The 50,787-nt window shown below is 39.3% G+C and overlaps 1 protein-coding gene and 1 pseudogene across 2 annotated transcripts; one reads left to right on the plus strand and one right to left on the minus strand.

Annotated features, from left to right (window-relative positions):
* The first annotated feature begins 3,162 nt into the window (after positions 1-3,162).
* Positions 3,163-11,048, plus strand: LOC309826144 (mitochondrial calcium uniporter regulator 1-like; annotated as a pseudogene). The gene is made up of 2 exons: positions 3,163-3,688; positions 10,929-11,048. The product of its transcript is annotated as a mitochondrial calcium uniporter regulator 1-like (transcript).
* LPXN (leupaxin) lies at positions 10,485-50,174 on the minus strand. The gene is made up of 9 exons (XM_082659493.1): positions 49,853-50,174; positions 44,797-44,954; positions 39,292-39,338; positions 31,152-31,251; positions 27,453-27,620; positions 26,355-26,528; positions 26,158-26,239; positions 12,011-12,159; positions 10,485-11,686 (listed from the first exon to the last, which is right to left on the minus strand). Exons 1-9 carry the CDS (start codon positions 49,863-49,865, stop codon positions 11,417-11,419), a joined length of 1,161 nt encoding a protein of 386 aa, XP_082515619.1. The 5' UTR covers positions 49,866-50,174; the 3' UTR covers positions 10,485-11,416.
* Positions 50,175-50,787: the final 613 nt, after the last annotated feature.

Genomic DNA, 50,787 nt, shown 5'->3' on the forward strand with positions numbered 1-50,787 from the left:
CAGTGGCGGGCTGCACAGGCTCCCCGGAAGGGGGGTGTGGATAGTAACCTGTGCTCGCACACAGGCTTCTTGGTGGCGGCAGCAGCAGCCTTAGTGTCTCACGCCCGTCTCTGGGGTCCGTGCTGATAGCCGCGGCTCGCGCCCGTCTCTGGAGCTCCTTAAAGCAGCGCTCTTAATCCCCTCTCCTCGCGCACCAGGAAACAAAGAGGGAAGAAAAAGTCTCTTGCCTCTTCGGCAGGTCCAGACTTTTTCCTGGACTCCCCCACCGGCTAGCCGTGGCGCACTAACGCTCTGCAGGCTGTGTTCACGCCGCCCACCCCAGTCTCCCTGCGCTCCCACCGAAGCCCGAGCCTCAGCTCCCAGCCCCGCCCGCCCCGGCGGGGAGCAGACAAGCCTCTCGGGCTGGTGAGTGCCGGTCGGTCCTGATCCTCTGTGCGGAAATCTCCCCGCTTTGCCCCCTGCACCCCTGTGGCTGCGCTCTCCTCCGTGGCTCCGAAGCTTCCCCCCTCCACCACCCGCAGTCTCCGCCCGCGAAGGGGCTTACTAGTGTGTGGACACTTTTCCTCCTTCACAGCTCCCTCCCGCTGGTGCAGGTCCCGTCCCTATCCTTTTGTCTCTGTTTATTCTTTTTTCTTTTGCCCTACCCAGGTACGTGGGGGGTTTCTTGCCTTTTGGGAGGTCTGAGGTTTTCTGCCAGCGTTCAGTAGGTGTTCTGTAGGAGTTGTTCCACGTGTAGATATATTTCTGGTGTATCTGTGGGGAGGAAGGTGATCTCCGCGTCTTACTCTTCCGCCATCTTCCCGGAAGCCCCTGAAGCAATATTCTTAAAGGCCACTCCAGACCCTGCTTCACAGACATGCATCTAGTGTAGTCACATGGGGACCCATGCTCAGAAGGGCCCCATCCTTGGGGTTTAATGCTCTGCAGTTGTCATCTTCAAATTATTAATAATTTTATCTTCAAATATGTATTTTGTAGATAAAATCTGGTGGGACAATGGAGCGTGCGTGAGAAGCTTGGAACCTCACCTCATGCGTGGTCACACCTCCCTCTGCCTTGCATTCTCCCTTCAACCCACCAAGTTCACAACTTCGATGACTTGCATGTTGCCTACAGATTAATGTGCAGCCTCTCCAGCCTGACATTCAAAGCAAACTAGCCCCAACCAACCTTTGCAGTTTTATTTCTCTTCCTTTTTTTAGTTTAATTTTTATTTTATATTGGAGTAGAGCTGATTTACAATATTGTGTTAGTTTCCAGTGTACAGCAGTGATTCAGTTATACATATACATATATTCATTTTTTTCAGGTTCTTTTCCCGTATAGGTTATTACAGAATATTGAGGAGAGTACCCTGTGCTATACAGTAGGTCCTTGTTGATTATCTGTTTTATATAGAGTAGTGTGATTATGTTCATTCTCTTTATTACTACCAAGTATCCTACTTTATCCACGCACACCCAGAAAGGCACACCTTAGATCCTCAATAAAGGAGCTCTTTTCTCCACCTACCATATCAGGCATATTTTCCCCTTTGCCTTACTTCATGCTTCTCCGCCCTGCCCCACAGCCCTGCCCCAGGTTGGAATGCCCCAGTTTTCTTTTCCTGCTTCCACGTGAAGATTCAAATTAGAGCCTTCTCTACCATGAAGTTTTTCTGAGGTTCTGAGAAACATGTGTGCCTCCTTCTCTTTATATCACTTTTCCAAATTTCCTCCTTTTGTTTCCTTTCCCAGAACCAAATACTTCCACGTTTCCCACCTGTAGGTCCTTCGTCTTTCACTGCCCTGACCTCTGCTCCCAAGGAAGAAACCCTCCCGTATGGACAAGCTCATATTAGGGCTGAATGTGTGACTCTGCCTAGACTGTAAGCTCCTTGAAGACAGAGACTAAGTCTTACTATCTTAGGTTTTCCCCTGGAACCTAGAACAGTCCTGTAAACAGTAACTGCCTACCAAATTATGCAAATCCTACCTGATTTTCTATTTAAGAAATTGGACTAGGAACAGGGATGTCATTTGAGGAGCTCACTTAGGGCAAATTTATTTGTCTTTAACTCACCAAACTAACATTCCGATCACCAGACGTGGTAATGTTAAAAAGCACTGTATGCTTCTCATTAATAAAAATGGAAAATTATCTATTTGTAGATTTGCAAACCCTGAGGGCTTCTTTGTTAGTGAAAAATAAACAGTTTAAACTGGTGCTTTGAAATATATCTCCCCCTTGCCTTTAAAGAGGAAACCAACAGCCATCGGCTGTATCACAGCACATTTGCATATGTAAACTCCGAGAAGAGGGACCATCCTTATTCCTGAGGATAACACCTCATCTCAGCCTCCATCTCATCTGTCCCCTGTTGTATCTAGTTTGATTACCTTATTCATCTTAAGCCTCCAATATCGCCATCTCTGTGACCTTCGTCCTCTCAGCACACAAACATCCAAAAAATACTTCTCAACTCTGATCATCCTTAGAGCTACCCTTCTAACGCAGCTTTAGTTTCCACAATATATCTCAAAAGAGATGTTCATGTCCACTGAGTGAATGAACAAAGAGATGATAAAAAGTCAAATGATATTGCACAAGGTAACAGAACTAGTAAGCAGTAGAGCTGGACAGAAGCCTACACCTGAAGTCAAGACCCACATCATAAAGCTGTCCCCAGGGCTTCCCTGGTGGTGCAGTGGTTGAGAGTCCGCCTGCCGATGCAGGGGACACGGGTTCGTGCCCCGGTCCGGTAAGATCTCACATGCCACGGAGCAACGAAGCCGTGTGCCATACCTACTGAGCCTGTGCTCTAGAGCCCACGAGCCACAACTACTAGAGCCCGCGAGCCACAACTACTGAAGCCCGCACCCTCTAGGGCCCACATGCCACAACTACTGAGCCCATGAGCTGCAACTGCTGAAGCCCACGTGCCTAGAGCCTGTGCTCTGCGACAGTAGAAGCCACCTCAATGAGAAGCCCACGCACCCCAGCGAGGAGTGGCCCCTGCTTGCCGCAACTATAAAGAAAAGCCCATGCACAGCAACAAAGACCTAATACAGCCAAAAAATAAAATAAACAAATAAATAAATAAAATAAAAAATTGTAAAATAAAAGCTGTCACCATATTTTAACTAAAGTTCAAATACATCAGTCCCAAATGAGCCATAAACCCATGCCTTAGTGTGTTTACTTGAAGGAAATGGGTTTACTACTCGACAAGCAGAAATCGTTGCATCTGCATTGGTCAAGATCATGGAGGCCAACATGGATCTCATCTACAAAGATATGTCACCAAGATGTAGCAGGACATCATTCTTCAGCAGATAATGTCTCAGGTTGCTAATGTGAAAAAGGATATGATTATTATGAAGAGGAGCAAATTTCCATCCTTCAAAGCAGAAAACGAGAAAATGAAACTTGAACTATATCAATTAAAACAAGTTATGGATGAAGTAATAAAAATCAGAAGAGATACAAAATTAGATTTCAGTGTAGAAAAGAGCAGAATCAAAGAACTGTATTCATTGAACAAAAGAAAGCTGCTGGTAATGAGAACAGAAATAGTGATATTACATCTCAGCAAGATCAGACCCCCACTTAGATAGACACTGAGGTTGCTGGCCTCAAAACCATGCTAAAGTTGTACAAGCTTGATAATATTAAACAGTGAGCAGGATCTATATTTATGTGGCTAATGGTAAGTCTGGGACTTTATGACCTGTGTTTATAATAAAGCGCCTATTTAAAAAAAAAAAGATCAAGAAAAAAAAAGGATCAACATTTGCCTGTTGATGAGTTTGGAATTAGATAACAGAGTGAAGCCACCAAGCTTATGACCAGAAAGCATGTGGAATTATATCTCTGCCACTGTATCCTTTTAAGTAATATTATGAACTGAATTGTGTCCCACCAAAGTCCATGTGTTGCTTTGCTGTTTGTCTGAAACTAATGCGACATTGTAAGTCAACTATACTTCAATTGAAAGAAAAAATAATCTATGTGTTGAAACCCTAATTCCCAATGTGTCTGTGTTTGGAGATAGGGCCTTCAAAGCGGTAATTTAGATTAAATGAGGCCATAAGGGTGGGACCCTAATCCAAAAGGGCTGTTGTTCTTATAAGAAGAGGCGGAGACACCAGGGAGACACATGCACAGAGGAAAGGACACGTGAGGACAACTGAGAGAAGGTGGCCATCAGCGAGACAAGGAACGAGAACTTAGGAGACGCCAAACCTGTCGACACCTGGATCTTGGACTTCCAGCCTCTAGAACTATAAGAAAATAAATTTCTGCTGTTTCAGTCATCCAGTCTGTGGTGTTTTGGTATAGCACCTCTGGCAAAACTAATACAAGTAATAATGATGCCTGAGAATTTCCCTTGAATTATGGTTAAGCCATTGACAGGCAGTGAACATCATGGCCTTGGAAGGTTCCTGAACTCTTTTCCCTTGGTTCTTTCTGCTTCCTTAACCTGGGTTCGCTGTTTTCTATCTAGGGGAAGCAGCTAACTGGATGGATTTCCTGTGCCATGGAAATCATTCTGTCTTGAGCATTACTTTGTCAATATGTTGCTGCAAAGGAAGATTATTAGCTCACACTGAAGCTCTTCTCCTAATCTCCCAGCATTTTCAATTCCATCAGCTTTCATCCTTATCCCTAAAAAAGATTTCTAAAATCATCCAAAAACAACTAAAAGCCTGCCATGGTTTCACAGTCTCCATGGAAATTCTGCAGAGGGAAGCTATACTGACTTCCTTGCATATCTCTTGGACTATTTTGTTAATGCCTTTTATGTATGGTTCTTGGAGGTTTACAAAGCTCTTTCGCACTTATTATCTTGGTTAATCCTCACAGCAAACCCACGTGGGAGGTATTATTACCCACACTGAGCATATTATGAAACTGAAGTTCGGAGAAGATAAATAGCTTAACTAATGTTTACATAATTTGTAAGTGGTACAATTGGCCTGTGAACTTGGGTCTGTCTGATACCAAGGCTACAGTTCTTGCCACTATACCCCTAAACAACATAGGTTGCACCACTGGATCACCCTTCCTGCCCTGGTGCCCTCACTCATCCCTTGAAAATTCACCTCATGGGACATATTTCTGAGATGTATTTTACACTGTTGAAGTAAAGCCTAAGAGAAAGTGTCCCAGGCAAGGGATACTAAACAGACATTGGCCTGGTTCTAGTGCTATCACTAAAATTGAGTGATCTTGGCTGATTCATGTAATTGATCATTTTTCCATAGGTAAAACGGAAATAATAATCCCATTGCCCACTCTCTTCCTCCCTAAGTCCCCTCCACCATTACTACACTAGCTGTAAGCTAGTGTAATGCATTAAGCTTTCTAGAACTGGGAACATTTTCAAATTCTGCAAACAAATGGCTTACGACCCATTCCAAATGTGATCATCAGTGACTCGAAGACCTTTCCAGTGAATTTTTTCTTACATGCTTACCTCCTTATAACTTTCCCCAACAGATGCTCTAAGTTTCCATATCTGGTGGTACTCATGGCCAGGGGCACGCTGATGCTTCCTACTGCAAGCACCTGTGACTCAGACTAAAGGCTTTCTTTGGTCAGAAGCATGTCCAGCTTGCATAGAGGGAGGCAGAGGTGGGGTGGGGGGGACTAGCTGGCATCCCATGTGGTCTACAATTAACCTCAGAGGTCACGATGAGTGTTGAGCTCCAACTTCCCCAGCAGCAACCTGTTCATTAACGAACGCTGAATTGGTCCTTTGCTGTCTCATGCCCTCGCCCCCCGCCACCTGTACATCCAGCAACACCCTCCTAAATAGACTATTGCACACGAATTCTAGTCTCAGGGTCCACTTCTAGGAAAACCCAAACTAAAAGACACTCCAGGATGAAAGGTAGTGTCCCCAGGCAATTTGCATAAGGGAATTAACTGAGTGACAGGATCCCCATTACAACCACTGTTCCCCACAGAGTGTGTTGTACATCACCCTTCTTGTTTCCCCATGTTTCCTTCTTTACTGGAAGCTCTGGAAATTTCACCTTGTCCAACTCACAAGTTCTCTTGTGTATGCCATAACTTTCTCCCCTCCTTCTTTCCCTCTCTTTCAAAATGTTCAGATTATTTTAGGAAAACGTCTCTCTCTCTAAGCTCCCCCACCTTATTTTTGAGCCTCCGATATTTTCTAACTCATATCTGAAAATGCAAGGGCACCAGACAGGGAAAGTCACATTTTCTCAGTGTCATTGGACATAATGAAAACCATCACCCTCAACCTCCAGAGCACTAAAAAGCATCCCTACAATCTCCTCTCAGCATCTCTATAAATGTCTTCTTTGTCTTCCTCAAGCTCTTATAAACCCAATTTTCTTCAAGTACCAACTTTCGGGTAAAGGTAAATATAATTCTCTTATAATTTTCCAATGTTTTTCCTTTTTTGTTTGCAAGTAAGGCATCAAGTTCTTTAAACTATTTTTCACTACAAATACACAGCATTACGGTAACATTAAAGATCTGCTCATTTTCTATGCAGGGGCACTAGACAAAGGAGCACATATAACACGACTTTCAATACATTTCTGCATCTCAGAGGATGGCAGCACCCTTCCCTCTTTTCTGCCCCCTTAGTGATATTGATACACATTACTCAACTTTACTAACAAATTGGACAGGAACAAGAAGTTTGTTTTCTAAATATATGAGCTATGCACAGGATGCCTCAGACTTAAAATACAGCATTTCACTGTGCTCTAATGTAAAAAGTACTGGGCAGTGAGCAGATAGTTTTTTGGTCTATTTGTTTTTCATGGTGACATGCAGTGTACATTCTGTACCACTATAGAGTTTACTCGTTCATTTATTCACAATACTTTAAGTTTACAAAAGGAAGAATATGTCTGTTCTGCTTACTCAATTAATTGGTGACACAATTCCAACTCAAATAGGCTGAAGCAAAAAAAGAAAAGTTACAGCTTCCCAGTCTGACGCTAAGATGCTGATATGCTAAGACTGAGTGGCTCAAAAAAAAAGAAGACATTGCCTCTCCATTATTTCTCTCTACTTTCTTCCATGTAGGCTCTGTTCTCAGGCTCCCCAAGTGATGCTAAAGATACTACTTCTCAGCAACAAAGGGCTTTTAATATCCTCCGAGCCAGAATCCTAAACAAAACAGGGGCCTCTTTCCCAATAAGTCCAGGGAAGGTCCTGGGGAGCAATCTGATTGGCTTTGCTAGGGTCACATATCTACCCCTGATCCAATCACCTTGATCCAGAAGAACAAAGAACGTTTACTGGTCAGGCCTGAGACTTGGAGCTGAGCGTAAAGTCAGCCCCACCTAAGCACCTGGACTGAAACATGGGAGCCGTGCAGTTCCTTGTGGAGAAACTAGACTGAACAAAAATGGTGCTGAGAAATGTACTTCCATTCTGTTTCATATCCCAAGTTAGCCCCGTCATATAATGCAACATAGCATATCAAAGTCCAAGGGCAATAAAATCCAAAATCAAATTGTCTCACCAACTCTGAGTTAAAGTTTACAGGAAGTAAAGTCCTGTCTGATTTCTTGATTTGGTCATTCTCAGCTATAGGAGTTGTATCATTTACACCCGTGACCTGAGATATCTCTCACTGGAATTGGGATAGTTTTCCCAGGCAGAAATGTTATTCCTAGAATGCAGTATTTGTTGAGATTTGGTGATACCTAAAATAGGGAGGCAAGATGGATTGCTCTCACCAGGATGCCAGCATGTCTATGCAAGTATCAGAATCCATGGCCTGTCAACCTAAATACAGTCACGAGATGTCTTTTCACAGGAAGTTGATTTAAACACTATGCATTTACCGTAACTGGGGAGGAGGAAACTCCTACGTTAACAGTATTTTACCGAATAGATTGAGACATTGCTGCCTCTGGGCAAAATTATACATTTGTAACCAGCACAACACAAGCACCAGCACTGATCTGAGAATTCCTTCTTCCTCCTCCAGGGGATCCCAGTAGGTTTCCATTTCCCCTTTGACCTCTGGGTTGCACTTACATGCTGCCCTGATGGAGAGTTTTATCTAATAACACAACCTCCACAATATTTTGAGGGTAAGTAGTCACCTTTTTAGTTTCATATTTTAGTGGCTGCCACGTCTGCCCTTATTAAGGACCTGCTCACACCTGAGACACTTGCCCCTAGAGAGAGTTGTCACTCCTTCTCACCTTTATTTCAGCTAGAAGATCTCCCTTCTCAGAGTCTCACACTGAAGCTGCTTTTTGATGTTTCTTAATGCCGTGCCCCGCCCCACCCCCAGGGCCTAGGGAAGGTCAGTATCTCTGCCATATGTTGCTTTTAACATTCTGTTCCTGGCTCTCCTCTGCTTTAACATCCTGTAAAGTTCTCAGGCATGTTCCCTCAGGGCACTGGAAAGATCTAGTTTACCTTCCATATTATCTTGAAACTCAGAAGCTCTTTAATATTTTTGTTTTTGAACATAGAGTCATATAAATTCAAGATTGCCCTCTTTTTACCAGTACCCAGATTTTTCAATATTCACATCTCCTCCACAGAGCCCCTGTGTTTTTAGAAACTTAGTCCTGCCCCTAACTCTGGAAATGATCTAGTCTGGTTTAAGGCAAGCTGCGTAGTACAATTCCCCAGCAAAAATCACTGGTGGGTACGTGACCTAAGCTAGTACAGTTAGGATGATCTCAGGACTTTTGCTTGCAAAGATAGAGAAAAGTACTCTCTCTCCCTCTGCTGGTCACAAACAGGGAGCCTGTAGCCAGCAGCCATCATACAAGATTACGTGCTAGAACTCGTATAGAAAAAGGATGGCCATCTTTACCGAAGTACCACCTTGGAGGACTCTGTACTTATTCCAAAGAATCATTGGCCAAACTGAGGATTTCCTCCTTGAGAACAGAGTCCCCAATCTATGGCACATTATTTTATAAAAATATATAGCCTCACAGGTGGGAAAAACCTGTCTTTTGAGGGTAGGTTTTACATTTTTCTTTAAATTAATTTTTATTGGAGTATGGTTGCTTTACAATGTTGTGTTAGCCTCCACTGCACAACAAAATAAATCAGCCACACACATACAGGTATCCCCTCCCTTTTGGACTTCCCTCCCATTTAGGTTACCACAGTGCATTAGGTAGAGTTCCCTGTGTTTATATTTTAAAAGCTATAACTTACTGAGAAACAAGAGTCAACAGGTATATATCAGTGTGATAATAGTATTTTTTTAAACAGGCGAACTTTAAAATTTTGAGTGGTTTCCTTGTTGCTAAAACCCTGGTTCTGAAGGCAGCATCTCCTTTTGAACAAATCTATAACCACTTACTTTCATCATGAAAAGAAAAAGTTTTCACTTCTTAATTTCACCTTAGTAAACTCTGGTTTTTCTTCGAAACTTTTAAATACATAGATTCTACTGAAATCTCAAAACAGCTAATCCTTAAAAAAAAAAAGTCAGCCCCTGAATGTTCTTTCTTAAGGGTTAAAACCCAAGTTTCCTTTGTCAAATTCCCAAAGCAACCATATTAACATCTGCAAATGACATCACAGAGTCACATGCAGTAAAGAGGATGTTTAGAGATCGAACATATACTTTGCTTAGTCTGGTTCTCAGCCAGCCCAACAGGACAAAAACCCAGCTGCTGGCTCACACTACCTAGGTGACCTCCCACGTAGTTTGGATGCCTTTGGAGTTCCTAACTGTTACTACTTCCTTTTAATTTTCAAAAGCCCCTTATCATCCGTTCCAATAAAGGAGACCAAAATGATACAGCTTAGCAAGAATCATTTAATCCATTTCAGTTCTCCAAGAAATTCTGGGCCCACATTAATAATCTAAAGACACCAACTTCAGCCCTATTTTTAAAAATACCTCCAGTGAAGGAGTTTTCCTCAGTAATTAAAAAAAATTTTTTAAATATATTTATTTTTGGCTGCGTTGTTGTCTTCGTTGCTGCGCGGGCTTTCTCTAGTTGCTGCTAGTGGTGGCAACTCTTTGTTGTGGCGCACAGGCTTCTCATTGCGGTGGCTTCTCTTGTTGCAGAGCAAGGCTCTAGGCGCTTCAGTAGTTGTGGCTCATGGGCTCGGTAGTTGTGGATTGCGGGCTCTAGAGAGCAGGCTCAGTAGCTGTGGCACACAGGCTTAGTTGCTCTGCAGCATGTGGGATCTTCCTGGACCAGGGCTCGAACCCGTGTCCCCTGCATCGGCAGGCGGACTCTCAACCACTGCGCCACCAGGGAAGCCCGGTACAATTTTACTTATAATATTTTTCAGAGGAAAAAATAATTAAGTGGAGATTTTTTTTAGGTGGGCCTGGGATTTCCTAATTCTAACTGGAAAATGGTGAAATGAGGTTTTATAGCATCTTTCTTCAGAGATGCTCTAAGAACAGCCATCTTGTTTGTCTTTATGAGACAAATATGAATTAAGGAAGATGCATGTTTCATTTTTTCAAACAGCTTTATTGAGATATAATTGATATACAAGAAAATTGGACAAATAGATACAAATTTATGAGTTTGGAGATATGCATACATATGCAAATATGAATTTGGAATTGCCTAGTGGAAATCACTTTTTCCATAGGTAAACAAAGTGATGAAAAACTTTTAAGAAGCTTTGCCATCTTTTAATCAATCACCAAAGTGCAAAAAATAAAATAAAGTGAATGTTATGAGCCCAAATTAAGAGAAAAGTTAGTGACTAGGAGTCCCCCCTTTTAATTTCTTTTGATTTAAACGAAGTGTCCATTGTATGGAAGTAAACAAGAGGTATGATACAAATTTAATTGCACATTGTGCCTAGTATATAACATGGGAAGCAGAAAGTTTATTTACCAAAGTAATATGACATTGAGTCATTAAAACCACAAGCTACTTTATTTATCAATGATGTCAGTATTCAAATTTGTCCAGTTAAAAATCTACTTTCTCTTGAAAAAGAAATACACTGAAAGGAAATGCAAGGAGCTTAAGAGTGATATCATGATTCCCAACAGCAAGAATAAAGTCTGCAGCAGTGACTGTGAGAAAGTGAGTCACAGGGAAATGCGGGCAGCTTAAAAGACCCAGTTACGAGGGCCAGAAAAGAGAATATCTGAGTAGAGTCATCACAGGGGTGAAAATGGAGAAATGTGAGTAAACCAGTGTGGAATGAATGTGTGCCTGTGGAAAATACATCTGCAGAGGCACTAGACAGCAGGTCCCAGATCTAAATTCAAGTACCTGATAAAAAAAAAAAGTAAGGCTTTAAATCAAAACTTAATACCACAAGCCTAGTCATGTAACATCTAGACGTTCCCTTATTTGTTCATCATCTTTGCTTTCTCTGTAAGCCTATTGAGCAGAAGGTCAGTAAGTACAAATGTACTCTTTCCTCTCTTGGTTTAAATTTTATAGCAAATCAGAAGAGGGTGTAGGTATAGCTGAGATTACAGTGGGAAGAGCTTATTGAAGCAGGGTTGACAGTAGGTCTTGTCATTCTGCTCTCTGAAGATCCCCTTCGACAGCTGCGTCAGGCAGAAAGCACATACAAAGTGCTCGGGATGGAACTTGTAGCCCATGGCGCTGATGCAGCGACCAGTGATGGGCTGCCCACACCCGTGGCAAAGGGTTCCTCGGCGGTGATGGTAGTGGAGTTCACAGAAGGGACGTCCATCCAGTTCAAAGAAGGAGCCAGTAGAAAAACTGCTAAAGCAGTCCTGGGTGGGGTGGTGGAGAGAAGAAAAAGAAAAGCGAGGCAGATGTCAAGCAGTAAAAGCATCAGCAAAACTTCAGCCTTGAAATCCCTGCCAGTTTCCTGCCAGTGCAGGACTTCACTCGGGTTCTTGACAAATAGAGGCTAGAATATTGCCCATCGGCAAGACAGACAAGCAAATGCCCACAATGGAGGCTGTGTTTTGTGTTCCTTTTAAGAAGGCCCCTGTCAAGTTCTCATCCCGAGCTGTGAACCCTCTTACCAGCTGCCTCTCAGAAAGGAGAACCCTGACTTTCCCTAAATCCAAGAGGTAAGTGAGTATACAGACCCCACAGACAAAGCACTCTGGGTGCCAGACAGTGTCCATGGCTGAAAGGTAGTTTTCCAGCACTGGGCGGTTGCAGCCACCACACTTGGGTGAGAACATGGCTAAGAAATCCTTCCTGCAATACGGCTTCTTGTCCTTCTCATGAAAGCCTGGAGAGAGAAAAATCAAGGGTTCACTACTGCACTGTGGGAGCTTAAACCAAGTTAGAGACTGAGAAGAGGCCAATAATTTAAACTCTCCCAAACTCAGGGTCTTCATATTCAAAATGGTGCTAATAGATACCTACCCAAAAGGGCTCTTAGAAGAAATATATGAGATAATGCAGGTAAAGCGTTTCCGTATTGTGCCTGGTTCATACTAAGCATTTAATAAGCATTAAGGTCTATTCCTCCTCAGTGCCTTTGTACTGAGTATTCCCTCAGCCTGTACAGTTCTGCTCCAGGCCTTGATATGGCTAGCTTCGCCTTGTGTTTCAGAAATTAGCTCAAATATCATCTTATCAGAGAGGCATCTCTTTAGCCTGTATCTACACTTCATCTTTTTTATTGTCTTTATAACATTTTCCATTATATGAAATTTTGTGGTCTGTCGTACATCAATGGAACATTTGCTCTGAAAGAAACTAGATATTGTTGCTCTGGTCACGTTATATCCCTAGTGCCTAATATTTAAAAAATAAAGTACTATTAAGTAATAATTTCCAAATCGATGCAAGATCTAAATATAATAATGAAAACCCTACAAATACTTGAATTAAATATGGATAGGTTCCTCTTTAATTGAGGAATGAGAAAATTGTAATAAAAACGGCTCACATTTCAAAAGCAAGTTAGAGACTAATAAATTTAGCTACATTAAAAATACATATGAATGACTTATGCATGACGAAAAGATATCATAAGCAAAGACAAAGACAAAGGACAAACTGAGGAAAATATCTGATAATTATATCTCAGAAAAATATAGCTAATACAAGAGTTCCTAACTGGATTCATGATTTAAAGTATTTTTTTATAAAATTTTAAAAAAATATAAAATAAAATAGAAAAATCAATCCCTAAAAATTAAATCAAGTTTAAGCAAATTTAACTTAACTGTATATCAAATTGATGATATGACTAAAGAAAGGCAATGATTCATTCATGTGGCTTTAAAACACAGTATTTTGACTGTATAGTCACACTGGATCTATCCTAAAGACAAAAAGAGCTACAAAGAAATTTTAAGCTTTTTTCAATAATCTTGTTTTTGCAACATTTATATTGATTTCTTTAAAATAATATGGGTAGATTTATAAGAAAGCAAATAATCAGTTATAGTAATTTGGTAATACCCTTGCTAGGCAAGGTTTTCAGTGTGAAAAAAAGATACAAGCATAATATAAAACAATTTCAGTAAAGGAAAAAACCTGTAATCTTATATTAGAAATATCAGTATAGAGATAGTCTCATCCACCAGAGGGCAGACAGCAGAAGCAAGAAGAACTACAATCCTAGAGCCTGTGGAACAAAAACCACATTCACAGAAAAACAGACAAGATGAAAAGGCAGAGGGCTATGTACCAGACGAAGGAACAAGATAAAACCCCAGAAAAACAACTAAAGGAAATGGAGATAGGCAATCTTCCAGAAAAAGAATTCAGAAAATGATAGTGAAGATGATCCAGGACCTCGGAAAAAGAATGGAGGCAAAGATCGAGAAGATGCAAGAAATGTTTAACAAAGATCTAGAAGAATTAAAGAACAAACAGAGATGAACAATACGATAACTGAAATGAAAAATACACTAGAAGGAATCAATAGCAGAATAACTGAGGCAGAAGAATGGATAAGTGACCTGGAAAACAGAATGGTGGAATTCACTGCTGTGGAACAGAAAAAAGAATGAAAAGAAATGAAGACAGCCTAAGAGACCTCTGGGACAACATTAAACGCAACAATATTCGCATTATAGGGGTCCCAGAAGGAGAAGAGAGAAAGGATCCGAGAAAATATTTGAAGAGACTATAGTCGAAAACTTCCCTAATATGGGAAAGGAAATAGCCACCCAAGTCCAGGAAGAACAGCGAGTCCCATATAGGATAAACCCAAGGAGAAACATGCCAAGACACATAGTAATCAAATTGGCAAAAATTAAAGACAAAGAAAAATTATTGAAAGCAGCAAGGGAAAAAAGGACAAATAACATACAAGGGAACTCCCATAAGGTTAACAGCTGACTTCTCAGCAGAAACTCTACAAGCCAGAAGGGAGTGGTATGATATACTTAAAGTGATGAAAGGGAAGAACCTACAACCAAGATTACTCTAGCCTGCAAGGATCTCATTCAGATTCAATGGAGAAATCAAAAGCTTTACAGACAAGCAAAAGCTAAGAGAATTCAGCACCACCAAACCAGCTCTACAACAAATACTAAAGGAACTTCTCTAAGTGGGAAACACAAGAGAAGAAAAGGACATACAAAAACAAAACCCAAACAATTAAGAAAATGGTGATAGGAACATACATATTGATAATTACCTTAAACGTGAATGGATTAAATGCTCCAACCAAAAGATACAGGCTTGCTGAATGGATACAAAAACAAGACCCATATATATGCTGTCTACAAGAGACCCACTTCAGACCTAGGGACACATACAGACTGAAAGTGACGGGATGGAAAAAGATATTCCATGCAAATGGAAATCAAAAGAAAGATGGCATAGCAATACTCATATCAGATAAAATAGACTTTAAAATGAAGAATGCTAAAAGAGACAAGGACACTACATATTGATCAAGGGATCAAACCAAGTAGAAGACATATCAGTTATAAATATATATGCACCCAACATAGGAGCACCTCAATACATAACGTAACTGCTAACAGCAATAAAAGAGGAAATTGACAGTTAACACAATAATAGTGGGGGACTTTAACACCTCACTTACACCAATGGACAGACCATCCAGATAGAAAAATAAGGAGACAAAAGCTTTAAATGACACAATAGACCAGATAGATTTAATTGATATTTATAGGACATTCCATCCAAAAACAGTAGGTTACACTTTCTTCTCAAGGGCGCACAGAACATTCTCCAAGATAGATCACATCTTGGGTCACAAATCAAGGCTCAGTAAATTTAAGAAAACTGAAATCATATCAAGCATCTTTTCTGACCACAATGCTATGAGATTAGAAATCAATTATAGGGAAAAAAATGTAAAAAACACAAACACATTGAGGCTAAACAATACGTTACTAAATAACCAAGAGATCACTGAAGAAATCAAAGAGGAAATCAAAAAATACCTAGAGACAAATGACAATGAAAACATGACGATCCAAAACCTATGGGATGCAGCAAAAGCAGTTCTAAGAGGGAAGTTTATAGCTATACAAGCCTACCTCAAGAAACAAGAAAAATGTCAAATGAACAATCTAATGTTACATCTAAAGGAACTAGAGAAAGAAGAACAAACAAAACCCAAAGTTAGCAGTAGGAAAGAAATCATAAAGATCAGAGCAGAAATAAATGAAATAGAAACAAAGAAAACAATAGCAAAGATCAATGAAACTAAAAGCTGGTTCTTTGAGAAGATAAACAAAATTGATAAACCATTAGCCAGACTCATCAAGAAAAGGAGGGAGAGGACTCAAATCAATAAAATTAGAAATGAAAAACGAGAAATTACAACAGACAACGCAGAAATACACCTTAGCATCCTAAGATACTACTAAAAGCAACTCCATGCCAGTAAAGTGTACAACTTGGAAGAAATGGACAAATTCGTAGAAAGGTATAACCTTTCAAGACTGAACCAGGAAGAAATAGAAAATATGAACACACTAATCACAAGTAATGAAACTGACACTGTGATTAAAAATCTTCCAACAAACAAAAGTCCAGGACCAGATGGCTTCACAGGTGAATTCTATCAAACATTTAGAGAAGAGCCATCCTTCTCAAACTCTTCCAAAAAATTGTGGAGGAAGGAACACTCCCAAACTCATTCTACGAGGCCACCATCACCCTGATACCAAAACCAGACAAAGATACTACAAAAAAAGAAAATTACAGACCAATATCACTGATGAATATAGATGCAAAAATCCTCAACAAAATACTAGCAAACAGAATCCAACAACACATTAAAAGGATCATACACCACGATCAAGTGGGATTTATCCCAGGGATGCAAGGATTCTTCAATATATGCAAATCAATCAATGTGATACACCATATTAACAAATTGAAGAATAAAAACCATATGATCATCTCAATAGATGCAGAAAAAGCTTTTGACAGAATTCAACACCCATTTATGATAAAAACTCTCCAGAAAGTGGGCATAGAGGGAACCTGCTTCAACATAATAAAGGCCATATACAACAAACCCATAGCAAACATCATTCTCAATGGTGAAAAACTGAAAGCATTTCCACTAAGATTGGGCACAAGACAAGGATGTCCATTCTAGCCACTCTTAATTCAACATAGTTTTGGAAGTCCTAGCCACGGCAATAGAGAAGAAAAAGCAATAAGAGGAATACAAATTGGAAAAGAAGAAGTAAAACTGTCACTGCTTGCCGATGACATAATATAATACATAGACAATCCTAAAGATGCCACCAGAAAACTACTAGAACTAATCAATGAATTTGGTAAGGTTGCAGGATACAAAATTAATGCACAGAAATCTCTGGCATTCCTATACACCAGCAACAAAAAATCAGAATGAGAAATTAAGGAAATACTCCCATTTACCATTGCAACAAAAAGAATAAAATACCTAGGAATAAACCTGCCTAAGGAGGTGAAAGACTTGTACTCAGAAAACTATAAAACACTGATGAAAGAAATCAAAGATGACATAAATAGATGGAGAAATACATCATGCGCTTGGATTGGAAGAATTAATATTGTGAAAATGGCTATACTACCCAAAGCAATCTACAGATTCAATGCAATCCCTATAAAACTACCAATGGCATTCTTCACAGAATTAGAACAAAAAATTTTACAGTTTGTATGGAAACACAAAAGACCCCAAATAGCCAAAGCAATCTTGAGAAAGAAAAACGGAGTTGGAGGAATCAGCCTCCCCGACTTCAAACTATACCACAAAGCTACAGTAAACAAGACAGAATGGTACTGGCACAAAAACAGAAATATAGATCAATGGTACAGGATAGAATGCCCAGTGATAAACCCACGCACGTATGGGCACCTAATTTATGACAAAGGAGGCAAGAACATAAAATGGAGAAAAGACAGACTCTTCAATAGGTGGTGCTGGGAAAACTGGACAGCTACATGTAAAAGAATGAATGTAGAACACTACCTAGCACCATACACAAAAGTAAACTCCAAATGGATTGAAGACTTAAATGTAAGACCAGACACTATAAAACTCTTAGAGGAAAACATAGGAAAAACACTCTTTGACATAAACCACAGCAAGATCTTTTATGACCCACCTCCTAGAGTAACGGAAATAAAACCAAAAATAAACAAATGGGACTTAACTAAACTTAAAAACTTTTGCACAGCAAAGGAAACCATAAACAAGACAAAAGGACAACCGTCAGAATGGGAGAAAATATTTGCAAATGAAACAACAGACAAAAGATTAATCTCTAAAATATACAAACACCTCATGAAGCTCAATATCAAAAAAAACAAACAATGCAGTTAAAAAGTGGGTGGAAGATCTAAATAGACATTTCACCAAGGAAGACATACATATGGACAAGAGGCACATGAAAAGATGCTCAACATCACTAATTAAAACTACAATGAGATATCACCTCACACCATTCAGAATGGCCATTATCAAAAAATCTAGAAACAATAAGTGCTGGAAAGGGTGTGGTAAAAAGGGAACCCTCTTGCACTGTTGATGGGAATGTAAATTGATACAACCACTGTGGAAAACAGTATGGAGGTTCCTTAAAAAACTAAAAATAGAAATACCATATGACCCAGCAATCCCACTACTGGGCATACACCCTGAGAAGATCATAATTCAAAAAGACGCATGTACCACAATGTTCACTGCAGCTACTTACAATAGCCAGGCCATGGAACCGACCTAAATGCCCATCAACAGATGAATGGATAAAGAAGACATGGCACATATACACAATGGAATATTACTCAGCCATGAAAAGAAACGAAATTGAGTTATTTGTAGTGAGGTGGATGGACCTAGAGTCTGTCATACAGAGTGAAGTAAGTCAGAAAGGGAAAAACAAATACTGTATGCTAACACATATATATGGAATCTAAAAAAAAAATGGTACTGATGAACCTAGTTGCAGGGCAGAAATAAAGAGGTAGACATAGATAATGGACTTGAGGACATGGGGTGGGAGGGCGAAGCTGGGGTGATGTGAGAGTAGCATCGACATATATACACTACCGCATTTAAAATAGTTGGTTGCTGGGAAGTAGCAGCATAGAACAGGGAGATCAGTTCAGTGCTTTGCAATGACCTAGAGGGGTGGGATAGGGAGGATGGGAGGGAGGCTCAAGAGGGAGGGGATATGGGGACATGTGTATGCATATGGCTGGTTTGCTTTGTTGTGCAACAGACACTAACAGTATTGTGAAGCAATTATACTCCAATAAAGATTAAGAAAAAAAAGATTTCTTTTAAATATATAAATATCTCAATCCTGGAAATTAATCCGTACAAATAATTCAAGAGAAGAAGATTCTACGTTTAAAGATAGTCATTACAGGACTTCCCTAGTGGTGTAGTAGTTAAGAATCCACCTGCCAATGCAGGGGACATGGGTTTGAGCCGTGGTCCAGGAAGATCCCACATGCCACGGAGCAACTAAGCCTGAGCACCACAACTACTGAGCCTGCACTCTAGTGCCCGTGAGCCACAACTACTGAGCTGTGTGCTACATCTACTGAAGCCCGTGTGCCTAAAGCCCATGCTCTGCAACAAGAGAAGCCACCGCAACGAGAAGCCAAGCGCACCACAACAGTAGAGTTGTGGTAGCCACAAGAGTAGCTCCTGCTCGCCACAAGTAGAGAAAGCCCGTGTGCAGCAACGAAGAACCAACGCAGCCACAAATAAATTAATTAATTAATTAATTTAAAAAAATAGATAGTCATTACAACACTACTAAGACACCAGAAGTAATCTAACTATACTATTACAAGCACATTTATTGCAGTTGTTTTCAGTATTTGGAACTATAATGCTTCAATGAACATCTTCAGGCATATAATCCATTATAATTTGTTTACATAAAGAAAGCCCTAAGGGAATAACTGATATTATTTAAGTTATTATTATAAAATTATGAAACAACATGGAGAAATGCTTAAGTTAAAAAAAAGGAATTTCAGATACACTATAACTTTTGTATTCATAAATATTAATAAATGTAGAAAAATATTGGTAGGGCAAATTTTTTGTTGCATTAGGTTAAGAAGGTAATAGATTATAAATGAAATTTTATGCAAAGTCTTCTTATTGTCTTTACATTAAGAAAAAGAAAAATATAATAAACTAATGCATCCTCAAGCACTTATTCAAGTGATATATTCCCTCTGCTTCAAAAATCACTTCCCAAGATACCCAGATGGTTTGGTTCTTCACTTAACTCAGGAGTCTGCTTAAGAGAACAACTGATCAGATCACCCTATTTCAAACAGAACCCTGTCACTCTCCCCACAACCTCTCCCGACACATAGAGCAAGTTAGTTAATTAGTTAGTTAGTTGGCTAGTTTGATTATTGTCTGTCTTTCTCACTAGCATACATGCACCATGAAGGCAGGAACTTTGTTTTTTGTTATTGTCTCCCTAGTACCTAGAATAGTAACTGACACACACATAGTAGCTGCTCAATAAATATTTAACGAACGAGCAGACATGTGAACAATATTACAATAGCAAAATTGAGACCATCAGCTTCAGAAGAGGGTTGCCCCACTTCAAGATTAACTAGAACATGTATAAACAGGTGAACTTTTCTGGAAGAAACTCTCTTTAGCATTTACAAGGAGAGTCTACCTAAAATGAAGAGGACTATTAGCAATCCCATTTGTGCAGGGAAGTACTTTGTACTGGTTCCAACTGAGGGCTCTCCCTACAGTATTAAATCAAAATTAGATTCTTCACAGCATTCCTCCCATTTTACAAGTGAGAAAAGGGAAGCTCAAAGAAATTACGTATAACCAATGTCAGTGGAAGAGCTGAAATTCAAATCTAGGCCTAACTTCAAAGCCTAACTTGGAATGTCACACCCCTAGCTTAAATGCATTCTGACCTTGACCTCTCTGTGGGAACTGAGAGTATTAGCTGAGCCCAAATATCATAACCCAATAACTTTGTAAATATGAGAGCTCTCTAACTGTGCCCCACCAAAATAGCGTGTAAGCAACACATGCACTGTGGATTCGAAAGCAGCCCATCCAAGAAACATTATTTCTAGAAATACGCTTTGACAGTAGCAGCCAGACCCCAAACAGGCAATAGGCATAGCCAGGGTTGGGGCCCAAATCATGTAGCTGCAGTGGTCTGTCATCTGCGGTCACTTCTTGATATGCCTTACCTTGTTCAACTACGCTTTCTTTGAAAAGCAGACAATTTAATAGACTTCTGAGGTCTCTATATCTAAGAATGTAAACTAATCATTTTATAAGCTGTCCTGTATTCTTTTCTACCCCTGACACACAGAAGAGCTCACTTCGCTTTTTCACTTTATCGAAGAATGTCTAAAGTCTGATCAAATACAAAACTGAAAGCAGGCATGGGGGCTCCCTGGTGGCACAGTGGATAAGAATCTGCCTGCCAGGGCAGGGAACGCAGGTTCAATCCCTGGTCCAGGAAGATCCCACATGCCACAGAGCAACTAAGCCCCTGTGCCACAACTATGGAGCCTGCACTCTAGAGCCCATGAGCCACAACTACGGAGCCCGTGTGCCACAACTACTGAAGCCCGCATGCCTAGAGCCCGTGTTCCGCAGCAAGAGTAGCCCCCGCTCACCGCAACTAGAGAAAGCCCGCGCGCAGTAACGAAGACCCAACGCAGCCATACATACATACATACATAAGTAAATAGATAAATAAACTGAAAGCAGGCAGTCCTGCTATTTAAGAAAAACAAACAAACACCCACAACCATCTTTCTTGCTTTTGCGTGGCACACAAACTCTAACGTGCATCCATCCCTGGAGAGTCTGTCAGTATGCTGACTGCTGGGCCCCACCCCACCCAGAGTTTCTGATTCAGTAGGTTTGGGACGGGGCTCGAAAATTTGTATTCTTGACAAGTCCCCAAGGTGACGCTGATGCTTCATAAAGCAAATGGCGTAAAACTGTGCTTGCCTATAAGTAGGCGTTACTTGAGAAAATTATAAGACATTCCGACTGACCTAGGAATGACTCTCACCTAGGCATTTACAGGGTATCTGGTCTCAAGAATGAGACAGCAGAGAAGTAACAGCCTCCGTTTCAACTCAGGTGAGTCTCAGGCGACGAATCAAAAGCAATCAGCCAAACTTGTTGTGATACCCCTGCATTTAGTAATCCAATAAATTGAGGAAGTTTCAGCACTAACTTTCCTGGAGGCTCTCTCTGGGGCCCATTACCTCTGGAGGACGGATGAGAAACACTAACAATTAAAAGTGCCTTAGAGAGAAGAAGGGTGTTGATACTCTGGTGAGGCTCTTAGCCACAGGGGAAATTAGGGAGCACCTGCATGGCCTGGATAATGAACAATGAAAGGGAAAGACATCGGCACTGAGGATGCTAAGGCCCGATGTGCTTAGAAACCTGAACCTTAAAGAGGAATTCTCTGAACTGAAACAAAAATGCAGACGAATTGAATTTCCCAGGAGGCTCAGTAGTTCAGCTGTCATTACAGAAACTTTGTGTGTGACTATGTGACTTGGGGCAAGGCAGGATGCCTTGCACTAATTAATGGACTAACCATATGGCAGGAGACCCATTTACAGAAAACAAAGGATGAAAACAAAAATACAACCCAAGAGGAGCTTCTGATTAGTAAATGGCCTTTTTTGTCACTTGTCTCAATAAGTATGTTTTAAGTGTGGCTTCATATTGTCATGTAAAGTCATAAATGACCAGATCAGCCTTGTCTGGTTAGAAGGGGTCCCAGTCAAAAACAGTAAGAACTAGCTACCTTCATGGTACTTTCTGATCATCTATGAATAGGGTATTTTTCTTTTGTACCTAACTTACGTCTCTTCTTGAAATATGTCTGCATCCTGTTATTCTGCTCTCAGGCAACTTCCACATCATAATCATCTGTGAGCAGTATTCACTTGCTGATTGTTCTACTCAACAAACCCTCAGACTTCTAAGGCTACCAGTGCAATATAAACTGACCATGACTTAGATTAAATCTCAATGAAAAATGCTGCTTAACCAAAGTGCAATCTAAAAATGAAAGGCCTAATGATTTGTGAAAAGCACTGAACAAGCTTCAGTGAGCAAGCACATTACTACAAAGCACTCTGACAATGGATTTTATCAGTGCTACTCTATCCAGGTCTGTCTTCAAATAAAGTATACCGTGTCGGTGCCAAGAAAGTAAAGACACAACAACAGCAGAAGAGGGATTGAGTCTCTGTCAAGGGGCAGTTATGATGGTGCAGAACAAAACACGGAACTTGCTGAAATGAGACTGAATTTAAATTCTAATTCTTTGATTTTCGAGTTGCATGACTTTAAAAAAATCACTTTACCTCCTTGATGCTCAGTGTTTCCATCTATAACTTGGTAAAATGTGGGATAAAATTATTCTCTCAAAGTTGTGGTGGGGATTAAATGAATAATAGTTAGGAATATACAAAATAACCTGCCTGATATTTAGGACCCGGCCTCCAGGAGAATGGCACAACACACAGGTTTCTCTTCACGCCTTCTTGAAACATCACCACAATAGTTAAAGAACTATTTAAAACAGAAAGGCTCATAGGAAAAAAGAGAAAAGGAAAGGACATGCCACAGATGAGATATCAATAAAATTCTCCAAAATTTAAAGTAGGTATTAGAGTGGCATGTAGCTTGGCAGAAAGAAAAAACAAGCTGAAACCTAAATCTCTGAAGAGGGGAGGTGCCAATAAAACTCAAGCCATCCTGAGCTCCAAAACATCAAAGGAGCTCAGGAACTGAATGCATAAAATAGTCTTCAAGGCTGAAAACAGGATTGGTTTAAAGTCTGAAGAGCTGTCAGAAAATCAGATCTCTCATCTTACCATAAGATGCAGTGATTATTTCTATAAATTTCAAACCAGAGGGTCTCATTGATCAGGGATACTGGACATCATAAGAAAAGAAGTCAAGCTTTCTACTAAAAATTGAGAATTAAATAAAAGTTGGCATGCCGAATGGTGAAAACCCCATCCCCCAATCTCTTTCACTAACTTTTGTAATGTCAGCAAAGGAGAATATCTCTTTGGTGAAATCTATTCAAGATGAAAGACCTAAAATATTACTAGCCAGGGGTCCCGCAGCACAACGGCCAGAGCACCCTACCTGAGTGCCATACAGTTGAGTCCACCAGCCAACACGCTCCGCCTCACCCACAGAGCTGCCAGTTAGCATTTTAGCGTCTCACTCATTCTTAAATAAAAAATGGGCAACCAAAGGTCAGCAGCATTTGCCAAAGACCACTGTAACACGACTCCTCACTCACACCTAGGATGCAAAACAGGTAAACAGAAGGGGAAGTTGAGAGAGGGATTTCCTTGGAGAAAACTGTGCTATGTGTGCTCCACCACCACCACCAAGAAGCATGCGGTATGTTCCGGCTACCCTCATGTCAAGAGACGGAACTCCGTGGGATCACTCAGAGGGCTGGGTATGTGTCCCCTGCCGTTAGCGGGATACAGCTGACGGTACTTGGTTCATCCCAGGTGAGCATCTGGCTGAAGGGGCCTATGGCCGCTGAGTAGAGTGACGCGCCTGAAATTACCTGCCGTCCCCACTGACTGCAAGAGAAATATGCAAGTTTCCCATGGTCCATATGTGAAACTATGAGTGAAAGAGTTCATCTGGAACCATCATAATCATTTCTAAGTGATCACCTCGAGGGAACAATGAAAATCCTGCAGAAAAAGAGTCTCTGTGGAATGGATCCTCAAAGATCCATGTACTAAGGGGAGAACGGCCAGCCAAGACATGTAAAGGGCCACCAAGAATTTGTAATTGGATCCGGACTGAATCCACAAAAACATCCAAGTAAAAAGAGAAAGTCAGAGTTAAATATCTGCCAGGCCTGGAGAGCACAAAGCAAATTAGACAAGTTAGAACTTTCCTGCCCTCCAGTCTCACCTCTTCCACCCTTGTTTCAACCCTGGAGGGGTCAGCTATCAAGATTAGCAATGGGTACGAGAGTGGAAGCAAGAAAGGATCAATGAAAGGCCACAACCCCCTTCCCTGGCCTCCTGCAGCTTAAAGGCCCTACCAGGGGAGAGAGTAGCTGTCACTTTAAAGTTGGAAAGCTTTAGCTCTCACACAGACTGAATTACCTAAGGACTTAGATTTGTGTTTTGTGTCTTAAATTGATTTTCTATTTAGAAGAGTTTATTAAGAACAATAAAAAAAGACATGGGACTGCCCAAATTTTATTTAGAAGAAAACTTTTCCCAGTGAGTTAATTCTAAAAGGACAGGAACAGAAAAACTAAAGAAGCTTTCTGATTCCATGCATGAATCATATTTGTTCAAAAGAAACATGAAAAGAAGTCAGAAAAAAATCAAGAAAATTCAGAAAACAGAAGGAAAAAAAGCTTGCAAAAGGGGAAAAACAGGTCACATAGAAAGGATCAGGAACAAGAACAAAATTTTAAGAAAAAACTTCTCAACCATGGAAGCTGGAAGACAGTGAAGCAATGTCTTCAGAATGATGAAGGGCAATAGTTTCCACCTAGAATTCTATGTCAGGGCAACTTAAGGTAGACAAAATATTCTCAGATATTCAAGTTATTTCAAAACTTTTACCTCCTATTCATTCTTTCTCAGAAGCTACTGGAGGTGTGCTCCACCAAAATAAAGGCAATAACATGTATTGAAAGATAGAGGGAAATAGTAAACATAATTCCCAAGATAGCGGCCCAGAATAACGGCTTCTCAACAGGCCTGAGGAGAAACCGTTTTAGGCAGGAGCAGAAGGGTCAAAGCCTCCTGGACAGATGTCTCCAAGAAGAGACATCTTCATGGAACTGACATATTACCAGATGTGAAGGGTTTCACAGCTCTGTCAGATAAATTAGTGATAAGTACAATGAAAATTAAGCTAATGAAAAAGGGATCCAAATATTAACTTCAGGAAAAAAACAAGTGTATATGAAAAGGACACCATGATAATTATAATCAGCATCGGTACCAGCCTCCACGTGCCAGGCATTGCTGTGAACGCTACACTGATGCTGCCTCTTAAAATTTTCGTAATGACCCTAGAAGGTAAGCATTATTATTAGGCCCATTTTACTCATGAGGAAAGTGAGGTACAAAGAGGTTAAACGACTTGAACAACATCACATAGCTGATAAATACCACAGCCCAGATTTGAACCAGACAGTCTAACCCCAAAATCCATGCTCTACTATATCAGTTTGTTACGTGGCTCAGCTGTGAGCAATATTTATGTGACTGTCAACATATACACACTGAATACTGATCTGACCTATAATTATGACCTAATTATAACTGAGAGAATGGGGGAGGAATTATGTTGGGGGTAGGTGGGGTAGTAATAAAATTTCTAAATCCTCATCTCTCCTGGTAGAAAGTTAATACATAATGGTTAAAACTGGGGGGAAAAAATCAGTATATAGTAATATATTATTTAAAACATACAAATAAATAATAGAAGAAGCTAAAAAATTTACAGAGGAGAACTGGATTTGGCAGTGGAAAAAGGAAAAGCAAGGGACTGTTCTTTTTAATATTACTCTTGAAGTAAGATTTGCATTTTTAAACTATGCATTTGTATTTCTTTGATTTAAAAAGTCAATTTAAACAAAATTCATCAATGTTGGAAAAAGGTAGGGAGGGATGGCATTTGGTACTGAAATGGGCACTTGGATGGTAGAGGCAAGAACCAGGACCGACAAAGCAGATCAGGGAAAAGCTCTGCTGGTCTTCTTGTAACCACCCTGGGTCATACCTTCTTCACCAAACACCTCTCCACAGTGAGCGCAGAAGAAGTGCTCTGGGTGCCAGGTTTGGTTCATGGCCGTCAGCACTTTCTGGAAAAGAAACACACCGGTCAGATTAAAATGCTACGGAGCTGTAAAACATGACCCCAGCTCTAAGTGAGGAGTAAAGGATACATGAAAGCAGGGGGAAGGGCGATTTACTTACATCCAGGATGGGAGCAGCACAGTAAGCACAGCGTGGAGAAAAAAGGTGGTGGTAGTCCTTGGGGCAGTAGGCCAAGCCACTCCGCTCAAAGAAGGGACTGGAGCCAATCTCCTTTTTGCAGTGAGCGCAGACGAAGTGCTCCGGATGCCATGCTTGCCCTAGAGCATGGATCACCTGGAGAACAAAACAAAGCCTGGCAAACAGGGGCCCAGTTGGGGGCTCTAGGGTCCACAGGGGGCACGACTCTGGAGGGCGCTCTTCCAACAGTATTCCATGTAAACGACTCCCCCTGGAGTTACACAACACTGAGGCCTAGACCTAGGTTCTACCCATGTGGTCTCTTGTCCGTACTTTATGGATAGTAAAACAGTGCCCAACTTTCCTGAGTGATCACACTGAGAAAAGCCTATAAATTATCATTTCCACTATACTGCCCCAGAGGATGGGAGAAACAAAATGGAGCATAGTAGGGATGGACAAGAGATAACTAACTATATCTTGTCATGGAAAGGATCCCTGGAGGAGAAGAAGGCCAATGACAGTTTTTATTCCTCTGATCTGAACACCTCATCTCACACCCCACACAAAATCAGGTCTCAAAGCCCTTTATTATGGTTTTGGTGAAGGATGATGCCTGAGCAGGAGTTTGTGGCCATGATATGGAGCTGAGTGCAGCTAAAAATCGAAATCAATCGATTTACACCCAGAATGTCTGAACAGAGGGAGCAGTGAGAAAGTTCCTCTGGGTGAAGGCAGTACAAGAAAATGGTTAAGAGCTCAAACTCGGGAGCCAGACTCTCCTGGGTTTGGATCTTACCTCTACCTCCTACTAGACCTTGGACATGTCAATTAATGACCCTGAGTCCTCGGGTTCCTCATCTTTATAAAGGGCTTGTGACCCCTGAAGGGCTAATGTGACCATTAAATAAAGGAATACTTGTAAAGTGCTTTGTTCAGTGCCTGGAGCACTGTAAGGGATCAGTACCTATTACTAAACTGTCTTAGAACATAAGGAGAAAGAGCAATCCTTAGTGGGATGGAGACAGACATACACACTGACATAGATGGCTGTAGGATCAACGTCTTGGCCTATCCCACCTTTCCAGCAATCGGTTTCCAGCAGGAAACACAATGGCCCTTGGGCACTGTCGCAATTCCAAGGTCCTGCAGTTCCTGCTCCAAGCCCCCCAGCATCGAGTCCAGGGAGGCCTTTTGATCCTGCTTGTCTGGTAAGTGTTTCTTGCTTGTATCTGCTTTCACTGTAACCTGTATCACGAAGAGAACCATAAAGAGAATCATCCTCACTGGCATCTTCTGCATGATCCCTTAGTCTTTCACTAACCTTCCTCCAAGGCACTGGGAGAATCTAACATTGTAACACCAATAAAAATGCTTTCATTTCCTTTTCATTCTAAGTTCCTCAGGGCAAATGAAATCTGACTAATCTTCCTCTGTTTGCAAATCTTTTCTGGCAATAGGATATTGAATATATGAAGATGATACTTTATCTCTTATGATGACTACAAGTCAACAATTAACCTTATCTTCTTTTTATTCATTTATTTTGCAATATTTATTGGGCACCTGGTTTGTGCCAGTCACTGCTCTAGGCTCTTGGTATAGAACAATGTACAAGACCAACCAAGTGTCTGCCGTCATGCAGTTTACATTCTCTGGGTAATAGACAATAAGCAATTAAAGAAATAAATATATGATGTATATCTCAAGTGGAGATAAGATATAAGTTATATATTGAGACAAATGACAGAGGGTGGAATGGAGAGGAAAAACTGATTTAGATGAGGGTGATCAGAGAAGGCTCTCTAAGGAGGTGATATCTGAGCAGATATTTGAGCGATGCACTGACATCTAGAAATATTGATATTTGTGGGAAAAGCATTCCAGAGGGAAGGAAGGCCCAGAGGAAGGAGACAGTCTGACACATAAAAAGAAAAGTAAAAAAGGTCAGTAGGGCTGACCTAGTAGGGCTAGAGGGAGTGAGTCAGGAAAAAATGATGGAAAAAGAGGCAAAGATCACATAGGGCCCTCAGGATAAAAGTTGCAGTTTTATTCCAAGGGTGATGGAACCATTTTGTTTCAAGCATGAGAGTGAAAGAATCTGATTTACAAGATCCTTGTGGTAGCCGAGTGAGGAATTAGGTGTGGGCAAGCCAGAGTGGAATTAGACGCACTAGTTAGGCAGGAGACCATTCTAACAGCTCAAACTAGAAATGACTTGGACCAGTGTCAGTGGAGAAGGCGGTGAGAAGCTGTCAGATAAGACTTGCTGATGGATTGGATTTATTAAAGCAAAACTCCAGAACAGTTATTATAAAACGTTCAAAGGAAAAACCTCAAATTACAAAACAGAACAAATTACAAATTGCCCAACTTATCCTTCGTCAACTCTTGTCCTGAGATTGCATCTCTCTCAACTCCTTTCCAACTGGGCTACTGCAACCATCTATCTAATACTTCCTGATCAGAGAACTACAATGATTCACCATTGCTTCCAGCATGGAATTTTTTTTTTTTTTTTTTTTTTTTTTTTTGCGGTATGCGGGCCTCTCACTGTTGTGGCCTCTCCCGTTGCCGAGCACAGGCTCCGGATGCGCAGGCTCAGCAGCCATGGCTCACGGGCTCAGCAGCTCCGCGGCACGTGGGGTCTTCCCGGACCGGGACACGAACCCGCATCCCCTGTATCGGCAGGCGGACTCTCAACCACCGTGCCACCAGGGAAGCCCCTCCAGCATGGAATTTGCAGCATCAGATGGACATTCAAAGTCTCCCATCCACTGCCCTCGCTTTACCTTTCCAATCTCATCTTTTATTCCTCAGTAAAAAGCCTCCATTGTTTAAAGCCAGCCAGGTTCCCTGCAGTCTCCTGAATGTGATCTGTTACTGTCTGCCTTCACGCCTCTACTTATCCACTTTTTACTGCCTGGAATAACCTCACATTACCTCACTAATCCAAAATGCTCATTTCCCTTCAAGAATCTTATCATATGACACATTTCCTTCCTCCTCTCTTATATAATGTTAGTTAATGCTGAAGAGAGTAGTGTTCAAAAGGTTAACATGGAAAAGGCCTGAAAGTACCTAAGTAAAAACACAATAATGTATCTATAGCTACACATCATACATTTACATCTATAGCTATTTGCTGGTATATTCCAGAATACTTTTGAAAGGGTATGTAAAAAGTAGAAAGATTTTTTTTCTAGTATTTTCAGATATACAGTGCAATGAGGAATGCACCCAGCTTTACTGCAGACATTAAAGAAACCTTGTTTCTGATATTCATTCATTTGTCCCTCTAATAAGTACGCATTATTCATAATGTATCAGGAACAGTGCTGGGCATTGGAAGTCCAAAGGTGAGCCACAGAGATAAGCTTCCTGCCCTTCCAATCACACACATTTTTATACACTGCCCTGAAATTATTTCATAGTCATTTCATGGGTGCATATCATATCCCCAACCAATTCAGAATGGATGGATTCTCTACCTTAAGAATTCTAGCTCAATATTTTGTAATAACCTAAATGGGAAAAGAATTTGAAAAGGAATATATACCTGTATATGTATAAGTGAATCACTTTGTTGTACACCTGAAACTAACACAACACTGTTAATCAACTATACTCCAACATAAAATAGTTTTAAAAAAGAATGAATTCTAGATGATAATTCCCTTAATAAATTCTTAGGTCCATTTATGTCAGTTCCATTCCCTGCCAGGTCAGTGAGCTTGCCACCCATGCTCTGGAGACTAGAACAAGGGGGCAGATTTTATCTCAGTATGAGTTTAGGACTCATCCTTCCTACTGTCAAAGCCACACTTTGCTCTCCCTTGCCCTGACCCAGCTTTCCCACGGGTCTCCTCCATCCCACTCAGGGGGTTCTCTTTAACAGCCCTTCCACACTTCATCCAGCTTTAGTGGCAAACGATCTTTCTTTTATTCTATAAGTGTCACAGAGTCTTATGCCTCATTTTATCAAGCACACTCCAAGCCCCTTGAGATCAGAACCCATATCACAGTATCTTTTATGTCCAGATAATACACCTTAAAAAAACTGATACAGGGCTGCCCTGGTGGTGCAGAGGTTGAGAGTCCCCTGCCGATGCAGGGGACACGGGTTTGTGCCCTGGTCCGAGAAGATCCCACATGCCGCGGAGCGGCTGGGCCCGTGAGCCATGGCCGCTGAGCCTGCGCGTCCGGAGCCTGTGCTCCGCAACGGGAGAGGCCACAACAGTGAGAGGCCCGCGTACTGCAAAAAAAAAAAAAAAAAAAAAAAAAAACCAAAACGGATACAAATGAACTTATATACAAAACAGAAATGGACCCACAGACATAAAAAGCAAACTTATGGATACCAAAGGGGTAAAGGGGTAAAAGGGGGGTAAATTAGGAGTTTGGGATTAACATATACACACTACTACATATAAAACAGATAACCAACAAGGACCTGCTGGATAGCACAGGGAACTATACTCAATATTTTGTAATAACCTATAAGGGAAAAGAATCAGTTATACACACACACACACACACACACACACACACACACACCCCTGAATCACTTTGCTGTACCCCTGAAACTAATACAACATATTGTAAATTAAGTATACTTCAGTTTAAAAAAAATACATAGTACAAATTTGAGTTCATCCATTGAATTAAATTTAGTATGGCAAAATGAATAATGACTTAGGAGAGTTTCTCAAGGGGGAATGCAGAGCTGAGTTCACAGAGATAAGACCCTGAAGGCTGTATCGCAGGGACTGTGCTCACCTGGGTCTGCATTTCACACAGGTGGGCCATCAGCTCCTCCAACTGCACAGCTGCTGAGGTTTTAGGAGGTGGTGGTGATTCCTTTGGCTCCTGGACCTCACTATAGGGAGAAAACAAAAAATCATACCAACACATCAAACTCAAATAAATGTTAGGCCATGTATAAAATACCAGAAAATGCAGTTTTAACTATTAACCCCTTAGATATGACTAAAATTAGAGACAGAGACTATTTTTCAAAACTAGGTACTAAACATCTGAACAAGGTCTCCCTGCCTTTGTCTCCATGTCTCCCTCTGGTCGTCTCAAAAACTGCCTATTGTTCTCAAGTGCATGAAGACAAGTGCCGGACCTATAGCTGGGTGGCCATTCTCCCCCAACGACCAGGAAAAAGGCAGCCTCTGAAAAGAGTTTGAAGACCACGGTCCAATGTGTATATTTTATTTTAACAGCATTCTTTTTAAAATTATAGGGCTTCCCTGGTGGCACAGTGGTTGAGAGTCCGCCTGCCGATGCAGGGGACACGGGTTCGTGCCCCGGTCCGGGAAGATCCCATATGCTGCGGAGCGGCTGGGCCCGTGAGCCATGGCCGCTGAGCCTGCGTGTCCGGAGCCTGTGCTCCACAGCAGGAGAGGCCACAACAGTGAGAGGCCCGTGTACTGCAAAAAATAATAATAATAATAAAATAAAATAAAATTATAAAGTATTATATCTTCTTTCAGTTACTGTCAAGTGAAAGACAAAAAATAAATATATAATATACATACTATATATTTATATGTTTAATATATATTTATATAACATATAATAACATTTATATAATATATAAAATACATAAAAATAAATAAATACAGAGAAGACATTGGTCCATGGGCCCCAGAAACAGTAAACAGATTTTTATTCAAATACCTGCATAATCATTAGTAAAATGATCCACATGTGAGGACACAAAATAGAGTCTAATAAATTCTAAGAAGTAAATCATACAGACCATATTCTATCTACTTAAGTAAAAAAAAAGTAATTCTAAGTAATTCTTGGGAGAAAGAAAAAATTAACAATTTTCAAACTATTTAGAAATAGCTATAAAATCACACGTGCTCTTCAGAGTTGAAAGCAAAATGTTATTGAAAGGAAAAATATAAATAGACTTAGGTGCAATATTGAAAAATAAAAAAGACCAGAAGCAAATGAAACATCCAACCCAAGACTCGCAAAAAATAAAAAATAAAATAATAATTAAACAGAAGGAATAAAAGCATAAATCAATTAAACAGAAAACAAGCCAAAAACACTAACAGCTTTTTGGGAGCGTTGTATAAATTACCAAGTACATAATAAAATATGGAAAAATCACCCAATAGGTTCAATGAATATCTCAGAAACTTGGTACTAAAACCAAAGACAGAATGGTGTACGTGTGTGTGTGTGGTAGTGTGCACACCAGTCATCCAAAAATGGTTCAACATTACAAAAAGGATTATTATAATTCACTATACTAACAGAGAAAGAGAAAATCTTTATAAACATATTGAGATGTACTGAAAAGCAATTGAAAACAAATTTAACCACCATTCCTGTTGTTGAAGATCGAGGAGAAGAAAAATTCCATAACCTGACAAAATATGTCTATAAAAATCTATAACAAGCCTCATATTTAATAGTCAAATACTAAACACATTTCTAATTCAGGGAAGAGGAGGACAAGGCTCCTACTGTCATTGCTAGTCTCCAATATTATTCCAGAATGCATTAGCAAATGCATTTAAAAGTAAAAATAAGAGTTTTATATATTTTAAAGAAAAACGTAAAGCACTCTCACTCTTTTTAAATATATAATAATATTCCTAGAAAATGAGAGATAAATGATATAACAACTATTATAATGAATTTTTAAAAATCAGGATGGCTACAAGATACAAGAATAAAATGAAATAATTAGTGTCTTTCCTATAGACCAGGGGTAACTGATTTGAAAATCCAATGAGGAGAAAAATGTGTTCACAATACTAAGAAAAAAATATATTAAGTATTAAAGAATAAATCTAACAAGAAATGTGTAAGATTTCTATGAAGAAAAATCACTAAAAAGAAGACCTACCTAAATAAAGATGCATAATATGATGTCAGTTTCTCCCAATTAAACTATAAATTCAATGTAATCCATACAAAAATTATAACCAAATTATTCAAGTTCATAGGCTGATGCTAAAATTCAATACAAGCGAGAACACTCAAGGCAATTTTGAAGGGAAAAAAACCCAAAACAAACAGGGATAACTTGTCCCAGTAGATGCGGTATCCTATAGAGTGATAATAATTTAATTTGTGTGATGTTGGTAAAGAAACAGACAAGTAGATCAAAAGTAGGGTAGACTAGAAAACCCAGAAACAGACTCTGGTACCTATGAGCACTTTGCATGTGGTAAACATGGCATTTCAAATAATCAGAAACAGACTATTAGAATCAAGGTACATGATAACCTATTTGGAACACAATAAATTTAGATCCCTAACACACTGTACACACAAATGTGTTTTTAATGAATTCAAGATATAAATGTTTAAACAAAAATACTAGAAGAAAATGGAGGATTTTTTAATAATTTGGAGTGATAAAGACTTTCCTAAGAAAGGCATAAAACTGAAGTGATGTCAAAAAAGAAAACATAGTGATAAAGATAGTATTAAAAAATTTAACATGAATAAATATTTAAAACATAAACAATATTCAAATATTTAAAAGTTGATTAATCAATAGTAAAAATATAACCCAAGAGAAACCTGAGCTAAGGATTTTTTAAAAGTAAGTTTCAGAAAAAGAAATTTGAATGTTTACTACATAAAAATATCCTCAATCTCAATCTTTAATATGGAAATTAAATGGTGAGATACCATTTTTTCCCCATGAATCAAAGTTTTGAAAGATTGACAATATGCAGTGTTGGCAAAAGTCAGGGTTATATCTACACAGATATATTTACATATATTATAGGTAGCTACATGAATTATTATAAATTATAAAACCCTTTGCAACGCAGCATCTATCAATATTTCAAATGCATATACCCTTGGATGCAGCAATTTCACTTCTAAGACTCTATCCTACAGAAAAATTGGACATATCTATAAAGATATAAGTACGAGAACATTCCTTAAAACACAAAAACAGAATAGTTTTTATGAGCAAATTGAAACTAAACTAAATGAAAATACAGTCAAATAAATTATGGTCCACCCATGCTATAGAATAACCCTGCAGGTGCTAAAAAGAATGCCGACATAGAATTTTATGAACTAAGGAAGACTTCTAATTTATATTGTTAACTTAAAAAAGCAAGGCCCGGAACAGTATGAAAAATATCCTTCCATTTATGTAATTTTAAAAGCACAGATACATAAGTATGAATATGCATACACAAAGGTCTGTAAGAAGACATACCTACCGGCACAGTTACCTAAGGAGCTGGTAATTAGGTGGTGGGAGGAAAGACTCTACTGGAGGTGGTCTCACATCTTACCCTGTATATCTCACATTTCTTTGACTATTTTTTTTTTGGTGGTGCCAGTGTGGCTTGCGGGATCTTAGTTCCCCAACCAGGGATTGAACGCGGGCCCAGCAGTGAAAGCACAGAGTCCTAATCACTGGACCACCAGGGAAGTCCCTTCTTTGACTTTTTTTAAAGACTATTTTTTAGGGCAGTTTTAGGTTTACAGCAATATTAAGCAGAAGATACCTCTCTGACTTTTTATATATGTGAGTTTATAAAATAATTGTGTACATGAAGTTGTATTTTCAAAACAAAGGTCCTCTATACTAGAAAAGAAACAATGATGAAAACAGGTGAGGCGGTAGGGGGGGCAGATGGGGCATCAGCAGTACAATTCTCACGTGTATCTTAGCTATACACACATGCACACATTCATAAATAACGATTCCATAAACAACCTTCCATATACTACATTAATACAGTTACACTGTTGTGAGTCCTACTAAAATTATTTTTAAATATAAAATTAATATGTTAAATGTAGAACATTTTAAAACTGCAGAGGAATACAAAGAAAAAACTAAACCACACATAATCTGCCTTTTGAGAGGCAGTTAATTCTCTAGACATGCTGGCTTATACTTTTTTATTTTATTTATTTATTTATTTATTTATTTCATTTTAACATCTTTATTGGAGTATAATTGCTTTACAATGGTATGTTAGTTTCAGCTTCACAACAAAATGAATCAGTTATATATATACATATGTTCCCATATCTCTTCCCTCTTGCGTCTCCCTCCCTCCCACCCTCCCTATCCCACCCCTCCAGGCGGTCACAAAGCACCGAGCTGATCTCCCTGTGCTATGCGGCTGCTTCCCACTAGCTATCTACCTTACGTTTGGTAGTGTATATATGTCCATGCCTCTCTCTCGCTTTGTCACAGTTTACCCTTCCCCCTCCCCATACTGGCTTATGCTTTTACACTCTTCTGTGATTGTGTATGATTTTAGAAAATTTGAATATTACTGTTTTTTTCATGTTTTAAAGTTAACATTTTTCCATATCCTTATGCGCATTCTTATCTTTGCAAACGTAATAGTTAACATTTATTGAGTGTGTATACTACACCAGGCACTCTGTAAAGGGTTTTACACATGTTCTCTTTAAATCCTCATAAAAACCTTAAAGGTAAGTTTTATCACTCCCAGATGAAAAAACTGGGGCCTAGAGAAGTTAAAAACTTTGCTCTACCCAATACAGATGGCAAATAACAGAGTTTGGGCCTGCAGACTGTGAAGCTTGTGTTTTCTATCACTAAATTATCTTTTTAAATGATATATAAAGGCTATATAGTTTCCAAATGCATAATGTGTCATAATTTATTAAATCAATCACTTATTGTTAGACACCTAGATTGCTTCTGATTTTCACTGTTATAATCAACACTGCTACATAAATATTTGATATTTATTTCCATAGAGTACACTCTGAGAAGTGGAATCACTGGGTTATATAGGTAACTGACTCTGGAATAATGTTTGCAATCAACATTAACCAAGAAGCTTAGCTAACAACCCACCAAACTGTGTGTGTGTGTGACAGAGACACACACACACACACACACACACACACACACACACACACACACAAAGCAACAAATAAAACCAAATATTCTACGTCTTTCACTAAATATATTTTCAAAAATGACAACAAAGTCTTACTATTTTACTTATTTTTATGTATTTATCAGCTAGGGAAAAATTAGAAGGAAGATGCTTATCTTCCTCTCTTAAGAAAAAAAGACTACCTCTTGGGTACAACATGTCCTGCTACTGACTCAGTTTGAGCATTTAACAAGGAAAATTTAGGAGGAAGTGGATCTCTTCCCTTCTTAAAAGACTTTGCCTTTTAGGTACAACATGGCCTCCTGCCCCACATAAGTTTGGGTTGTTTTTTTGTTTTTTTGGAGTAGGGGTGTTTAATCTAAGAACAAAAATGGTCAGATGACTGATTACAAGTGACTGATTTAGTTCTTGGAGGCTTCCAACAAAGTACAGAGGAGCTCTCTCTCACAACTCTTTTCAGGCATAATCCCTTAGTAATTGCCGCCACAGGCATGTGTCTTAGAAATACAAAAGGCAGCAGGACTGGGAACACATTCTTCTGCCCTGTGCCCCAGTGTAGAATAAATGTAGTTTCTTATATGGGTCTGTATGATCATAAAAACCTGTCCATCTCACAGGTGGGGTATACTTGTGCTTATTGAAAGAACTCTTACTGGTTTCTAACTAGACTCCTAGTGCAGTGTATAAAGAGAAACAGATCATTGCCAAAATACCCTAAGAGTATTGAGTCAACAATATAAACTTCTAAATAAGAAATAAGAGACCTTGAAGAGTTGATGTTTGCCTCACTACAGGAAATGTTTGTGAAAAGAGAGAAACCTCAAATCAGAGCTCCTTTGATTTGTCCCCAGACCTATTGAAGATGATACAGGCGCTTAGCATGCCATCAGCAACAACTTCATTACTCAGAAGTTTTAATAATACAAATACAAGAGATGCGTTTAAAAAAATCCAGACTTCTCAACTGAGGGGCTTCAATTTTTTTCCCCATTCATTCCTCTGCAATATTTTTATGAAGTCTCCCTCCCTATTCTTACCAAAATTCTTTCTGTTCATATAAAAGATACATTTCTAAATACTATCATATTGTTATATTCATGACTAGTATTTCAAGGTATTGGTACTTTTAAAGTTGAAACTAATGTTTGGTTAATTTAAGCAAGCCAGAGGAAATGCTGGAAACAATGCAGGAATCTTGTTTCTGTGTCTCATGCTTCATCTGTACACGTGAGCCTTGCTGGCTCTGAATTATACCAGCCTCGGGTTTGCATCAGTCCATTACATATTTACTAGGCCACCTGGATTTCATATCACTCTCCCACTCAGATCTACACAATAAGTATCATTCAGTAATGGTTAAGTACATCGATCAAGGTCCACTCAGGAAAATACAAACACTAGGAGTAAGAAGAAGGAAGTTAATCCAGAAATTTGATTACACAGGTGATGGGAGAGCTAAGAAGCAAACAGAAAAATTTAGGGAACCCAGAGATTAGCTACAGCAGGAAGCCATGAGGCCAAAGGGACAAAGCAAAGAGGCAAAGTTACCAGAGCCCAGCAGCCCAGGTTAACAGGCATAAACTGGAACCACCGCAGACCTGTTTTTCTCCGGCTGAAGCCATAAAAGTAGATAAAACTGCTGACAGAGACACTGTGGAGAGAGAGATTGGGGGAGCAAAGGCCCTAAATTTCCCTGCCTTTCACCCTCCAGTCTCTCCACAGTGCCTCCCATTGGTTGAAATCAGTAAAAGCCTACAGACCCTGGAGCCTGAAAAACCCAACCTGCAGGGTTCAGCTCCCCTGGAGTACAGAGCAGAGCAAGAGAAGAGGGAGAAAGGGGTCTGATGGGAAATAGATCACAGATTTGTACTACAGAGGAGGGGGTGTCAATAAGTTACCATTGGCATGCCATCAACTGATCACAATGCCAGATAGACAGGAAAACGGCTGTTGGTTGGGCTGGTTCTCATCGTATACGTTCCTGTGTTTATTAGTATTTCCATTAAAGTCTTGGTTTTCTCAATTTAAAAAAAAATCAATATTAACTGAGAGCCTATTTTGTACCAGGTACTGTTTTGTTGTTGTTGTTGTTTTGCTTTGTTTTCATTTTTTTACAAGGGGGAGAGACATGAAGGCCTATGAGACACGCCCACCAGGCAGCTTCCTAGAACTGGAATAAGCTGGCATATGTATTAGTAAACTGGCTTCACTCCCATCAAAGTAGAAAGTGACTTAAAGTGGGGAGTTGTAAAAAGACTTCAAAAGATAGCACAGGTCCTTCCCTTATTTTTATACCGTGTGTGCACTATTGGTTGCAATTCTGAAACCAAGTAATATGTGGTGTAGTACTCTTCACCAAGCATGGACCTTTACTATCTACATTTTCAACCCTTTGTTTCCCAGAATGCTGTCTCACTTTTTTTAAAAAATTGCAAGCTATAACTGAAGAGAGACAGGAAAAGTGGCCTTTTAATTTTTTTAGACTGTCAATTCTGCTTTGGCCAGAAGAGATAATTTAGTAAGTGGATCTGTTTCAATATGTAACTTTTATTAAAAGGAAATCCCTCCATCACTAAATACATTTTGAGCAAATATGGAAAGAAGTATATATTCATTAATCTTCCATGGAGACACACTGTTTTAGTGCAGCCCTGATCCTAGGTCTGATTTTGTCGGCATCCTGCTGAAATTTCTTTAGGTGTTTTCTCTTTTGTGAACTGAAGCATGATATCTGAAATGGCTGGGCCGAAACATCTGTGGTGACTTGGACTATTTACACTTTTTCAGGTGGTAAAGGAAATAGCAGAGCCCACCAGCCTGGACAACCCATCTAAAAGCCAGGCTCCTTGAGAAAGTGCCAAGTCAGCTGGGCAGAAATCCACCTCCGCTCACAGATCATGTAAAGAGGGGGAGGGTAGTAGGAATTCTAATAATAAACACCTACAAAGCAAATTATGGTCCAAACACAGGTGATAACAATTATCTAATAAACTTAATTTTTTTAATATTTAAAAAAATACCTGTGGACATGGGGCTCCTGGATTTTGGTAGCATACACGAGCTGCACCTAAGACATATAAGTGAAAGAGAAGAAAGAATGAATTTCTGTTGGATGCTGGATAAACAACAAGGTCCTACTGTATAGCACAGAGAACTATATTCAATACCCTGTGATACTAACACACCACTGTAAAGCAATTATACTCCAATAAAGATGTTAAAAAAAATATACTGTGGGGCTTCCCTGGTGGCGCAGTGGTTGAGAGTCTGCCTGCCGATGCAGGGGACATGGGTTCGTGCCCCGGTCCGGGAAGATCCCACATGTCGTGGAGCAGCTAGGCCCGTGAGCCATGGCCGCTAGGTCTGCGCGTCCGGAGCAACGGGAGAGGCCACAACAGTGAGAGGCCCGCGTACCACAAAAAAAAAAAATAAATAAATAAATAAATATATATACTGTGATAAACCATAATGGAAAAGAATACAAAAAAGAATACGTATATATATGTATAACTGAATCACTTTGCTGTACAGGAGAAATTAACACAACATTGTAAATCAACTATACCTCAATAAAATAATTTTTTAAATAAAAAAAAAATGTTGGTACTTATCTACACCCAGAGTTAGAAGATGTTTTTAGCTTCTAAAGGGGACGATAACTAGCCTATCTCTGAAATCTCCTTTCACAAGGCAGAGGAGTACCAGTCATCCCACAGAGAAAGGCCAAATTCTAAGCACAGTAGCTGGCATGTGAACAAATACGGTGTCCCCCTCCCTGCCCTAAAAGCACTGACATAGAGAAGTCATGGTACTCAGAAAAGAACCATAAAACAAACAAAATGAGTCAGAGCAAAGCCCCTTTAACTAGACAGGATGGTGTCTAGGGGAAGACTATAACACAATTAAATTTAACATACCAAAAGAAATAATGAGTGACTCTAAAGGGTAGTTGGCCAGTAGTTTATTTTACGAACAAATATTTATTGAGTGCCTGTCATGTGCCAGGGCTGGGGATGCAGGAGTCAACAAACAAAACAAAACAAAGGAACAGAAATGGTTCCTGAGCCTTACATTATGGTGGTGAGAAACAGATAATAAATTAATATGTAAAAAAAAAAATAAAAATTAATGAAGGGTAGGAGATAAGAAATGGGGGAGGGATGGCATTTATAAATATATTGGTTGGGGAAGGACTCACTGAGAAAGGGGCACTTGGACAAGGGCTTATAGGGGGTGAGGGAAGCATGCAGATATCAAGGGTAACATGATCCAGATAGACAGCACCCTGCAGCATCTATGGAACAGATAGGAGGCGAGTGAACCAGTGAGATAGGGGCAAAGAGTATAAGGGGCCAAGTCATGCAAGTAGGGTGACCATATAATTCATTATTCAAACTGGGACACCTGTGAGAGTGAAAGAGGGGACTAAAAAATAATTAATATTACATTAATTATTTAAATATGTATTTATGGACCAAAAATTTTATTTTATTATATTGGTGAACCAATAAACTAATTCTATTCAAAATAAAATTTTCTAGAATATTTTTAAATGACACACAGCTATGAACATGAAAGCCAAAAAAATTTAAACCTTTCATATTGATTATTGAAACATTTAAAAATAGCATAAGTAAATAATTATTCTTGAGATATAGATATATTTATATATACCTTAATTGGCTACTTAGCCATTGTTGCCTTTAACATTGTGATGTGAAAATTTTTCTGAAAAATGTCTTTCTTTTCAATATGATCTTATTTATTTTTATATTTTTTATAAAATTGCAATCCTCTACAAAGCTTCATTTTATGGTTAGTACATTTGAAATTGTTAACACTGCTTCTCCATAGCCCATAATAGTTTCAACTGAGAAAATATTCTCTCTCCAGATGCTGATGAACCTATAAGTTCAGAGCAGATTCTGCTAAATGGAAGATATTCTGAATTCTATTTTTTATATTAAAATGTGTAATTATTTCAGCTCCAATATTTTCACATGTGCTGTATTTCTGCCTCCATTCGGCCCACCTTTCTTCAATAATATTTTTACAGGACAGAGCTCTTGTCTCTATTTGTGATGCCTTTTAACACTTCATCAAATGTAGATACTGCAAAATCACAGGCCTTTACAATTTCATCCCATTCTGGTGGGAATATAAATTTATCCAATTAAGATCAGGAGGTCCATCAAAGTCAAGATGTTTCCAAAGCACGGTTTTCAAGTTAGGTAATTAAACCATTTGAACTCTCATCTTTTGATTTGTTGAATTCCTCCCAGGCTTTTGTAGGGAGAAATGTGAGCTTCTTCCTTTCTGTAAGCTTTGTTTCACATAATTGCAACTTGTTAAAAACTTCAAAAGCTGACTTTTCATGCTACATTCATTGAATAATTTGATTAAATATTTCCAACTGATTCTGCACATAATGTGGCCTAAATTTAGGCTGCTTTACAAAGTGGTTTTTCAAAGGCTCAGGCTCACAGGCAATGAAGAGAGAAAATACATACAGCCACGCTAATATATTTTTACATTCAACAAGAGCTTCTGTCACAAAAGTTTTGTAGATGAGCTATATATATACTCTGATTGTGTACAAATATACATACATACATAATTTGTAAATTTTAACAATTGCAGTTTCTATCTTGATTGGTGGGATACTAAAGCTTATTTGGATGCAGTCGTGAATTTTGTGCATATCACAACCAATTCCAAGTACATATCTGCTCCATAGGCTTTTAAGTATGTAAGAACATTGATTTTACCACTCTGCTCTGCTCCACCAAAATCTGTATTAGTATTATCACCCGCCCAAAACAACATTTTATCTCCATTCTTGAACTTTTCAACTAAATTTACAATGGCATTAACAATCTCATTTTAGACAAAAGAATGAACTTCTAAATATTTTGCTTTGATTCTTTGAATTGGATGTAAAAATTAAACCATTTTGAAATTAAATTTTCTAATTGAGGTCTCTAATTGATTTAATCTGGTATTATTATTATTATTTTTAATCTGGTATTATTTGATGGCTTGCAAAGGGAATCAATTAATTAATCATCACTAATTCACTTTACTTACAAGCACAAGAAAACTTGGAATTGAAAATGAGCAAAATTAATTTAGAAGAGTAATTTGATCCAAATGGAAAGGTGTGCTTTTCAATGACATGTAAACATACCTCCTGCAGCTTCACATATTGAAATATCATCTGCTGGCCCATTCTTCTTAAATTAGACATTAATTTTTGAAGTAGATCCTGATGCTTCTTCCCCATAGTTGTGTCTTGTGGTTTTCAAATGGACAGTGATAATTCTATTCCCCCCACAGTGGATGGTAAACGTTAACAAATACTTAGATTATACATCCATTATCAACTTTATTTTATTTTATTATTTTTTTAATTTGGTTGCTCTGGGTCTTAGTTGTGGCAGATGGGCTCCTGAGTTGCAGCACGCAAGCTCTTAGTTGCGGCATGCATGTGGGATCTAGTTCCCTGACCAGGGGTCGAACCCAGGCCCCCTGCATTGGGAGTGCAGAGTCTAAACTACTGCACCACCAGGGAAGTCCCATCATCAAGTTTCTTGAGACAATTAAACGTGCAGTTTTGGTTTTGGTTTGAGCCAAGTTTCTTGAGACAATTAAACGTGCAGTTTTGGTTTTGGTTTGGTTTGGTTTTTGGTTTGGTTTGTTGCAAAATTTAAAAGCATTACCAAATAATAAAACTAACAGTTATAGCTTTAATATACAATTAGTGACAAAACTGATTTAACAAGAACATTTAGATTATACTGTACTCTATGGCAAGAATGCTCAGCCTCTATTTCCTAGACACAACTTCGATGACCTTAAGTCACAATTTCCCATATTTCTTTCTGACCCTGAAGAGGCTCCCTGCATCTCACAGACCACCACATGGACCACAGCACAGCATGAGTGGTGCTATACCAAGTGGCCATCAGGGGAAAAAAAAAAACCTCAAGGTTTTTCCTGCCACCACCTGAGACCAGAGGAGTTAGCTGCCCCTGACGGCTGTGCTTGAACTCTTAGCTTTAACGGCCAGCACCTTGCATATTATCCTTCAAAGGGAGCTGTCAGTTAGATTTTGTCTTATCAAGATCAGGAAATGAGAGACAAGTGGTCATTAGTCTTTTAGATCCAGCTACAATAAAATAAGAACTCTGTTCACTGCACGTGTGTTTTATATGCTACTACATGAGACTGTGAGAGAAGCCAGAAGAACCAAATGGAGGTCTAGTAATCCATGCTGGTTTACTTTAATGCAAATACTAATTTTAAAGATTTCACACACACAAAAAATGGAAAATCTGGGGTAAAAGGTAAAGTCAGTAACAGGATGTCAAGAAAATAAGCATAAACCCAGGCTCCTCCAAGGGAACCAAGACGTAGGTCACCCCATAAAGTCAGTGTAAAGACTGTGGCTTTTATTCCAAATGAGATGAGAATTCATCTTGGGGTTCTGAGTAGAAGAATAAGATGATCTGATTTAAGTTTCACAGGATTATCCTGGCTGCTTTTTGGAGAATAAATTGCAGGGGGGCGGTCAGGATAGGGGAGCAGTTAGGAATCTACGGCTATAATCTCACAGTGAGAACAAAGACAATAGCTCCTTAGTAGAGAGATAAATGTGTGTCCTTAAAACTGTATGTATGTAGCTGGAAGGAAGAACAGTTAAAATGGAAACCTACCCATAGGCTCAAATTTCAAGTCTGTGCTACTAGTGATTTCCTTTAGTGTACAAGGATGAATCAGAATATCATAGTTGAGAAACACCAGCTATGAAGAGCACCTACTTAATTCCTCTTACACTAATCCACTCTCATCAAGTAACCTTCTAATCATAAAGTAGATGCATGTAGACTTATCCATAGGAAGGGAATACATATATCAGCAAATACTAGTATCTGTTCTACTTCATAGTTTAAGCTCTACCCAGAAATTAATAAATTGGATTTCTGGGGGGGGTTTATACATAATCTTTTATAAGTTTAGTTTGTTTGTGATGGTTCCCTAGAGCTTCGTCATCTCTAGATATACTAATTGAATTTCCTAATATATTCAGCAGAAAATAAGAGCTGGAAAGTGGCTATCCTAAAAAATCCTGAGAAGATCTGGCTGAGCTGCTGCCTGGCCTTGCCCAGGTGACCTCTCCTCTGGCCTTACTGAGTGCCAGTCCAGTCAAACTGCAACATGCATCTCTGATACCCAGATGGTGATATCAGAATATCCCAAGTGAATTAGGGAATACTCTGCCTGTTACCAGGCCCTCAGGGAAAAAAAAAAAAAAAAGTTCTCAAAGGTTTATTCTTTTATGATGATTTTTCTCCATTCTCCTCTTCTTTCTGAAAACAACCACCTTTAACTTATCATTGAGTAATTCTTTTCTCTTTCTTGGATATATGATTTTCCTTTTGCATCATTTTATGTAAGATACAATTAATTTCCAGAAATGCACTCAAATATCTATATTCAAGGTACTCCAATAAATGAAAAGTTACCGGAAAGGGACTTGAGTCATCCGGAATGGAAGGGGCACTTGAGATCTCAGCATGGTTACTCTCCTTTCTGGAATGCTGATCCAGGGGAGAAGAAGCTGTGTTGGAGTATTCATCACTCTCCTGGAGGGTGGAGTATTCCAGTTCCTCCAACAAGGCATCTATATCAAAAGATACAAGGGAATCATGACATAGAATATGTACATTTTCTGGAAAAATTATCCTCTTAAATAGCCCCACTGTGCCTCCATTCATCTCCCTCTTCTCTTGGGTCTTAAGAGAAGGCTAAATTCAAACATCCTCCCTTACTCCTTATTTGACTTCAAGAATATGGTCTATTCTACCAGGAGATGTTTAATGCCCTCTGCATACTGTAGCCTGCTTCTTATTTCCTATGGTTGCATTCAATTTCATAGTCTTATTGTACAATTTGTCTTTTTATATTGCAGCATGTTCATTTTTATCATTTATTTAGAGTGGATCACCCATGAAGATCTCCAATTAGAAAAATGTAAATGCTACATATTTTTTCCCAATTGAAAAATATATGCAATTATATTACAGTTTTCCAAAACATACCTGTACAGTAAAACTTATTCTTAATCCTGATAATTTTTTTTCTTATATCCCAGCACATAACAAAATTCTCCAAGCAAAGTATAAGTATTCTGTCATTTAAGGTGTGGGGAGAAAAAGGGATTAGAGGGGAAACATGTTGCAAAGTCAAGCAAGATGCTGCAATCCAAACAGCTGAGATTTGTTTCTCTCGTAGTTTTCTTGGGAAAAACCAATGGACTTTATTGTATGAGTATTACACTGTTACCTTTCTGTTTTGAGGAAATTAATATTAATAATAAAATTAACACAGGACAGGCATTGTGCTCAGGAGTGTATATACTTCTTATATATTTAATTATATATTTATATATTTAGTCATCCTCATGCTTTGAGGCAAGTGATAGCATTGTCCTTATTTTGTAGATTAAGAAAGAGACAAATACCTTGTTTAAGGCCACACTGCTACTGAGTGCAGAACCCAGCTTATCCTGGGCTACCTGATCCCTGGCCCCTGAAAGTCAAAACTTCCAGACCCCATTCCCATGTGGATTCTCTGGATCATCTTGGCACGACACTTTCCTTTCTGAAGCTGTCTCCTCGTCTACATAATAAAGCAGTTGTATCACAACAGTATTTTTTTAAATTGCGGATCGAGACCCACTAGTAGATCTCCAGTGGATATCTTACCACAGATTGTAGTTTTTCAACTTTGCAAAACACTGGATTATATTATTTCTAAGGATCTGCCTAGCTCTAAAGTCTTCAGCTGAGGAAAATGAACTTTACAGGTCATTAAAAAAAAGATTTTATTTCAGATATTCGGGGATGGGTATTTCTTAATGGCATAAGAAAAGATCTAAACATTTCTTACAAATGAAATCCTCTACAGATCTTTCTCAAGAATCTAGCTCACAAATATAATGAATTTTATGCACCATTTTAGAGATAAGCAAACTGAGCTAAACTCTTCAGGGCAAATGATCCTTCAACAAATAAACTGTAATGGAAAAGAAGAGATAGAGGGGGAACCAATAGGTTAAAAGAGACATAAGAGACTTACAACCGATTTCAATGTATGATTCTTAAATAAACAAGCAAAATCCAAACAAAGAAAGAAACAATTAGTAATACTGAACAGTGACTGAAAATTCAATAAGTAGTAAGTACTGTTAACTTATTTTAGTTGTGATAGGATATTTGATAATATTAAGTAATTTCTGTTAATATTTTGGGTGTGATAATGGTATTTCATGACATTAAGAAATTACTATTAAGGATATTATGGATATGATAATGGTATTATGGTTATTTGTATAAATGTATATATATATATTTATGCTGAAATATTTACATATGAAATGATACAATGTGTGAAATCACTTTAAAATAATCTAGGAATGGAAGGCATGGGTGGATGTATACATGAAATAAGATTAACCAAGAGTTGATAATTGTTTAAGGTGATTGATGGGTACATCAGATCTCTTTAACTATTTTCTTTCCTTCTGTAAATTTTAAAATTCTCTATAATAAAAGGTTTTTAAAAAGAAGAGGAAAGAAAAGAAAAAGTAAGGTAGAAATAGAAAGTAAAACTTTTTCTCTCAGGACTTTACTAGCCAAACTGAATGCCAAATCTCTGAGTTCCAAATTTTTATTCTATAGCCCTTTATTAAGATATAGCTTCTTTCTTTTCTATTTCTTAAGCTTTGCTCCAAACAGAAGTCATGGTTCCTCTTGGATTCAAAATAAAAAATTGGGACTTCCCTGGTGGCGCAGCAGATAAGAATCTGCCTGCCAATGCAGGAGACACGGGTTCGATCCCTAGTCCAGGAAGATCCCACATGCCGCGGAGCAACTAAGCCTGTGCACCACAACTACTGAGCCTGCGTGCCTAGAGCCCACGCACCGCAACTAAGAGTAGCCCCCTCTAGCCACAACCAGAGAAAGCCTGAGCACAGCAACGAAGACCCAACGCAGCCAAAAATGAATAAAATTAAATCTTAAAAAAAAAAAAAAGGCATTTACAATAAAGATGAGGGGAGAGGGAAGACCCTCCGCAAGAGAAGCAAACAATACCACTAGGAGTAGAAGGTTACCCTTAGAAGCGCCAGCTAACCAGAGTTACTAAAACTCCTTTCTGGGTCATGAGTTAACAGGCCTTTCTCTTCCTGTTTCCTATGAGTGTACATATCACCAACACCCCGAGATTATCTCCCTTTTGGCCAGATGCTGTGATTTGAAGATGCCTAATTTCAGCATGACAAATATGGGATTACTGGTGCAGGGTAGGGGGTATCAGACTGAACACGCTGCAGTCCATTTTCATAGCGCCTCATCTGTGGAAATCAAACAGTGTCAACATTCACAGGAAGGGAAGTAAGTGAGGTGTCTTGAAGGTCTCACTAGACTGTAACGACTTCACTCAGAGCCAGAGTCTGCTCCCGCTTCCCCTTTATCTAGCATCCCCATGTAATGAGGGTTTAAGTAAGACTTTCTGGGTGGATATAAACTACTAACCTTGGGGGCAGTACTGCAGAGAGGAAATATTGGCCCGCCTGGGCTGACTTGTCCTCCATGCTATTTCTCCACATTGGAGAGGAAACACCCACCCTAAGTCTTTTGGGTGGTTATTGAGCCGATGACAATTTGAAGAAGCGATTGAGGTGTAGCTATTAACAGCCTAATGATGTTTAGCCACCTGGATAACATACATGAATGTTACCTTCCAGGCCACTTGGTACTTTCCACATTCCTGGACCAAATTTCTCTACCATTCATCCTGCTGAGGAAATGCAAAACTGCACAAATCTACTTTTTAAAAAAATATTAAATTATCTGGGTTATCCTATTGGCTGGAACACCAGAGCCAACAAACTGCTAAAATGGGAGAACACCTTGTCACTTAATCGGTTTTGGTGTCAGATGCTCCTAAGAGTGACATTGAACAAGTTATTTTGTTTTTCTTAGTTTTTTCATTTGAAAAAAAACAGTGGATAAAACCTATCTCAGAAGGTTGCTTGGAACACTAAAATGATTAACATATGTACAAATGTAGCTTAATAAGCTACACTGAATAAGCATTACTCCCCTTGCCGATTACCTACATTAAAGCCATGAGGTAGCCCTAAAATAAAAAAGCAGAACTGGACTCTGGAGGAACTTGTACAGAAATGTGAACTTCTCCAACCTTCACACAGGATAAGAACTGGGAGTCTACCCCAAATCCAAAATATATTCTACTCCAACTATCAAAACAGACTTTATTTCCAAAACAGTTCAATATTTATTAAACATTAAATACCCTTCTCCTTCTCATTAACATCTCTTCCCTCCTGTAATTTGCCTTCCTTCCTTCCTCTACTCCTCCAGCTCTCAAAATACTTTTTTTTTTTTTTTTTTGTGGTACGCGGGCCTCTCACTGTTGTGGCCTCTCCCGCTGCGGAGCACAGGCTCCGGACGCGCAGGCTCAGCGGCCATGGCTCACGGTCCCAGCCGCTCCGCGGCATGGGGGATCTTCCCGGACCGGGGCACGACCCCGTGTCCCCCGCATCGGCAGGCAGACTCTCAACCACTGCGCCACCAGGGAAGCCCTCAAAATACATTTTTTTTATAAAGACAACATGCAAGATGTTTTTTATTGTTGTCATTGGCACTTTTGACATACCCCAAACATACAAAAACCCAGGACACCGTGTAATTATGCAGCGTGAACACTGGGTAAAGGTGACTCAGTGTTAGTAAGGATGACAGCAACAAAAGTTGGCAAAAGATATGGAATGAGTCCCAAGAATGACAGACCTTACATTACTCCAAAGGTTTGAAATCAGGGATCTCTCTGAGCAGTGTGGTCAATGGCTTCACTGCTGGTTTCAATTGCTTTGGAGTGGAAGGAGGTATCATATTTGCAGGCCATGGTAATCTGTTCCTTCAGAATTGCTCTCAATAAACATCTTAGCAGTGAAAGCACTGGAGTAATAGTGCTGTATCTTATTTAATACTAAACCATGGAACAAATGAAACTGCTCTGGCCTTTCTCCAACCTTTGCGAATCCCTCATTCTTGTACTTCTATTCTATTTCTTCTCAGAACACCCTTTAACCCCCCTCCTTTTTCTTTCTTTTTCCCCCCAAATCACATCTCTGAACTTGCCAACTCTGTGATCACCCTATGATCTCCAGCAGCCCCCAAGAGGCAAAATGCTCATAATAAAATGACAATTTCAATCACAATTCAGCCCCAAAGTATTTGTGCAGCGTTTACTCTGTGGTTAGCACCAAATTCTCTGCCTATTGTGCCTCTGCAAACAGCAAACCCATAGTTCCCCAAAATAACATAGTTCCTCATGCTTCACTCTTGGTTGGCCTGAGGTCAGGAAAGAAGTGAAAATAAAATTTTCCAACACTATCCTCCATCTGGCTAGAAGTATACCCCACCACACATGGAGATGGCAGCCAAGTCTTCATTCCCTCAGAGTTTCTCCTCCAAGAAGCTCCTCACTCACCCAACTCTTCCATCGTCACACACCCAAGATGCTCTGGTACCACAGGTTGTGAAGAACTGTTTTGGCATGTGTTGAAGAAGAGGACCGCAAAGGAACTGAATGAGCCAGCGTGAAGCAGCCTCTATAACCCTTTTTGGTTCCTGTATTTGCTTAGCACTTCCTCTCTTTTGATTTGATTTGGTGAGTTTCTTTCTTTTTTTCTTTTTTGTAGGTCAGAGTTTTAAAAAATGAGCCTGACATAAAAGGTGAGTAATTGGATTTGAGTTCTGGCTGTGCTTTGGCCAGGGTGATAAGAATCAAAACTAGTTTTGAAAAATTTGAGAACCTACTATGTGCCTGGATTCATTTTGAATTCATGGGAATGGCAGATTTGCACTTGTGTTTTTGCCCAGTGTGGGTATCCTGCTGTAACTGTGCATGATGGAATCTGATTTTTTTTTCCCCTGAGGGACCACGGAAGCACAATCTCCTTCATAAAATTTCCATCAGAGTTAACTAGCACCCAATTCATTTTGCTTAATTATCCAGAAATTGTGCTTACCTGGTTTTCTGAATAGATCATCAACCCATTAAAGGCAGAAAAAAAAAAAAAGAGATACAAATGAACTTATTTATAAAATAGAAGCAGACTCACAGACTTAGAGAACTGAATTTATGGTTACCAGAGGGGTAGTGGTGGGGAGGGATAGTTAGGGAGTGTGGGATGGACACACTGCTATATTTAAAATGGATAACCAACAAGGACCTACTGTACAGCACAGGGAACTCTGCTCAATATTCTGTAACAACCTAATTGGGAAAAGAATTTGAAAAAGAATAGATACATGTATATGTATAACTGAATCACTTTGTTATATACCTGAAACTAATACAACATTGTTAATCAACTATACTCCAATAAAGAATAAAAAGATTAAAAAAAAAAAGGCAGAACA

This window comes from Grampus griseus (assembly GCF_964374135.1).
Source record: "Grampus griseus genome assembly, chromosome: 8".
Lineage (NCBI taxonomy): Eukaryota > Metazoa > Chordata > Mammalia > Artiodactyla > Delphinidae > Grampus > Grampus griseus.

Bases quoted from the DNA above. Each gene is read 5' to 3' on its own strand.
- LPXN (XM_082659493.1), bottom strand. The intron at 39,339-44,796 runs GTAACTTTTCAT...TATATGTCTTAG, and splicing joins ATGACTCAAGTCCCTTTCCG to GTGCAGCTCGTGTATGCTAC. The intron at 31,252-39,291 runs GTATTTTTTTAA...TTCTCCCTATAG, and splicing joins CAGGAGCCCCATGTCCACAG to TGAGGTCCAGGAGCCAAAGG.